General features: G+C 35.7%; 2 protein-coding genes across 4 annotated transcripts; both read left to right on the forward strand.

Moving 5' to 3' along the window:
- The first annotated feature begins 14,952 nt into the window (after positions 1 to 14,952).
- Positions 14,953 to 18,665, forward strand: LOC145096904 (S-adenosyl-L-methionine-dependent methyltransferases superfamily protein). Of its 3 annotated transcripts, none has more exons than XM_079034284.1 (11): positions 14,953 to 15,092; positions 15,200 to 15,311; positions 15,443 to 15,494; positions 15,591 to 15,630; positions 15,722 to 15,807; positions 16,306 to 16,939; positions 17,402 to 17,624; positions 17,881 to 18,016; positions 18,080 to 18,174; positions 18,263 to 18,386; positions 18,460 to 18,665. In XM_079034284.1, the coding sequence occupies exons 2-11, from the start codon at positions 15,220 to 15,222 to the stop codon at positions 18,526 to 18,528; spliced, it is 1,551 nt and encodes a 516-aa protein (XP_078890410.1). In that variant the 5' UTR covers positions 14,953 to 15,092; positions 15,200 to 15,219; the 3' UTR covers positions 18,529 to 18,665. The 3 variants fall into 3 exon arrangements, with proteins under 3 accessions (XP_078890410.1, XP_078890413.1, XP_078890411.1); XM_079034287.1 differs by having other exon boundaries at positions 17,884 to 18,016; XM_079034285.1 differs by having other exon boundaries at positions 14,991 to 15,120.
- An 18,070-nt stretch (positions 18,666 to 36,735) lies between these two features.
- LOC145096905 (Remorin family protein) lies at positions 36,736 to 40,023 on the forward strand. Its single transcript, XM_079034288.1, has 7 exons — positions 36,736 to 37,137; positions 37,306 to 37,438; positions 37,581 to 37,670; positions 37,778 to 38,440; positions 38,536 to 38,866; positions 39,070 to 39,151; positions 39,604 to 40,023. Exons 1-7 carry the CDS (start codon positions 36,916 to 36,918, stop codon positions 39,814 to 39,816), a joined length of 1,734 nt encoding a protein of 577 aa, XP_078890414.1. The 5' UTR covers positions 36,736 to 36,915; the 3' UTR covers positions 39,817 to 40,023.
- The last annotated feature ends 32,066 nt before the right edge of the window (positions 40,024 to 72,089 follow it).

Raw genomic sequence — 72,089 nt, forward strand, 5'->3', positions numbered from 1 at the left:
GTTTACGAAAAAGATGTGATGATCCCATAAGTATATATGTATGTGATTTCAACACATGTAAGAATGAATGACTTTCGTAGTTGTTCATTGTATTGTAGTTGTTGTATGTAGAAGTGAATAATGTCGTTCCCCGCAAAACCCGATGTTTTCCAATTTAAATAGTATGGTAGTTTTGTATTATTGTATAAATCACTTTGCATCGTCACAGTGTATGAATATGATTTCCCATGAATGATGATATGGTAATGGATCTCTATGTGAGTCGTTATAACCATGCGTAATAATGACTATTTCGCCTGTCTTGACATTTTTACAAACGCCGGTTTTGAATTGAGATTTTGTCACCCTAGACTGGCCGAGTGTAACTGTAGCGAACAGCTCATGTGTGGGGGAGTCACCCCATATAGATCTATACACAAACTCTCGCCCTCCCTACAAGAGACTTTGGTTATAACTACAGGTTACGACCGACACTTATTGGTGTGCCAACCGATAATTCTCACTAAATGCCTATTATTACCCCATGAATTTGAATAGCATTGATTACAACCCATTTGAGGTTTACATGAATATGAATAAAGTCTAACAAACATGAAAAAGGACAACTATGGCCCACTAATCATGTATGTTATTATAGACTAACGAGTATGCGACGAACACGTTAGCCAGTTAAGCATATAATTGATTTGGACCATACTAGCAATGCCAATGGGCCACTAAGGACCAATACCATTTAAAGCCATTGTGGGTCCATTAGACATGTAATTGGGCCATCAGAAGCCCAATAAACATGTATCATTTATGTTGGGCCCAATAGTCATGTTAATGGGTCACGAAGGCCCAATAAGCATGATTAGAAGTATTAAAGCCCAACCGGTATAATGTTTACTTGTTTCGTATAGTATTAATGTCGCAAGGTTTGTTTCACACGAATTGTTTAAATCGAAAAGTCATCACATTCGCCAAATTATTTAATAACGATATTTAGATTTATATAAAAAAATATATAAATATATTTCTATTTAAATCCATAAGTTATTAAAATTATGTATTTTTGACCCGATTATTTTAATATTAACATAATTGACCCAAAAATAACTGTTTGACCAATTCAGCCCCTTTTCTAGTAAAAAGGACAAAATTTTACCCCTTTTATGAAAAATGACATTTTAGGTCCTTAGATTATGTTTCTTGACATTTTCGGCCCAAACACTCATTTAGATCATGTTTTCAGCCCAAAATAAGGTTTTGGACAATGTCAGCCCTTTAATTAAAAGATTTAGATGTGTAGTCCAAATTTTCGCAATTTTTACAATTTTAGCCCAAAATCCAAAAACTTTGCATTTTTAGTCTTATTTGGTAAGAAAGACATTTTTCAGCCCCTGAAAATTGTTTATTTATGTTTTTAACTCATATTTTGATAAACTTGCAATTTCAGTCCCTTAAGTTTCATATTTTTCGCAAATTGGGCCTAAAGGCCGAAAATCCCAAACTTTAGCCCATTAGGCTAAAATTTACACTTTTAGTCCTTTAAAAACTGTGATTTTCATAATAACTCATATTTTAAGTGAGTTGACTCTTTTGACCCTTATAAAAACCGTAAATGACATCATTTCCTCCATCTTTTGCATATTTGTCAAAAATGGTTCATAAATAGAATTTGTGTTTTGTTTTACTTAGTTTGAACTTGTATAATACTTTTGCCTTGATAATAATATGTATAAGATATATTAGGTCACATATTTCCTTAACAAGGTTATAAATCTCGAATAGATCAAGTTTCTAACACATAATCATCAAATAAATTCAAAAAATCACACATATCATACAAAAACACATGGATCTACACATTTTACTTGTATTCTCCCCCATAAATCATGTAAAAAACCAAAAACAAGGGGTATGAACTCACCTTGCTTAGTTGGTCTCGGTTTGAAGAAGAATTGGAAGAGGTTGAGGTGATTCTCGGCCCTAGCAAGTTTCTTGAGAGGTCTTTGGGCTTAGATGGGTTCTAAGAATCATGATCATGAATTTGCATGAGTTAAGATGAGATTTTTGTATGAAATATAGAAGTTAATCCATGGATTCAAGTAAAGACTTACCAAGAATGATGATATTAATTGAAAAACTCCTTGAAAACACACACCAATGCTCAAAATTTTGGAGAAAAGAGAAGAGTTCTTGAGAGTTTTCTTGTAATAGTTTGATCAAAATGAAAATGGTGATGGTGTGTGGTGCTCTCGGCCGTAGATAAGGAGAGAGGGGGTAAAAATGAGCTTGCCTTGATACATGAACTTGGCATGGATATCCAAGATGTAATAATTAGGTGTATAATTCTCCTTAATTCATATTTTTCTCTTATATATATTGATGGGTTTTGAGCATTCTAACACTTCCTAAGTGTACATGCAACCCTAATAACCTTGGATCTATGTTTGTCTAATTATCATGCAAAGTTGAATTCCAAGGTTATATTCCTATCTAGCATACATGGGGAACAATTTTAACTTGAATAATAGATAGAATAACTTACCTTGTTGTTGCTTGTGTTCCTTGAAACCTTGTGAGCCTAGCACCCCAAATGTGATGCCTCAAATGCTTCACACAACACCAAATGCTCTTGGAAAAACTTATGAGAGAACACACACTTCTTGAAATCGGCCAAGCCCTCTTGTTTCTATAGTGTAGCCGATTTTGGTGGAGAATGGGATCCTTATTGTTGGGATTAAAACCCTAATTGTGATTTGATGAACAAGATGCAGAAAATAAGAACAAACACAAATAATGAAGATTATGTCGAATGATCACTCGATTTATTGAATTGTGAGGAACGAATTACACTTAAGAAATAAGAATCTAACTCTACAAGAAACCTCACGTGGCGGCTACATTTTGCCACACTCTTAACCCTAATAATGAATAATACATGACTATTTATAGGGAAAAGACAAGTCTTGGGCTTTTAACCTAGAATTCATCAAAGGGGCCCATTGCCATCATCCATGGAGTGCTTTGAAACCCTACAATCTCCCCCTCAAAGTATGGAATGGATGACAATGTTTTAACTTCCAAAACAAGCATCTAGCAAATAAAAAGATCTACAACGAGGAATATATGAAGCAATCCACGAATCTTAATTCTTCAATAGTCTTCAAACACGGGCTCTAGGATATATAAATCAAGCACTGAAGTAATGTCTTTAAACTTCATTTTCGAATGTAATCCCAAAGAATCTTCATGAAAACCAAACCCGCCATAAAACCCATCTCAGAACAAAGAAACTGAATCACTTCTTGTCTTTGAAGAGCTCCCCCTCCAAGTCACAACGATCTTCAAATAAGCTAATGATATAAGCCATCAAAAAAATATCATGTAACAACCTAAACTTTAAGATTCGTAACGCCACTTGATCGAGAAAATACAAGAAGTCGGAGATATAACAAGTCCTTAGCAGAGCTCGATGAAGAACTCCTGCTGTAAAGGATACTTCTCTGTAAAAACCTTAGTAAAGCTCGATGAAGAACTTCTGTTGTAAAAGCTACCTTCATAATTCTCCCACAAGCTTTATCAAAAATCTTCAACTTTGAAAAGTCACAAATCCAATTTCGAATGGCCATACCAAATTCTCCCCCGATTTATAATCAAAAACATGATTATAAAGCCTTCAAATGGTCATGAGAATGATCTTGAATGGATAAAAATTTACTATGCTCCCCCGCGACAAAAAGATATACAAAAATCCGAAAAAAATCGTGAAAACTTGACGTTAAAAAAAAACGACTTTCCGAACCGCCAAGACTTGATGGAATCTTTATTTTTCTATTCACAAAAAAATATGAGCGTTAAAGAATCCAAAACTGTTCACCGGCCCTCAATGTAGTAACTTTTCTAAAAATTGGGCCGAAACTGTCACTTTCTGAAAGACAGGGGCTGGAATGGTAATTCAGCATCAACAAACCCTTTTATATGTAACAAAATCTGCAAATGGTCCAAAACTGCCAAGGCATGAAAAGTATAGGGACCAGATCGTTAAATTCTTGAAGTGGCAGGGACCAAGTATGAAACATTAAGTCATCTTCCCCATTTATACAAACACAGCGACTGGAACATGATATCAAGCGAACGCGAATCTGAGCCACTTTCGTTTCAAGCACAACCAATCGAACCAAGGTTCGTTTCAAGATCGCCATTTATTCACGCGAACATAACCGAACGTTCGGTTCGTTTCTTATTCCAAATCAAGCTTCATCAGGCGAAACTCCTTTCGCTTTCGGTTCATCCTTCGTTCGCTCCAACCATTAACAACCGAACCCAACATAAACACGCGAATCCAAGATCGAGGTTCGTTCCAATAGCTACCAAAGCGAATCTTCCCCTTTTCGTTCCAAGTGCTAACCAATGACCCCAAGATTATTTCACGTTCGTTTTGAGCACAAGCCTTCATACCGAGCCCTGAGTTCTGAACACCAAGAATCTCACCCAAAGTGAACCAATTTCAAACACGAACCCAATGTCAGATCGAGGTTCGTTCCAATTTTTAACAAGCGAACCCAAGATCAGTCTAGTCTCGTTCCAACTCCATCAATCAAAGCGAATCCACATCAACGAACGTCAGACCTTTCGCTCCGAATTAGTCACACAGATGTTCGTTCGATCGTTCACAGGTAAGGTAATTTTGACCTTCGTTTGATAATTGTTCTTCCCAATTGATTTCCAATTCCAGTTTCATTCGTTTGCAGTGAACATCATCAATTTTGACTTTTTGATTTTGACTATCGTTCGCACCAGTTACGATTTCATTCCGATAAACTCTCAAATCCGATTCGTTCACAGTGAGTTCAATGGAACCAAAGATTTTGCATTACCATTCCATCTCGTTCCGATAGACGCCATCCAACATCACAACTTTGAAACCAAATTCTGAGAAATTGGTACCGACTCCGACATCTGTATTCTAATTGCAAAAGCCATCTGTTCTGATTACCAGCTAATCTCTGATTGGTGATTTGAGCTCCGTGAAAATCACCAAATTAATTAACACAAGTCATTTCCAGATCGAATGTGTTTTTCAATCAAAATAGCAAACTTCCTTCAATGGTTCATCAATATACCCAGAAACTCATGAACACCAATCGAAAAAAAAAAACTTGAAATCAAAAGGAATCGATTCATGAGTCGATAATCGCGACACGGATGTTGAAATTGATAATCACGAATGAATGAATTTAAGCACAGAACAAAAACGCAAACGGAAACGGAGACATAGATGTAATATTAGGGTCAAATAAAACTGGATCGTGAATATCATCAAATACTCGCTTTATGAACAGTGACGGACTGAACATTTTGGGCCAAAGCAAAAGTAAATACGATTGGATTCAAAGGCTTAAAACAAAGGAATTAATTGATTTGGGATTAAGCAAATGATTTGATCCCAAACGAACAGAAAAGAGATTTAGATTAAAAAAAATACCAGATGAACAGTATAAATCTCCATGAACAGTAACATGAACAAAAATCTTGATTCCTTACCACCAAAACACCAATAATCTTCAATATATGTGCAGAAAATCACCAAATCAAGAACCGATACTTCAAAAATCAATAGATTTTCAAAGACCCGCTCTGATACCACTTGTTGGGATTAAAACCCTAATTGTGATTTGATGAACAAGATGCGGAAAATAAGAACAAACACAAATAATGAAGATTATGTCGAATGATCACTCGATTTATTGAATTGTGAGGAACGAATTACACTTAAGAAATAAGAATCTAACTCTACAAGAAACCTCATGTGGCGGCTACATTTTGCCACACTCTTAACCCTAATAATGAATAATACATGACTATTTATAGGGAAAAGACAAGTCTTGGGCTTTTAACCTAGAATTCATCAAAGGGGCCCATTGCCATCATCCATGGAGTGCTTTGAAACCCTACACTTATATAGTGTTGACACATCTAGGGTTACACCATGTAAACCCTAATGTGTCATGACTCTTCATTTCCATGACCCATGGGTTTGTAACTCCCATGGAGCATCCATGGAGCATCCTATGGGTAGAACCCAACTTGATAATCCATGGAGCCTCTTAGCCCACTATACAAGATATAGATGATTTACATAATCAACCCATATATTTAACTAGTTCTCTTTTGACCACTTAATTAATTCTAAATTAATTATTGATCAAACTAATCAAATAGTATTATTAATATATTAGAACTTATAATATATTAATAATCTCCAAATGTTATTTCTCTCATTTAGTCTATCCAATTGCATGGTGCCATGCAACCCAAATGGACCATGCCGGGTCGGGTCAAGTACATACCAGAAATAGTTATGGACTTAGACACCTTATCCAACAGTCTCCCACTTGGATAAGTCTAATAACTATTACTGCAAGTATGACTTCAAGAACCGATCGGAAATCGTAGCTCTTTTCAAGGTTTCTCGGAACTGAGAAGATGATGGTACGCCATTTAAGATAAGTGATCATATAATCCTCTGTTCTAGATATCAGCCGGACAAATACATGGAACATTGTCTTGCTTATTGTCCAACATTTGTTTCCCGATTTCCGATTTGTTTGACAAAGAACTTAATTGAACACATCAACTTAGTTCTGACCGGGCCCGGTACATGGGTCAAAACAAAATCATCGAGGGGCCCAGATATCAGCTTCTAATCCAAGAAGGAACAGATAAACTTCGACTCATATGTTTGTTCTACCACTCATTGAATTACACACAAGAGTACGATTTATAACATCGAGTTACCAATGCGTTTTCGTACAATCAATGCATAACCAACTTGTAAGTAACAAATCATATCTCTAGGTTTGAAGACTTATACGATATTACCGTCTCACGATCACTCGAGATAGAATTCCATGAAGTGATTCCAGTGAGCGTGGGTTGAGTCCAATGCTTAGAACTTATGAGCACTCATGATTGCTGTAGCCTTGTCCAAGACCTCTACAACCAAACATGACAGTCTTGATTCATACCTACTTCCGACATATGACTGACTGTGGAGGTTTGAATAATATGTTATACCAAACAAAGATTATTCTGGAAGTCAAAACATGCAAAAGAAATATAGTAAACGATCGACAAGAGACAGCAACACCTTACTAAAAAATAAAACAATTTTTATTCATCATCAAATGTCAATTACACTTTACAAATTTCGAGGTTATCTAACTACTAAATCTAATATCATCCTTCAGCCCTATGCTCCGATCATGCTGAAGATGCTTAACCCGAGTCAGTCCCTTTGTGAGGGGATCTGCCGGATTCTCATCTGATGATACCCTCTTTGCCACGAGGAGTCCTTCTTCGATCCGATGTCTGATGAAATGGTATTTTCTGTCGATGTGCCTGGATCTCCCGTGATCCCTTGGTTCCTTGGCTAAGGCAACAACACTTTCACTATCGCAGAAAATTTCCATTGGCTCTTTAATAGCTGGTACAACTCCAAGGTCTCCAATGAAGTTCTTCAGCCATATCACCTCCTTTGCTGCCTCGCTAGCTGCAATATACTCTGATTCACAAGTAGAATCTGCCACTGTCTCTTGCTTGGAACTCTTCCAAGAAATTGCTCCTCCGTTTAGGGTAAAGACCCAGCCTGACTGAGAGCGGAAGTTATCCCTATCAGTCTGGAAGCTAGCATCACTATACCCTACTACTCTCAAGTCATCACTCCCACCGAGGGTAAGGACCCAGTCCTTAGTCCTCCGTAGGTACTTGAGGATATTCTTTACCGCAGTCCAGTGTGCCTTGCCAGGGTTCGCCTGATACCTGCTAACCATGCTCAAGGCAAAGGCTACATCGGGTCGAGTACACGTCATAGCATACATGATCGATCCTACAGCCGAAGCATAAGGTGTTCGACTCATTTCTGCTATCTCAGCCTCAGTACTAGGGCTTTGTGTCTTACTCAATCTGGTGTTACTCTGGATGGGTAACTCTCCTTTCTTGGAATCCTGCATGCGGAATCTCTTCAGTACCTTATCCAAGTAGGTACTCTGACTAAGTCCAATTAGTCTTTTACTCTGATCTCTCAAGATCCTTATCCCTAAAATATAGGCAACTTCACCAAGGTCCTTCATAGCGAAACACTTCCCAAGCCAGGACTTTACTTCCTGCAGGGTTGGAATGTCGTTTCCTATGAGTAGTATGTCATCCACATACAATACCAAAAAGCTAACTATACTCCCACTAGCCTTGACATACACACAAGATTCATCTTCACTCCTAGTAAAGCCAAATTCCTTGACCTTCTCATCAAAGCAAAGATTCCATCTGCGAGGTGCCTGTTTCAATCCATAGATGGATTTCTCAAGCTTACATACTCTATTAGGGTACTTGCTGCTGACAAAACCTTCTGGCTGACTCATTTAAACATCTTCAGCCAACTTTCCATTAAGGAAAGCAGTTTTGACATCCATCTGCCATATTTCATAGTCATGAAATGCAGCTACGGCTAACAGAACCCGAATAGACTTAATCTTGGCTACCGGAGAAAAGGTCTCATCATAATCCACTCCAGGAATTTGAGAGAAGCCCTTTGCAACCAGTCTAGCCTTATAAGTGTGTACTTTACCATCCATGTCGGTCTTCTTCTTGAAGACCCATTTGCACCCTACTGTCTTACGACCTGGTACATTTTCAACCAAGTTCCAAACTTGATTGTCATACATGGATTGTATCTCGCTATCCATAGCCTCTTTCCATTTAGCAGACTCGGGGCCTGCCATGGCTTCCTCGTAGCTGTTAGGGTCATCTTGACTTACTAGTGTCCCATCACTAATAAGTGTCTCACCTTCTGCAGTAATATGGAATCCATAGTAATGCTCAGGTGCACTCCTAACTCTCGTGGAACGCCTCAGAGGTACAGATTTGTCAATTGGCTCAACAGGAGTTTCCTCCTCAAGTTGAGGGCTAGAGTTTGAAGTTCCTTCACCACTTGATTCTTGAATTTCTTCAAGATCAATTTGCCTCCCACTGTCTCCTTGGCTTATAAACTCTCTTTCTCGAAAGACTCCTCTTCTTGCTACAAAGACCACATTGTCACTAGGTCTGTAGAAGAGGTAACCAAAGGATTGTTGTGGGTAACCGATGAAAATACACCTCTCGCTTCGAGGTTCGAGCTTATCATGAGTCTCGCGTCTCACGAAAGCCTCGCAACCCCAAATCTTGATGTGGTCTAGTTTAGGTACTTTACCAGTCCACATCTCGTGAGGAGTTTTGGCAACTTTCTTTGTAGGGACTAGATTAAGGATATGGGCGGCAGTCTCTAAGGCATACCCCCAGAATGAGATTGGTAGCGTAGCTCGACTCATCATGGAACGAACCATATCTAACAAGGTTCGATTACGCCTCTCAGCCACACCATTCAACTGTGGTGTCCTGGGAGGTGTCAATTGTGAGACAATCCCACATTCCCTAAGATAGTCGAGGAACTCTGAACTAAGATACTCACCTCCTCGATCGGATCGAAGCATCTTAATGTTCCTGCCCAATTGATTCTCGACTTCCTGTTTAAATTCCTTAAACCTTTCGAAAGTCTCTGACTTATGCTTGATCAAGTAGACATATCCATATCTACTGTAATCATCAGTAAAATTCAAATAATAACGATTAGCATCCCTTGTGGCATGTTTGAATGGTCCACACACATCCGTGTGTATAAGGTCCAACAAACCTTCACCCCTTTCACACGAGCCTGTGAAGGGTGACTTTGTCATTTTTCCAAGTAAGCATGATTCGCAACTATCATCTGACTTAAGGTCAAACGACTCCAAGACTCCATCCTTTTGGAGTTGGCCTATGCGTTTCTTGCTTATATGTCCAAGGCGACAATGCCATAATGATGCTTTATCCAAGTTATTATTAGTAGTAGAATCAATACACAAAACATTATTTCCTAAGTTATCTACAACAGACACAACTTCATACACACCATCACAAGGTAATGCTTTAAAATAAAGAACATTATTAAAGAAAGCATCAATAGAACCAACTTCATTATTAAACGAAAAGGTAAACCCTTGTTTGTACAAAGCATGAAAGGAAATAATATTTCTTGCCATTCCTGGCGAGTAACAACATTTATTCAAATCTAAACTAAACCCACTACTTAGCGATAAAGTATAAACTCCAATCTTGGTGACAGGTGAAGCTTTCCTATTCCCCATGATCAAGTTTATTCTTCCTTGATCCACATCCTCACTTCTTCTTAGTCCCTGCAAGTCACAACAAATATGAATACCACAACCGGTATCAAGGACCCAAGAATTAGAATGGGGTGAGTTATTAGAAATGATAGTGTAAATACCTGCATGGTTGGGTTTGACTTTCCCATCCTTCACATCCTGCTGGTACTTTGGGCAGTTCCGCTTCCAATGAGCCTTTTCATGGCAATAGAAGCATTCAGCCTCTTTTGGGTCAGAAGAAGGAGTAATGAAACCTTTCTTGGTTCCACTTGAAGAAGATCCATCAAGGGTCCGAGCCTTGGTACCCTTCGAAGATCTCTTTCTCTTCCTCCCTCGACTTTTCCCGATTGCCAAAACCGGAGTTGAGTTTGGAGTAGGAGTGATACCAACCGACTTCCCTTTAAGACCTGTTTCTGCGGTCTTGAGAAGTCTCTGAAGTTTGCTGAGGGTGACTTCTTCCTTGTTCATGTGATATGTCATGCGGAATTGATCATAGCACGATGGTAAGGAGTGCAAAATGATATCTATTGCAAGATCCTCCGGGAAGTTCACATTGAGCTTCAGCAAACGATCCACATACCTTTGCATTTTCTGCATGTGGCTCGTGACGGATTCCCCGTCCTTCATCATGGTTGTTATCATGGAGCAGATGATTTCATACCTCTCTTGTCTTGCACTTTGATGGTATCTTTCCATCAAATCTTGGTGCATTTCATAAGGGTAGAAATCCTCATAAGACTTTTGGAGTTCCGCTGTCATCGTGGCCATCATGATGCAAGCCACTTTCGTAGCATCCCTTTCATGTGCCCGAAAGTCAGCGATCTCCTGAGGAGTTGCAGTGGTCTCATCAATCTCCTTAAGCTCCTTGTCAAGGACATATTCTTTGTCCTCGTAGCGGGTAATCATTCTGATGTTTCTGATCCACTCATTGAAGTTGGATCCATCAAAGGTGACTTTCCTACACAAGTTCATAAGGGTAAAGGAGCCATTAGGATTAGAGCCAGAAGCATTGTTGAAAGACATCTGAAGAAAAGAGAACAAGATTAGTTTAGATATAAGAGAGTCCTTAATAAAACACCCAAATGTAATATTAAGGCTAGGATCCAATCACAATATAATATAACTTAGAAGAGGTATGCCGTAATCTAAGCTATATCATATTTGAAAGGTAGGTGAATGACGATTCACCAATTTCCACCACGAAAACCGCAATATTTTAGTATTAGGTTTTTTGAATGGTTCTTAGAAATTCCTAGATTCTTTGAGATTCAATGAACTTTTCAAAGGCATGTTTCAATCTCGAGTGTGCCCTCCAAGTTTTGTGACTGGGATACCGAGGATCACAAAACGAGGTGTGAAGTAACCATGCAAATCACTTGGTACCCTTAAAGTTTATCACTCAATCGATGTGCCGGTAAGCCACACACGCTCCATCGATACTATAATAAACCCTAAGTCACCCTTTACCTACCTTGTTAAGTCCAAGTTAGTGTGCCGGTTAACCACACACGCTCCACCAACGACTTAATCAAAGTGTAAAGTGTAATTTCATGGAATAGCACCTTATTCACATTTTTCCTAAAGTAACTAAGATTGGGAATTTAATAAAACATTTAGTTACTTTATAATATTCATCATACTTTGAATGAGAATTTGTAAGTCCTTGTCTTACCCGTTCGGCTAACGACCCTCCACCGGTCAAGCAAGCGGTGGGTGAGAGTGGACACCCATTAAGTCACCATTTTATAGGCAACAACCTTATACCCACCTTATAGACCGGCTTCGTGAATGAGGCGTACTAGCAGTAAGACGACTTTGTTCTTATATATATATATATATATATATATATATATATATATATATATATATATATATATAATTATTAAATCATAATAATATAAGTATAAGGGTTGAATTTTAACTTTTAAAATTCTAGGGGTTGGAACTAAAGTTTTAACTTAACTTTACTTGTTCCAAAACTTGAGGGCAAGTTTTGTAAACTTTCAAAACTTTTATTTCTTGTAACTTATGAGTTTAATAGAGTAATGAAATGAGGACTTTTCATTTTTCCTAACTCTTGTGTTCTTTTAATGGTTTTTAATCCAAGAGACTTTTGGTTTTCCATAACTTGAGGACAAGTTATGGATTCCATTAAAACACATTATGATCAAGAATTAAACTACCACATAGGTTACAAATAATTCCTATGATCATCTAAACATCATAAGAACAAGAATATGAATATGAACATGAACACCTTCAAGAATCAAAATCACATTTAATCTTTGTAATTTTGATAACTAGTTGTTGTAAATGAGTTAGAAAAGACATTACACCTTCTAAAACAAGTTTTCAAGTACCAAAACAATTTAGGGTAATGTTTCAAATCCATTTCCAGCAACTGAAGTCGAAATTCTGCACTCTGTACCACTGATGGGTTTTGAGCATTCTAACACTTCCTAAGTGTACATGCAACCCTAATAACCTTGGATCTATGTTTGTCTAATTATCATGCAAAGTTGAATTCCAAGGTTATATTCCTATCTAGCATACATGGGGAACAATTTTAACTTGAATAATAGATAGAATAACTTACCTTGTTGTTGCTTGTGTTCCTTGAAACCTTGTGAGCCTAGCACCCCAAATGTGATGCCTCAAATGCTTCACACAACACCAAATGCTCTTGGAAAAACTTATGAGAGAACACACACTTCTTGAAATCGGCCAAGCCCTCTTGTTTCTATAGTGTAGCCGATTTTGGTGTAGAATGGGATCCTTATATAGTGTTGACACATCTAGGGTTACACCATGTAAACCCTAATGTGTCATGACTCTTCATTTCCATGACCCATGGGTTTGTAACTCCCATGGAGCATCCATGGAGCATCCTATGGGTAGAACCCAACTTGATAATCCATGGAGCCTCTTAGCCCACTATACAAGATATAGATGATTTACATAATCAACCCATATATTTAACTAGTTCTCTTTTGACCACTTAATTAATTATTGATCAAACTAATCAAATAGTATTATTAATATATTAGAACTTATAATATATTAATAATCTCCAAATGTTATTTCTCTCATTTAGTCTATCCAATTGCATGGTGCCATGCAACCCAAATGGACCATGCCGGGTCGGGTCAAGTACATACCAGAAATAGTTATGGACTTAGACACCTTATCCAACATATATATGGTCGAGAATGGGTTTAAGGAAAAGAGAAGTGAATTAGTTTGGCCCATTCTTGTTCTTGTTTCGAAAACATGAAGCCCATTGGGCCTTTAAGATAGTTCACTGCTAAAAAAGAATAAAAGAATGGGTTTATGGCCCATTAGGGCTAATTAGATTTGTTATGGCCCAACGAGGCCCATTGAAGGTAAACTAAATCCATTTTAAGCCCATTATGGCCCAAAATGTTAAGTTTCGTGAAAATGGGTCCAATTAGAGCCCATTTAAGAGTTCTAAGCCCAAAATAGTTAATTTAGAAGCTTATTGGTCCATTAGGCCCAATAAGGAAATCCTAGTCTATAATGGACTTAAATCGGGATTTTTAGGGTTTCCAATGTTTTGTTGACCATTTGAAGTGTTTGCATAGAGTGTTTGATGGAATTTTGTTGTCATTGAATAAACATCATGCATGTTTTCAAGTTTTAGTCACAAATGTCGTCATTGTTAATGTTTACAAAAGCATTAGAATTCCTAGTTGTGACAGTTTTGGTCATGAAATTTAAAAGATTGTACTTGATGTAAACAATGGAGGTTGTATTATATTATGCATGGTGATGATGATGTTATGTTTAATTTATATTCACTGTAATGATATTTCAAGATGAAGTCACACACAAGCCCCTGGACGTTCCCACCGTTTGGTTCGGGGGTGTGACACAACACCAAAAGACCTATTTCCATCTGAATGATTTTCCTTGACAAATCGATGAATACCACTTTCCATAACATTATTAACAACAAACAATTATATTTTGTTGGGAGACATACTAGTAACAAAATTAAGAAAATATCCGACATCACTACTGTCAAGAATCTACATAACTACATTTAATGTAGAACATTGAAAAGATAAACATATTTGGTTAGTGAAGCAACCAACGTAATTAACCAAACGGAGTTGATATCATTGCTTATATCTACACCAAAACATGTATAGTCTGGAGAAATATATTGCGTAGATCCCTTGATACGCTGCCATTGCCTTCCACTAGAAATTGACACTCGAAAAAATCTTGTATATATACTCATTCTGGAAGGTGTAAGGAAAGTATCAAACACATAAATAAATATGTTAAATATATGGAACAATACACACAAATACCCTAATTTTAACTCTCTGGAAAAACACTTTGGAATCTAAGACCATTCCGGACTACACTTTTTCAGTCTGGAATGCACTGGGTGTCAGATTCCAGACATAATTCCTACCAACCATTAACAACTTCGAAACAATAATAAATACTTTGGAATAAGACATTCCGAAGAAAAATATCATTTCTAAAAAAATATATATATATTTTTATAAATAAATTGGTTTAGAAAGATTAGTTTACTCAATTTCTACCGGAGAAAGACCAAATGCACCACAAAAAACATCTTTTGAGGATTATGCAAATTAAAAAAAAAAAAAAAAAAAAAAAAAAAAAAAAAATTATAACGATTATCCCAAACCATATTTGCCGTTTGTTTAACTTGCTCTAATTTCTTATGCTTTAAAATAATAATGACCATGTATCTGCATCCAACGTGGTGCAGAGGCCGTAGGGTTTTATTGAGGTTTTAGTTGGAACATAAAAACGACGAGGCGAAAAAAGGGTTCGCACTTCACAGTTCAGACCAAACCAGATTCGGTAAAATCTCCCTCACTTCCAATAACAAGTAACATGTCATATATCTCCCTGTATATCATCCCCCTTTTTTCTTTTCTTCTTTGTATAACATCGATTACTTCATACAGAACACCCAATTCTCCAACTTATGGCAGACGGCGATCATAAAGGCGAACTTGAAGACTCTCCAGCAATTATAGCACTTGGATCCCTCCTTAAGCTCACCGAAATCCACTTTTGGTATGATTTAGTGTTTTACCTAAAGAATTTGATGGATGTGAAAAGGGTATTTCTAATTTCATATTTCCAATACATGGTGGAAACTTGGTTATGTCGATATTTATGCCTAATTGTTATCTGTGTTGTTACAGGGTCGATCTTTATACCGGGATGCCATATGATTCAACTTATCTAGAATGTAAAGTAAGTTTGTTTCTTCATTTAATCCCTCCATTTCTTAGTAAGGTCGATAGTTCTTGAATATGGAAGTTGATTGAACTTAACACTTTTGTCATGCAGGAAACAGCCATGGATGAAGCCATTAGCTCAAGCAAGACAGGTTCTGATTTGATACAATGTTGGGATATTTTATGCTTGTTATGTTCTAACAAAAATGCAATTTCATGATTATATCTTGTTGTGTGTTTCAGAAAGTAGTTCTGTATCTGTTGAGACTGAATTGTCTAGGCAGATGAATGAACTAGGGCTTCCTCTTTCCTTCTGCACAAACAAGGAGGTAAGGTATATCTTTTTTGCATGATTCTTTTTGTTTCTTTGTGGTTAAATCAATCATCAATTCATGTTTTTTTAGAATGATTTGTTGTTTCCTTTGTTGCAATTTTGTCTGGTGGCTATTGGACACTATCTAGGAGACATTGCAATCACATTTCCTTAACTTGGAGGCATTCATAACCATATTCAAATCACAAAGGTGAAAAGGTTAACCAAATTTTTTCAACTTGAGGTGAAGAGACTTGTTAGTTGTCACACACACACACACACACTGATTTTGCTATCTTGGCAATCTTTATTTGCTAAATTTTGTTTCATGATGTATGTATTTTTCTTTTATCTGTAATTAGTTAGCTTGTTGAAATGATACAAGGTTAATCAATAAGTTAAGGGGTTCATACTTCATAGTTCTCACTTTATATCCATGTAGGAATGTTTATTACTTATTACAAACTAACTACTGTTTCCTTTATTTACAATGATTCTTAATTCGGTTTTCCAGAAGAGAAATGGAAAGGTCAGAGGAAATAGAAAGTATGTCAACAAGAAAGTTTTGCATACACATGAAGAAACTAGAGATGAAGCTTCTTTAAAAGATGACATGCAAATGGAAGCTACTCCAGAACATGTTAATGGTGGAACTTCTAGTGATATGATTGTTGATGACAAAAGGGAGAATCCAAAAGATGAAATGATTGATGATACAATTGATAGTGGAAGAAATGATGAATCTGGAGATTGGATGATATATTGGGATGAGTTTTATGAAAGAAACTACTATTACAATAGTAGAACACATGAGTCAACATGGGAACAACCTCCAGAAATGGCATACTTAGATTCTGTTTATGTGTTAAATGAGTTGAAAGAGATGGTGTTTAAAATAGATGATGAAGCTGATGCTATTAAAAATGATATCAAAGAGGAAAATTCAGGTGTATTGCAACATGATTGTAGGCTTTCAACTACTCTTTCTGATGATAAATTAAATGAACTTTTGAGTAGCAAAGAAGATGATGGAAATATGCATCTCACACCAAAGAAATTGTATACTGAAGCTGATGATGTTGTTTACAAAAGAAAAAAGAAAGTGAAACGAACAAAGGCACACAAGAAATCATCTGTTGTCAATAAAGGTTTCTTTTACTAAGCATGTAATTGACTTTTAAACCTGATTAAGGTGACAAAATGACAAAAATGCCACACCTTTATAGGCAATAATAAGAAATAAACTGAAAGTATTGTAATAGAAAGAAGAGTTAATCTCATAATAGACCTTATATTTTGTGTCTTTTCCGGATTAAACCTCTACTTTAGTTTTTTCTTGAAAAAACACCTTGCATTTTTTTGTTCTTCATTTTTTTTCCCATCTGACCCTTTTAGTCATTTTTTTTCCGAAGAAAAACTTTGTAAAATGTGAGGGCTTTTTCAAGAAAAACTAAAAAACTTGAGTGTTTATTTGGAAACAGTTAGAAGGTTGAGGGGTTTTTTTCAGCAAAAAAAGAGGGTTTCTTGCTTTCTTTCATTTATAATACACAAACAAATGGAAAGAAATGTAGTTATTTCTTGCATTTAGCACTTTATTTTTTTTTCCACAGAGGTTGAATTTGAGGTGTCAATGGATCCAATTATTAGCAAATATTGGTGTCAAAGATACTTGCTTTTTTCCAAATACGACGAGGGAATAAAAATGGATGAAGAAGGTTGGTTTTCTGCAACTCCGGAATGCATAGCACGGCATCACGCATTCCGATGTCGGAATGGAATCATTGTTGATTGTTTTACTGGAGTTGGTGGGAATGCCATCCGATTTGCATCAAAGTAAGTTCAATTTTACTCGGTTTCTAAAAAATCTTTATACCCTTTCCATAAATAGCAATGTACTTTCATTCATCTGTTTATTATTGTATCCTACTTTCATTTTACTATTCTTTTCTAAAAACATATATTTTATGATTCATTATATTTTAATTAGTTCGATAAGTTTATGATCCAATAAAAAAAAATAAAGTGAAACGCTATATAATTAATTTCTATAAAAATTTAATAACATTTCTTGAGTTTTACTTCATTTCAGCAGCACCCACACTATTGCAATTGATATTGATCCAAAGAAGATCGAGTATGCTCAACATAATGCATCCATTTATGGAGTCAAACATCTTATAGAATTTATAACAGGCGACTCTTTCATTTTAGCCCAAAACTTAAAGGTACCAAAGTGTAATATTTACATTCCTTTTTTTTTTTTTTGCATCTAACCTTTTAAATTATAGGCAGACACTGTGTTCTTGTCTCCACCCTGGGGTGGGCCCCACTATGCTAAAGCAAGAAACTTTGACATCATCACTATGCTCAAGCCACATAACGGGTTTCACTTCTAGCTATTTTGCTTTTTTATTTTATATTTAAATGCTTCAAAATTGAAATACTAATGTACTTTTGTTGACTTATTTTAGACAATTTCTCTTCAATGTGGCGAAACAAATAGCTCCAAGAATCGTTATGTTTCTTCCAAGAAATGTTGACATCAATCAACTAGCTGAGCTGTCACTTTCTGTTAATCCTCCATGGAAACTTGAGGTAACTTTACTTTTGTATATGATTGAATGAATATATATGTAGTGATAACAATTGTATATGATTGATTTTTTAGGTTGAAAAGAACTTTTTAAATGGCAACTTGAAGGCTATTACTGCCTACTTCACGGATCCATCATTGTGATATTTAAATGTTGTAGATTTTGTATATGAAAATTTAAACATGTGTTGGTATTTTTATCTGATTATGAATATTCAATATACAAGCATTGGATTATAAATATTCAATAGAGATGGAAGGTTTTATGTTTGCTAACCAAAGGTCACACAGTCTACTAATTTCAAAATGAATACTATTAATTATTGATGGAAAGATATTAGTCTAAAAAAATTCAATGAAATTATTATGGGTCAAATCATCTAAAAGCTAAAATTAGATTTATACAAATAAATTGAAGTTTGGATGTTATCTTTTGATTGATTTTGAAAACAATCTAACAGAAGGCTTTTTCTCATCATCAAAAATAAAACGTAGATTTTATTTATTTATTTTTGGAACATTAAGATATATTTTTAGAGCACTAATAAGAAGCAAGGTAGAATTGCAAAAACTATAGAAATAATTACAAAACTACAGATCTTAGATCTTAAACTTGTAATGATAAAAAATACATAAAGGTTTACAATATTTAAAAGATCAAATATATTTAGTAAAATCATATTAGTCTTTTTTTTTTTTTTTTTTGGAAACAGCCAATGCATTAGAAAAGAACACTCACACCTAGCAAGACGCAAGGCGGAGCAAAACAGAAACAAGCGAAACAAATTACAAACAAGAGAAAGGAAAAGATAACCAATTAATCCAAATTACATATCCCAATTTTACCCCTATGCTTCGCCCAAAGTCATAAAAACCAGCGGAAGTCTCAAAACAGTAATATAATACCGATGTGAATGTACAATCACGTCGTGCCATTCCCTTACACACCTGAACAACCTGAAAACCATTTAACATAACAACGTAAACATAAAACTTAGTTCTCTAGTATACACCATATTTCAATACACATACAATACATACCACCTAATGGCTCACGACCTCACACCGTTCTCCAGATTCACAGTCTCACATTGTTCTATCAACGCCGATTCACAGTCTCACATTGTTCTATCAACGCCTGAAGACTCACGACCTCATGATGGCCCATCAGACTCACAACCTCATGTTGATCCATTAGACTCACAATCTCATTCTGTTTCGTCAACGCCAAAAGACTCATGATCTCATGCCGATCCGTCAGACTTAGTCCTACACTATTCCGCCAACATGCAATACAAGTCATAAGAACGAATCATACGACCAAACAATCAACAAATAAAGACTAACTAGCTTATTCATATAAATTATATTGAAGTCTCTGCTAATATCGACAAATCGTCTTATGAATGCACAATGGACAATAATATGGATCAATTGTCATCTACCTCACTCCAATTGTGTAGGATTTCCTGGCCATACTAACCAATACTTCATTATTGATTTTCTTTCTCAAGGCCAAAAGGATACATACATTACCGTATGCGTCATCATTCTAAATAAAAACACTGATCAAGAATTATGGAAGCAATTTCCCTTACTAAATGAGAAATTACAAAATAGTTATGAACTATTAAACATAAATGAGAAATTACATACACATGTGCCGAATTTTTTAATTTTTTTTTCTTTGGGCGAACTTTGTATATCCCACAGAACTCCTTGTCGTCTTGTATTTATTGAGGTTTAATAAAATTATAATTAAATTACAATATTACTATAAAAACTAAAAAGTTATTTTATACGTCTTAAATTGTAAGTAACTAATAAAAAATGAAACTTTGATCATTTTATAAGTTATATGTCTATTTTTAAAACGGTGGATAAAATGATTAAATCGATGGAATCTGTGTGAAGTAGATTGTAAAATTTTTTTAGGGAAAAGAAATCGATGAAAAACGAACAAAATTGGGTGAAGTGAGATAAATTTTTAGGTGCTAAGGTGAGATTCGTTTTTGTATTGGAAGTTTAAATTCTTTCAAAATCAAATGTTCAACCAACATTTGCAATGGGGTTTGGATTGATCATGTTACTCTTAAAGAGGAGTTTCCTAGAATTTATTTGTTGAAAACTGAAATTTATTTTGCAAGATTACTGACAGATTTATAAATGGGAGATACCGTTGGTCATAGAGAGGGGAGATTTATTATGTCATTTATTCAAAGAACTAAACAATTGTGGGAAATTTTTATGTTATAAGTTAATTTAATTTCTATCATATGAATAAAATGAGAGGTATAAAACTACAAATAATATGTTTTTATATTTACTGGGCCATATGCTTGAACACGCATATCAAAAGTAAAAATGATATGATACATTAATCAATTAGTTTTTTCAAGCATCATAAATGACAACAGTTATGTATACGTGTGGGTATGTATAATAAGTTTCATTGATGGCATGATGGTGTCGACTTTGGACCAACAATAAATGAAAACCGGGCATAGTATCAGTAATGTAGTTAGGTAGCACCATATACTAACAAAAGTAGGACAAGAGAGAAACAAATAGAGTGGTAGGATTGATAGTGTATTCTGATTAGGGTAATTAGGGGATTGGATAATGGGTTTTAAATTAGAATGTCTTTAATTTTCTAGTCCGATTTCGAGTAAAAACGGAACACTGTGAAAGTTGAACCTGGTAGAACCGAGAACCAAACACGGCAATTAGAGGAAATTGATAAGCAACCCTATTATGTGTATTTCGTCTAGTTTTGCTCATTTTTCTTTGAGGCTGCAAACGAGCCGAGCCGAGCCTGACCAAGCCGAGCCTGGTCAGGCTCGGCTCGGGCTCGTTTAAGTTATAAGAGACTCAAGCTCAAGCTCGACTCGATTCAAGCTTTCTTTTTTTGAGCTCGGCTCGAGCTCGTAAAAAATTATACAAGTTCGGCTTGTTTTTGTATAACGTGTCTAAATAAGCTTAAGCTCGATTTGAGCTCGTTAAGAAACTCATTTATTAATACTCTGAATCTCTAATTTCCCAAGTAGTTTTTATTTTAATATATAAAAATAATAATAAATTATATTATATATAGGTTCGTTTAGGCTCACGAGACTAATCGTATATAGGCTTGAGCTCCTTTAATAAACGAGCTTAATATGAAGCTCAAGCTCGACTCTGACTCATTTAAAATCGGCTTCGAATCGAACTTTTAACAATCATTTGCACCCCTACCCTTTATAGATTACTAGGTGGTGGAATCTGCCATCATGAGTGAGTGACTTTTCTTGGGTGGATTCGGTTAAGATGTCAACTTTGCAAAAATCATGTCTCGAAAGGGTTTGCATGATCATGTTTTGGGTTATCTCTATATGTTATTATTACACAAAATTGAATTTCTTCGTTAAAGAATCTTATGTTGGATTTAAATTCTTTGTAATATATTTTTTCAATTTTCTATCTTCTTACTATTTAATAATATCCGTTTGTTTAAAAAAAACAATAATTTAAAGTGATTTAAAAGGTTATTAGGGTTAGTGATATCGACGGATGAGACTTTGTTGGGTTGGTAACAGCCTTGAAGTCATTGTTAAAGGCTATATTTAAATAAAAAATCCTTTTTCTGACTATATATAAAAACTCTACCCAACTCCACATTAAGTTCATAATTTTGTCATTCACTAACCTTGCGAATCATGATTTAATTACAACATTCTAGAAGGTAGTTTTTTGAGTTGCCACGGTGGTTATTAAGGATAATGAGTTTTTTTTTTAAAGGAAACTTATCTAACTAGAGCTTTTGGGTCAGCTCTCGCACACCGATTAATCCTCATTGTAAACATGAGACTATAATGCATCATGCCCTATAATCAGTTGTTGCATGATAGTAGAAAAAAAAATTATTTTTTTACACTGCGTCTGGAGAAGACAGTGTTGCACGTGCCACTACGTGCCCTGTACTAAAACCGCCTTTGGTTGAGTAGCGCCATAATTTAAACATAGATCAATAGGTTATCCACCATATATCTTTCACATCTTTTACTAAGTTACCATAATGTAAATGATTATTCAGGATAACGAGTTGATTCAAATATCATTTTAATTATCATATTTAGGATTTTAATTTCCAGTTGTGTGTGTGTGATTTTTTTTTTGTAATGACAAATGTTTTTAGTTTTAGTTTTAGGCTTTTTTTTTTCTAATTTATTAAATTTTTTAATATTTTTTTAAAAACAAAATCGATAGGGTTCAGAGGATTGTAAAAATGAATTTTTTATATAATAGGTTTGGGAAAAATGAAAAATAAAAAAAGAAATATAATGTGCATACGTCAAACGGATGACTACCTCAAGTTCCAACCTTAACTTATTGTGCAACATTGTGTTTGAGGTTTTACAAAAGATAAGTACATTTATTTTAGACGAAAATGATGTATTGATGTATATGTCAATATCTCATGAACGGATTACATGTTGTCGAAATAGAACACTGACTTTAAAATTTAGACATAAATCGAGATATATAAATATACATAAACGTTATCTTTAAGTAATGCACTCTAAGTAAAATATTAAATATAGGGTTGATATAACTGTTTTTACTTTTCACATAAGAGTAATACGACTCCTCCTATAGAAATAACTCGCATAGTAATTCATGATTTATTGGCTTTACGTAGTAGAAAGTAGAAAAGTGAAGTAGTTGTAACTGGGGCCAAGTGGCGTGTTAGTGCAGACAATGCCAAGGGAAATTAAATGCCTGTCACCACACAAGTACGTAGCTGACGCCTGACGGCCTTTGTTTACAAAACTTGTGCTGTGTGTTCACCATTTTGTAACAATTACTTCTATTACGTGGATCCAAAGCCACCGCGTGAACGAGATATTTTGTAACAATTACTTTTATTTTGTTGACCACTCCCGTTATTTTCCTCGTAACACGTATATCGCCAATGAATATCGCCGCTCCCTCCTGTTATTACATGTTAAAGGCTTTCGCGTTACTTCCCGTTACCACCATCACATTTGGTAACGACGTTTTTTTTGTTTTTTAGTCTAGTAACTCATGTAAGCGTTGCCCACACCCACCTCTCTTACCGGTAAAGTTGCATCCTAACATAGATTTATATATTATAACTAGGTAAAAACTCGTGGAACCCACGTGTGTTAATGTTAAATAGAATTTAAAATTTAATTATTTATTAAATAATATATCATTAAGTTAGAAAACTTATATTGTATTTTTTAATAACTTTTTTGATTTCTATGTATTTAATTATACAATAAATAGTAAATATTTAATTAGAAATGGAGATTTTTAAAACTCTTGCTTTTTACTATTTCTTAATCGTTCATGATTTTAATTTCGTTAGATTAATAGAAGTTGTTGCTGTTTTCGTCTGTTTTTTTCAAAACTTTACATTGATTTACTGCGTCATGTGTTTTTTTAGGCTTACTAGCAATAACTTTAAAATCCGTTCAATGATGGTGTTTTTCTTAGGATATGTTTTCTATTTTTACTAAATTTGTGAACTTTAAGTATTTAATTACAAATGTAAATCCACATATTTTATAAAAGTGATTACTTTATATAATGCAACATACGTTTAAGTAACGACAAGTTTAATAAAATATACTAATAAGTAAGATTATGTTAAATAGTAACGTGTATAATAAATTACACAGGTTATAAAAATGATTGGAATAAAATTAAATAACTAACCAAAGAATGAGTCTCTTATGCATTTTTGTTCGATAATAAAATTAAAATCAACAAACACAAAACCTTTCACCGGACGTGAAAAATCCTCACATTTTATAACGATGGTTTTCCAATTCAAAGTGATGGTCTGTTTCTGGCCCGTAGCACTAAAACCATTTTTGACAAACACCATGTGGGGTTTTATAATGATATATATTTGACCTTCCTTTAAAAGATCACTAAATCTGGAAAAACTTTGATTGAAAACACGAGGAATGATATTTTGTTCCCTCTAAATTAAAAAAAAAAAAAAAAAACTATTAATTACTTGAAACATATGTAATATTTAGTGGGATATTAAAAAAACAATATAACCAACCTCCTTGTCCATTATGATAATTTCAATTGATAAAACCGTATTATTTTTAATAAAGTTCCACATCTTTACCATCCGCACTTTGATCATCAATGCGTTCAATGTTTTTTGAGGTAAACTTTATTACCTATATTCATTTCCTGCAATATAATACTATTAATGATTAAAAATAGTTATGAAACATCATATATTTATTAAATTTTATTAATTGAAACACAAATCATTTTGTTTACATTTTATATTGAAATCGGTGTTGAAAAACAAAATAAATAAATAAATAATGAGACCCGACATTGAAAAAGGTATGAATCTTTGTTAAGTTTCTGTTTTTATACTGAAATTGGTGCTGAAAAACATAAAAAAAAAATAGGATTCGACATTGAAAAATGTATGAATCTTTGTTAAGTTTGTGTTTCAACAATTTGATTTCATTTGTTAAATTGCGCAAAATAGTAGAAATATTGAATTTTTATTCCTCTTCCCCGTAATGGTAGATGTTAAAAATTAGGATTTGAAGACCACAAATTTCCCATGGGTTTGTAGGAGAAAATATTTATAAAACTTGTAGTTGCCCTAACACAATGAATGATTATAAGTGATAATCATTATGAAAGCATGTAGGAGAAAATATTTAGGCTGGCAGAAGAAGATAATTATATACAATCATATTATGCAAAGATAATTATGATTTTTTGAACAAAGTAGATGCCAACACAATCAAATGTTGATGTCATTACAGAATAAGATACAAATAATGTAGATGAACTAATAGAAGGAAAAAGATGAACATAATACAAAATTATAGAGTAAATAAAAACTAACATTGATGTTATCTTATTTGTTGTTCACAATGAAAGGAATAGCTGAAGACAAATTTTCTGCAGATGTAAACCGTACACTCAGGGAAAATAAGAACTTCACTTTATAATAGATATATTTTTTATGGATGTCTTCATAAAAAGGGTAATGATTAAGGAATTCAGAAATTAAATCCCTGATTGTATGGTATAAATATCCGTGTAATCCCTATAATTGTGTTAGAGTAAGTTGAAAAATTGACAAATTAACAAATATATTGATATTAGATATCGATTTTAAAGGGGTTTGAATTTAAATGATATACAATAACAATAATAACATAATAACAATATTTGCATAATATATTTACGTTTCTTTAATCATTTGAGCATGATCCATGACTAAAAATTCAAAACTTTTTAAAGGTTAATTTACAGAAAACAAATAGCACATATTAGGGTAAATAACAAATTTGGTCCCTGTGGTCATTATAAAATTTTGACAGTTAAATGTTAATTTGACGACACTGAGACCAAAATTGATAGGAAATTAAAAAATAAAAATAAAAAAGGATTGAATTTCAAAAGGATGTTTGTGGAACCAGCAATATGTTTATATTATTTATAATTTATAATTTAGTTATTATATTTCTGATTTTCAAAGTAAGTTGTTATTTTTGTAATTACAAAATTAAATATATAAATACAACATTTTCATCGATCCACATTAATGAACTGAGTTGACTGTTAAGGATCTGAACCACCACATCCAGTGGGGCCATACCCATACCATCACTTGCTTCAACTTCTCCCGCCTATTATTATATCCAACATAAACATATTCAAATTAATCATTTTTTTTTTTAATTTTCAAAGCTGCTTTTTGCATTGCCAAATAAAAAATAAATAAAGATAAATAACCTGATTGACATTAAGAGTTTGAATAATAGACTTTATTTGTTCGATCATTTGTTCCATTTCTCTCTCTATGAATTCAGCCTGCTCATACCTGAAATTTAGCAAATGAAAACATGAAAACAATAAGAAGCGCCTTGTTTGTAATGTGCAAAAGACATAAATGCCCTCGACTCCAGAAACTTACATTGCATCTCTGGTTGAAGTTGCTTCATTATCAAGAAGTAAGCCATGTTCATCTTTGTATATACACACAACTTCTTCTTCCACACATTGTAAAGACTTGTCAAACTAACAACAACAATTTATTTAATTATTATTATATACCAATTTACAACAACTACCACCCACTGAATCAGTATCATAATCTTCAAAATAACTCTTGCTGATGAGTCTCGATAAGTTCAACTGGCGCTCCAGGTTTGATTTGTAACACCCAGATTCCTAGGTATTATTTTTATTCTTTTATTTTTGAGTGATGTGAGGAGACTCGCCGAGTTGGAGTCTAAACTCGCCGAGTAGGATCGCAGTTTTGCACGCGGGTTCGCGTCTGGACTCGGCAAGTCCAAAAGTGGACTCGGCTAGTCCACGTTGTTTAATGAAACCCTAATTTCCAGGGTTTGAGACATATTTAAAGGGGATTATGGCCGTCATTTGCGGTCACCAACCCCAGAGAGAAATCCTAAAGAGATCTTGAGCGTTTTGGGAGAGAGAGGAGGCCATTGTTAACCTTTGAAGCATTGTTTGGCAAGGCAAAGGAGATTCTAGCCAAGAGGAGGCAAGTGAGGTGGACATCCTTCAAAGTTGGAGCTCAGAGCATCATTTTGGAGGTATATTTTGGCTCCCTCTTCTGTTGTTATGATGAACATGGGGGTTTAGGGTTTCTTGACCCCTTTGTTGGTTAGATTTGATGTCCATTTCATCCCTATTTGTGATGAGGCTTGAAATAGGATCCATAGAGGTCCAGAGAAGCTTTATTCCTTAAGCTTTATGAGGATTCATGGGAGTTTTGACCAAGGGTTATGAGATATGGGGCTAAAACATCATATATGAGCAAATAGATGTTGTTTGAGCATCAAGGTTTGGACTTTACGTGATTATCATGCTTGGGGAGGCCAGATCTATGATTGTATGGAACAGATCTGACCTTAGAAGTGAGTTTGAGTTTATGTGTCACACCCCCGAACCAGACGGCGGAAACGTCCGGGGGCTGTCGTGACTCAATTGAATACCATAACATTGAATATATATGAAACATAACAACATTCGTCACCATTCATTAACATAGTACAACCAGCAGTGTTTACATGTCATACATTGTTTAAACATTACATTCCCAAAAATTAAGTTGTTTGATTCATACATAAATAAACTGCAACCGTCACTGAATATGATTTCCCTTGATTCACTGGTTCCCTGAGAATACAAGTATTTTGAAAAACGTCAACATATGAAATGTTGGTGAGTTCATAAGTAGTGTTTGAAATCGAATGTTTGTATTGTTTGAGAAACCACCAGAAAATCCGATATTTTCTGAAAAGAAAAGCTTTTGAAAACGTTTGTGAAGATCCATAGGTATGCTTGTTTGTTTCTATACTTGTAAAAAAAATGTTCATTGAAGATGTATGCATTTCAAATTTGTATGTATTGAAAACCCTAGGAAAACCCGATGTTCTCCTAGTTCCTTGAATTACATGAAGTTACATTGAAACCATTGCATAGCGTATAGTGTCAGGCCCAGGTGACGTTGGAAGGTTCTCGAGCAGGATTATTTACTACAAACCCGCGTTACACAAACGCCCAGTTTATAGTTATACTAACGACCCCGAAGGTGTCGTCAGTACTAATCGCGTTATCCAATCGCCCTGACTAGGTGTCGTCCCGCATCCGAAGAGTAAGAGGACACGAAGGCCTCGATAACTCCATTAATCGGTTGGGGATAATATGCGTGCGAGGGGTCCCCGACCCGCCTCGTAAAATATGCAGACTCTTCTAGCAATACCAAGGACCCTTGGGGACCAGTGGTATACAAGCCATTGAAAGTCCCTCTACGTTGTGCCGAGTCGGTGAAACTCAACACTTCGTAGAAAATATGCGTCTTCGGGCCTTAAGATCAGGTCATTGGGCTAGCTAGGCTCAACGAACAAGATTTTACACTTGTGGGGCCCAAAGATGGTGCGTAGACGTCTGTGCACACTCGTATGTAAGCTAAGTTCCCAAACGTTATGTATATGAACCGTAGTGTCGTAGAGTTAGTAGTTGTAGATTTCTATTGGCTCGAGACCGAGCCAATTCGTTTAACAACGACTTTTGGTATTGTAATGTGTTGTATTTCGTCGATAGTCGCGATGCTATTATTTAATCAAATTGTGTATATTGAATTAGCCTTGAAATATTTCTGTTTTCAGCCCCTCATTATTTGTAAAATTTACATTTTCAACCCTTTTTATTAAATACTTCCCGGTTTGGTCCTTAAACTATTTTTCTTGACATTTTAACACCCAAAAATTATTGGAATTAATATTTTTCAGCATATTTTTCATAGAAAACAGTTTAAGTCCCTGAAAATGCAGTTTTCTCGGTTTTAACCCTTCTTTTCGCAATTTTGACAATTTTGGCCCAAATTGGAAAATTTTTGCAACTTTGGTCCTTTTTAAATTTAAAAAGAATTTTAAACCTTTGAAAAGGATTTGGAACACTTATAGTCCACTGTTTTACAGAAAATCACAGTTTTGGCCCTCCAAAACAGAAAAATTCGCATAATGGGCCTCATTGGGCCAAAAATGTCATTTTTAGCCCATTAAGCTTGGAATTTATGTTTTTAATCCCCTAAATGAGTATATTTCCAGAAATTGATTTATGGAAACTGTTTTGGCACACTTCATCCAGCAGAATCCGTGATATGCCAATTTGGACCCTTAATTTTGTATTTTTCACATTTTAGGCCCAAAAGTTGTGTTTTTAACCCAAAAAAAATTATTACTAAACCACTTAGCCATTTTTCTTGAAACACTTTGTATGTAGAAATATATTTGAAGCTAAAATCATAAAACATAAGTTATATCTCGGTTTTGAGGGGTTTTATGGCTAGATCCAACATTAAAACACATAAAAGCATACATATAAGCATGGAAATCATACAAGTCATACAAAACACATATAGATCTACACTTTCACTTGTATTCCCCCCCCCCATAAAACTCATAAAAACAGAAAATAGGGGGTATGAAGCTCACCTTAGGGGGTAGTTTCGGTTCTTTGAAGAAAAGATGGAAGAAAACTTGGTGATTTTCGGCCCTAGCACCCCTTGATGAAGATCTCGAGTTTATGGAGTTTTCTAGGAGTATGATCACCAAAGAAACTTGTTTAGAATAAGAGATCTCATGTGAGAGGGGAGTTTTGAAGCTTAGGCATGGAAAACTTACCAAAGGATGATGATAACCTTGAAGAATCCTCTTGAAACACAAGAGAAATTTTGAGACTTTGAATGGAGAGGGAGAGAGAAGTCTTGAGTGATTTAGAGAGATTTTTGTGAGATGTGTGTGTGTGTGTGTGTGTAAACTCTCGGCCAACTCAAGAAGGAAGAGGGAGGGAGAGAAGAAAAGACCTTGAGGTGATGTTTGCATGGAAGAATGAGAATGCATGGATGTTTGAAGGGTAATGCCTAGATATCCTCCATACAAAGATGAGGTGTCATGAAAAGTCAACTCCTCCCTTTTATTTGAGCTTGGGCCGAGAATGGGGAGAGAAGAAAGGGTTTTTTTGGGCTTTTTGCCCCTAAGCCCAACATTAGAGGTAGTTTGGGTGCTTATTAGCCTTATAAAATAAAATTGTGATTTTTATGCTTTAATAAGCTAGGTTAGGTTAAATTATGGACCAAAGCTTGTGATTTATTTCATTCTAGGCCCAATATGACCCAAGATATTGAAATAAATAAGTGTGGGTCCAATTAGAGCCCAATTAGGGTTCTAAGCCCATGATAGTCTAATTGGAAGCTTATTGGTCCATTTGGATCCAATAGGGGAGTCCTAATCCAAAATGGACTTAGCAAGGACTTTTAGGGTTTCCAATTGTTTGATGACTATTTGTAGTACTAGCATGTTGTATTTGATTGAAGTTTTTGATTCACATTAACTTGAAGGTATATATTACATGGCACAAAATTTCCAGTTGTGACATTATGCATGACATGAACTCGCCGAGTCTAAAGAACAGACTCGGCGAGTAGTATGAAGTTTGCCCGTAATCACTCAGTGAGTGGTCTTGCTGAGTTAAGGGAGTGATTCAGTGAGTCAGGGTGAGTCGGGGGGGGGGGACTGAGTCAAGCCGGAACTCGCCGAGTTGTTTTTGAGACTTGGTGAGTTGAGTCGTGGTGTCCCCACGATTCATGCCAGGTGGAACTCGTCGAGTCAGAGAAGTACTCGGCGTGTCAAGAGAGGATCCAAGAGAGTCAGTGGACACGTATAGACTCATCGAGTCGCCCTAGTGCACTCGCCGAGTCCGGTCAAAGTTGATCGTTGACCTTGTTGACCTTTAGGGTTGAGTGCAGTTGTATTTATGAGTGTATTACTTTGTGTGATTAGGCGGGGGCTAGATCACGTTTATTCCGAGACATATATTTACCGAGACATCAAGGTGAGTCTTCTCACTATACTTACCTAGAGTGGTATATTGTGTAGACCAGAGGGTCTTATGTGTTATGTATGAGATTATGTGCTATGTGCTATGTGTATGTTGTATGTTGTTATAGACCGGACCGAAGGGTCCAACGATACAGACCTGGCCGGAGGGCCCAACGAGCTATGACCGGACCAGAGGGTCCAACGAGCTACGGGACTGGAGGGTCCCGTTGAGACACATCGACCGGAGGGTCGTATTATAGCCTTGAGTGGCGTATGTGTTGTATGTGGTATTTTGGGGAACTCACTAAGCATTTATGATTACAGTTGTTGTGTGATGTGTTTCAGGTACCAGTGATGAGCGCGGGAAGGCGCCGACATGATCCGTACACACTTGAGGAGTTTTATGTTTTGGATTCTGGGGAGATGTCTTTGTGATAAATACAATTGAAACAATATGTTGATGTTATTATGTGAAAAATGATTGTTTTAAAAAATGAAAAATTTGTTTTGAAAATTTACGTTGTTACAAGTTGGTATCAGAGCCTTGGTTTGGGGGATTCGGATGCATCTTCGGGCGTATCTGAACTCAAACTGAGGAATTGAGGAGAATTTTCATACTGCTCTTGACGAGCACTCTGATGGTATCTTTCCATCATATCTTGGTGCATCTCAAAAGGGTAGTAGTCCTTATAGGACTTCTGAAGTTCAGCTGTCATGGTAGCCATCATGATGCATGCCACTTTGGTGGCATCTCTTTCATGAGTCCGAAAGTCAACGATCTCCTGGGGAGTAGCAGTGGACTCATCGATCTACTTTAGCTCTTTGTCGAGGACATATTCCTTGTCCTCGTACCGAGTCACCATCCCGATGTTCCGGATCCAATCCATAAAATTGGAACCATCGAAGATGAGCCTCCCACATAGGTTCATGAGGGAGAAGGAGCAAGTAGGGTTTGAGCCAGAAGCAGTGTTGTTGTAAGACATCTAAAAAAGAAGAGAACAAGTTTAGTTTAGATATAAAGATATTCCTTAATAAAACACCCAAATGTAATATTAAGGCTAGGATCCAATCACAATATGTCATAACTTAGAAGAGGTATGCCATAATCTAAGCTATAACATATTTGAAAGGTAGGTGAATGGCGATTCACCAATTTCCACCAAAAACGAAATATAAACTATTAGGTTTTAATAGGTTCTTAGAAATTCCTAGATTCTTTTGAGATTTAATGAACTTTTCAAAGGCATGTTTCAATCTCGAGTGTGCCCTCCAAGTTTTATGACTGGGATACCGAGGATCACAAAATGAGGTGTGAAGTAATCATGCAAATCACTTGGTTCCCTTAATGTTTATCACTCAATCGGTGTGCCGGTTAACCATACACGCTCCACCGATACTATGATAAACCTTAAGTCACCCTTTACCTACCTTGTTAAGTCCAGGTTAGTGTGTCGGTTAACCACACACGCTCCACTAATGACTTAAATAAAGTGTAAAATGTAATTTCATGGATTAGCACCTTATTCACATTTTCCTAAAGTAATTAAGATTGAGAATTTAATAAAACATTTAGTTACTTTATAATATTCATCATACTTTTAATGAGAATTTATAAGTCCTTGTCCTACCCGTTCGGCTAACAACCCTCCACCGATCAAGGAAGCGGTGAGTGAGAGTGGACGCCCATTAAGTTGCCATTTTATAGGCAGCAACCTTATACCCCCCTTATAGATCGGCTTCGTGAATGATGCCTACTAATGGTAAGACGACTTGCTCTTATACACACACACACACACACACACACACATATATATATATATATATATATATAACTTATAATATTATAAAGTATAAGGGTTGATTTTTAACTTTTAAAAAATCTAGGGGTTGGAACTAAATTTTATTAGATGACTTTACATGTTCCAAAACTTGAGGGCAAGTTTTGTAACTTTACAAAACCTTTCAAATTCATAACTTATGAGTTATTAAAATGAAGACTCTTCATTTTATAACTTATGTGTTCTTTTAGTGGTTTTTAACACAAAGATACTTTTGGTTATCCATAACTTGAGGACAAGTTATGGACTCCATTAAAACACATAAAGATCATGAATTAAACATTTAAACAAGTAATTCTTATGATGTATCAAAAACTCATAAGAACATGAATATTCATATCAAAGTTTCAAGAACATATGGACACATAAGATCATGAAAAATTGATATTAGCCATTGTAAATGGATTAGAACAACCATTACACCATGTAAAACAAGTTTTACAACACCAAAACAATTTAGGGTAATGTTTCTAGTCCATTTCTAGCAGCAAAGCTCCAAAAACTGCTCACTGGATGACAAACTCGTCGAGTTCATTAATAAACTCGTCTAGTTTATGCAATAACACATAAAATCGACGAGTTTTTGGCCAGAACTCGTTGAGTTTTCTTGTCTGGATAGTTTTTGGCTTTTGAAAAACAAGTTTGCATCAAGTATTTAACAAACGAACCTAGGCTCTGATACCACTGATGGGTTTTGAGCATTCTAACACCCTTAAGTGTACATGAAACCCTAGAAAACCTTGGATCTATGTTTGTCTAAAATACATGCAAAATATGATTTCCAAGGGTCCTAATCCTATCTAGCATACCTGGGGAACTTTTAATCTAAAAGATGGCTAGAATTACATACCTTGTAGTTGATTGGATTCCTTGAAAACCTTGAGAGCCTAGCACCCCAAGTGTGATGCCTCAAATGCTTCACACAACACCAAATGCTTTGGAATCACTTTAGAGTATGTGTAACACTTGTATAAATCAGCTTTCCCTCTCTAGTTCTTAGTGTAGCCGATTTTGGTGAGTATTGTGTCCTTTATATAATGTGTCGCATCTAGGGTTACACCATGTAAACCCTAATGTAACATGACTCTTCATTTCCATGACCCATGAGTTTGTAATTCCCATGGAGCATCCTATGGATTTAACCCAACTTGATAATCCATGGAGCCTTTTAGCCCACTTTACAAGTTATGGATGATTTTGATAATCAACCTATATATTTAATTAGTTATCTTTTGATCACTTAATTAATTCCAAATTAATTCTTGATCAATACTAATTAGATAATACTATTAATATATTAGAACTTATAATATAGTAATAAATCACAAATGTTATTTCTCTCATTAAGTCTATCCAAATGCATTATGCCATGCAACCCAAATGGACCATGCCGGGTCGGGTCAAGTACATACCAAATATAGTTATGGACTTAGACACCTTATCCAACACATTTTTGTTTAACATGAATGTTCCTCGTCAATACTGGGGTGAGGCTGTCCGATTTGCAGTTTATCTCATGAATAGAACTCCATCTAGAGTCATTGATTTTAAAACTCGTCTTAAAAAACTTCAAGAACTCGTGGAAATCCCAGCAAACGTCGATCTTGAACCAAGGGTTTTTGGTTGCACAACTTATGTACATCAGAACCTTGGTAAGCTGGAACCTCGAGCTGTCCGATGCATCTTCCTAGGGTACGCTGATTTCAAGAAGGGATACCGTTGTTATGACCCTACAGAGAAAAAAATGTACATCACCAGAGATGTGGTATTTCATGAGAATATTCAATTCTTTGAAGATAGGAGTTCTCTTCAAGGGGAGAAGATAAACAAAAATGTAGGAAGAGAACCCGTATGAGTTCAGTGAAGAACCAAATCTACAAGGTGAAACCCCTGATACTCCGGACAACAGAAATGAAGCAGAAGATAATGGAACACCTATGGATGAAACTAGTGAAGAACTAGATGATGTGGCGGTTGAAGATCAAGAGAATACTACTTCCCCACCGGATCATGAACCGTCGACGTCTTCGGATCCCTCACCAACCTCTAACCATAATGGCTCTATTTTGCAGGCTAACCTGAACAATGACATCCCGCAAGAACCTGAACCAAGATATCCTGTAAGACAAAACCGTGGAGTCTTGGTAAAGAGATATCAAGCAGATCTCAAAACTAAGGCAAAATACCCCATCAACAACTTTGTTTCCTCCCACCGACTTGCAAAATCTCAAGCGTACTCGTAGACTAGTTGTCATCTGTGTCTATACCAAACCATGTTCGTGAAGCCTTGAAAGACGAGAAGTGGAAGAAAGCAATGAACGATGAAATGGAAGCCCTCCAAAAGAATCGTACTTGGGAGATGGTAAATCTCCCTCAAGGAAAGAAACCGATAGGATGTAGATGGTTATTTACGGTCAAAATCGACTCGAAAGGAAATATTGATAGGTACAAAGCGAGACTCGTTGCTAAAGGGTACACTCAAAAATATGGTATCGATTATGGAGATACCTTTTCTCCGGTAGCAAAGATAAATACCATTCATATCCTTGTATCTATAGCAACAAACCAAGACCGGCCTCTTAGACAATTTGATGTGAAAAATGCATTCCTAAACGGTCACCTAGAGGAAGAAGTGTATATGGAACCTCCTCCCGAGATAAATTGTCAAGGCAAAGTATGTAAACTAAATAGAGCGTTATACGGGCTAAAACAATCTCCGCGAGCGTGGTTTGGGAGGTTTTCTAACTTTATGAAGAAAATCGGGTACAAACAGAGTGATGCGGATCACACTCTATTCATAAAAAGACAAAAGAAGAACATAACAACATTGATTGTATACGTGGACGATATGGTTGTCACCAGGAATGACTCAACGGAGATATTAAACCTCCAAAGGTTTTGGCGACAAAATTTGAACTCAAAGATCTTGGAAATTTAAACTATTTTTTGGGTATAGAAGTCGCAAGGTCCAAGCAGGGCATATCTATGTGTCAAAGAAAGTATGTGTTAGATCTTCTAGCAGAAACTGGGATGCCCGATCGTCGACCAGCTGACACACCTATGGAAGTAAACCACAAATTAATGATTCATTCGGATCAGGTCCCAATGAACAAAGAAAGGTACTAACGGCTCGTCGGGAAGTTAATCTACTTGTCTCATACTCGTCCAGACATAGCATATGCTGTAAGTGTTGTTAGCCAATTTATGCATGCTCTGAGTGAAGATCACATGGAAGCTGTTTATAGAATCTTGAGATACTTGAAGTCATCTCCAGGAAAATGACTCATTTTTTCAAAGAATCAAAGAAAAGAGATAAGTGGATTCACAGATGCCGACTGGGCTGGAAATGAGACCGATGGAAAATCAACATCCATATATTTTACTTTTATTAGAGGTAATCTGGTCACATAGAAAATCAAGAAACAAAAGGTTGTTGCCAGATCAAGTGCGGAGTGGAATGATTCATGGTGTATGTGAACTTTTATGGATAAAACGAATATTGAGAGACCTCGGTATTGATCTCACAAATCCAATGAAATTAAGTTGTCACAATCAAGCAGTTTTTAAGAAAGCGAATATATATATATATATATATATATATATATATATATATATATATATATATATATATTCTTTTTTGAATGAATACTTGTAATTTCATTTTTTAGAGTTGCGAACCAGTGACATTTAAAGAATGCTCAAAATAAATTTTGGGATAAACTATGTGGGAAAAGTTTCAAAAATACTATTTAAATACGATTGTGCTATAAGTCACCCTTCACTCACAATAATGAATATAAAAAACACTATTTTCCTCGTATGGAGAGGTACACATATTTTAGGGTATGTATAGAATTGCTTTTATATAAGAAAGACTATTTGTAGTACTTGGCAAGCTAGAACTTTATCAATTGATGATAGTACTTTTTTAGTTTTTTACTTCTCTAAATATGATATATAGTATATTTATGATTACCTTTGTTTTTTAGGTAGGTGCACAAAAATTGAAAATAAAAACTATTGAGATTGCTTTAGGCGTCTTTATCAAAATTTAGTCAGATTTCGGGTCAAAAAAGAAATATAAATAGCGAAGAAGAAAAGAAAATTATCGTGTGTCAGTCTCTTGAAGTTCAACAAAACACCATCATGGGCCTCGTGACACCACTTGTCTTTTGCTCTTTCTCTCTCTAATTTCCCCTCCCAGATGCCCGCCATTTTCTCCGTAATCGCACTATAATGATTCACTGTAACCACGATTGAAGCTGTAATTTCCGCCATTAACAATGCAGGAGCTAAGATTTCAAGATCACAAAATCAGCATTACCAGTAGCCAGTCGAGATCGAGCTACGGCGGAGGTGGTGCTGGTGCCGGTGGTGGTAGTCCTGACTCCGTCATATTCTCGAATTTCAGCCTCTTTTCTTCTTCCGCTTCAGCTAGCGTTGAGCGATGTTCTTCTGCTTCAGATGTTCTTGATCGAGATTCCATCGTCTCCGAAATGTCTCTGGTAATTATCACATTAGAGATTACACTAAATATAATGTGCTATTGTAATGTACAGTATTTTTAATTAGTGTGATTTGTGTTCCTTGTTGGATCAACAAATCTAGGGATGATTAAACTTCAAATTCGTCTGGTTCGAAGCGTTTAAAATGTCTTTTGATTTGTGGCACAGCATTTGTCGGGACGTGGTTTCCGTGATTCCTCCTCCTCCGCAAGGGGTCCAGATCCAGATCCAAACAATAATTCTACAGTAGTTAGGAGCGGAGGTCAGCATCCAGTAAGCAAAAAAGCCGAAAAAGCAAAAGGTATAATACATTAATACAATAAACATTCTCATGGCCATGTTTCAATAATTTAAGCAAATTGAATTTTGAAGATTTTCCTTTAACGAAAGCAAATCATAGAGGCAACTTTCCTTTTTTTTTTTTTTTTCTATTCTACATGCAGCTATAATAGATTACACTGATGTCGAAACACATGGTGAGAAGCATCAAATACTAGATTCAGCAAGAAGCTCCTTCTCTCAAGCTCTAAAAGGTATTATCCTAATAAAACTTTGCATCTTAACATGACTTTTAAGTTGTAATCAATAGCTACATGGTGAATTAATCAGAAAGGTGGGTTGTCATTTTGCTGTTTTACAGATTGCCAAACACGAAAGTCAAGATCTGAAAATCTATCAAGGAAGTCAGACAGGAGAAGACCAACATCTTTAGATCTCAACAATCAAGTGATAAATGTAACCACATCTTCTCCAAGACTTGCTATGAAAACCTCTGTTTCAAGTCGAAAAACAAGCTTATTCCCAAGTCCTGTGACCCCAAATTATCGACCTCCAAACATGAAAGGATGGAGTTCAGAACGTGTGCCTTTACCTACAAACACTAACAGAAGACAAGTGAGTTCTGGATTGATGTCTTACAATAGTGGAAGAACACTTCCTTCCAAATGGGAAGATGCTGAAAGGTGGATATGTAGTCCAGTTGGAGGAGAAGCTACTTTAAAACAATCAATTCAACAGCCACAAAGAAGACAAAAGTCAAAGAGTGGTCCACTTGGGCCACATGGATCTTCATTCTACTCCATGTATTCCCCTGCTGTACATACATTCGATGGAGGAAATATAGGAAGTTTAAGTTTGCTCAATGGATCTCCATTTTCAAGTAGAATAAATTCAAATAACAATGTTGATCGAAATGTGAATAGTGGAAACTTCCCTTCATTGACTGAGCCATGTATGGCAAGATCAGTCAGTGTACATGGTTGCTCTGAATCATTGAGTCAATCATTATTGCGTATAACTCAAGGTTAGCTATTTCTATTTCTATTTCTATTTCTATTTCATCAAGAATTTGATAATGGAGTTTGGGTTTTTGGTTTTTTAATTATGAGTTGTTTACAGATGGAAAAACTGGTGATGTTTCAAGGAGAGATATGGCAACACAAATGAGCCCTGAGGGAAGTCCATACTCGTCTCCTAGAATGAGAAACTCTATTTCTGTTTCCAATTCTCTTACTGTGGATGAGTTGCAGCAGATCCGAACCTCTAAAGCAGATGTGAGAGATGTACAGGTGGATGATCAGGTCAGTTTGTCAAGATGGTCAAAGAAAACTAGAACTCGGATTCCGGGCAGGCGGGCAGGGTCAGACATAGTGGATGACTGGAAAAGAAAAGCGTTGGAGGTTCGGTCTGCAGATTGGGAAGTTTCAGAGATGACTAAAAGTCTTTCAAAGTATGTCAACTCTTCAATTCTCTTTTTGGTTTAAGAAAAAGAAAAACTGAAAATACAATGCTATAATTTGGTAGATATTCTAAAGCACAATGTGCTAATATGAAAAAAAAAATTGAAAGTACAATGTTGTAGTATTAAGAAATGAAACAAGACATGATAACTAGAGTTAACTTACACATTCTTTTACTAATTCTCTTTTCCAGGGTTAAACGGGAGGAAGCTAAAATTACTGCTTGGGAGAATCTCCAGAAGGCAAAAGCAGAAGCATCCATACGAAAACTTGAGGTCCATTTTTCACCTTTTTAATATTTCATAGTACATGTACTAGCTCTTGATCTTTCTCTTGCCTGTGCAAAAGACGAAAATGCCCTCTTTATCTGCTTCATTGAAACATTCCCATACTACGCTGCGTTCGTCATACAGAATGAGAGTTCCGTGATGGAACTGGAACTAGAACTGGACTGGACTGGACAGACTGTCTAGGGCTATTTTTAAATTATGAGGATAAGGAGGGTATTTACGTCTTTTTCATAGGGGAGAGATTGAGACCAAGTCCAGGTCCTACTTTTTTGAATAGGACAATAATTGCAATTTTTGTTCGTCACATTGGTCCTGGTCTCGGTCAAAGTGAAATGTATGCCGGACACTGACACACAGACACAAGACAGAGTGTGAGACAGTCTGTCATGTTATGTCATGTCATATTTGTTATCTGATTTTGGTTATGTGATTCACAGATGAAATTGGAAAAAAAGCGATCGTCTTCTATGGATAAAATTATGAGCAAACTACGATCAGCTCAAAAAAAGGCACAAGAAATGAGAGGGTCGGTTTTATCTAATCAAGTTCCTCGATCTTCAACTTCTTCTTCTTCACACAAGGCCATCTCACTTATCAGGACTCCACAAATAGGTTCCTTAAGTGGCTGCTTTACTTGCCATGCATTTTAACAACCTATTTGTAGATGCCTTGTAGGTAATTCCTCTTTGCTCTTTACTTATGTGCTAATTTTTTATTATCATTTATGTATCTCTAATATCTCATTCATTTCCTACATGTGAAAGTAGAATTTTTTTTTATCATTCATTTTATGAAATTGTATTTTAATGTAATGTTCTATTTCAGTTTCTTTTTTGAAATAGAGATATGTTAAGGTATTGATTCCCTTCTACGTGAATGATAGTAACAAACCGTGTTGTCTCATAGTTTGCGTAGAATTTTATTTTGTATTATAAAAAATGGTAACATGTACTATCTAAACAACCGGCGTGCTTGGTTAATCGTGTAACTCCATTCTTCAACCGCCACCGCCACGCAGTTATCCTAACTACCTCCACAACCAACCTACCGTCGCTAGACCTGGCAATTCGTGTATTCATGTCATGAAAACGTGTCAGCCACGAATTTGATACGATACGATTACACGATCATAAATAAGCTTTATCTTAATTTTTAAAGATGTATCCGTGTCGTGTAGTGTCTCTCACAGATTCTTGTCTTCGTATCTGAAATTGCCAGGTCTAACCGTCACAACCGCCGCCACTGCATACTGCCACTGCCGCCACCACTACCCACCACCTCCACCACCACCTGCCACCACTACCAGCCCACCACCACCGCCACCACCACCCACCACTTTCATCACCACTACCATCACCTCTACTACCACACACCTACCACTGCCACGGCCACCGATATGAATGCTCAATTAATTAAATAAATATTTATGATTTTCATAGTTTATATAGTATATCTTTGCAAAAGTAAACAAAACAGACGAAAAAGGGCAATTCTGTCATTTATATGGATTACAACTCCAATTCCTAACAATTCCTAACAACCGAATAGAATATGGAATAAATTTCAGTTTCATTTATGTCAACCAAAGAGTATATAAAATTAAATTTAAATTCTTGATATATAAAACTAAATTTAAATTCTTGATATATTCTTTTCCATTTTCAATTCCAATTCCTTTGGAAATAAGTCAATAACCAAACAACACCTAAGAAATTAGCAATAAACGGCTGGAAGATATGAATTATGTAAAGAACACGTGCAAATGAATAAATTCTATACGAGATTCCTGTAACTTTTTTTTTTTTAAATAAAATATCTTGGAAAATTAAAGAAAGAAGTAATTTTATTGGATTTACCAAAATGATGATTTTGACTAAAACATTTTTTTCATTTATGTTCTTAAATATCGAGATGTGACAGAAATATGAAATTTAAAATTTCAACATTCCTTACTTTTGGTTCATTTCCGACTTTAGTTATTCGATCAATTAATTAATGACTACATTCATTTCGGACAACAGAGCATTTTGCATTTGCAGCCTTTTTATTCTATTTGGGCTTTAGCATGTTTCAAAGCACCTTGAATACACACTTCTTTGTTCAACATCAGTTCGTTTTTAGGACTCGTTTTTCGTACCAGAATCAATGATGTTATGCATTATATAACTTCATACTACACATGCTAACATGTTGATTTGACTTATGATATCAACTTTGATGCCTTGGTTAACTTGATGACTTCCAATTTAAGCTTAGAGACAAATCAAATACATTTGTCTCTCCAATATCTTGAAACGAGTGACATTACGTGTATAACAGATAAGAATGATGTTAAATATTTATTTAGATGTTACTATTTTTACCTTCATAATAAAGTTATATTGTTTGTTGTCAATCATGTTAGCAGTTACATATCGATCTCCTACTCTGATTTGGAAACCTATTGACATAGAAAATCAACCTTCTCCAATTGTTTAATGTGTGATTAACCGAGTAGTTACATCGATCTCTTACTCTTATTGGAAACCTATTGACGGGGGAAAATCAACATGGAATAACTCGGTCTAGTGGAATTGGTATGTTGCAAGAAACAATAAAGTTTGTAATTTATTCGAAGTTACGGTGACTTCAATACTCTAAACATAGGAAAATAAAGTGGAAAAGAGTGTATTTCTCTATGGAAAGGTAAACATGTTTCATATGGCGAGGTTGTATAAAAGGGCGATGAATCAACAAATGGTTATCAAATTTTTTGATGTAAATTGTGTTGTGGGGTGATATAATCTAAAACAATTATGGAAAACAGATTTTGCAGCAGATCAGTAAATTTAAAATTTAACTCGAAAACCATGGATCCAATTAGACAAAGATTATCAACTTATAAAAATCATAAGATGTTTAGAAGATTTACCCTTGAAGCGTAGATCACACCCATAGTAAGTTACATCTATGGACTATGGTGTGTATTCACACAACCAAATCAAGATGAAAACTTCATCTTTAACTACAAGTAAAGCACGAAAGGACACATTTAACTCTTAAAAGTCTATACATCCAAGTGGGTTTATCAACTTTGGGAACCTCTGTGTGTGTATGTGTGTGTGAGAGATATGTTTAATTCCATAACTAGGCGAATATTAAGAATGTTAAAATTATTAAATTATAATTTTGACAAATATATATTAAAATTATTAAGTTATAATTTTGATAAATATATATTGTTGAAAATGATTAGTTATTGACATTAAATATGTAATAATATTTCATACACTTAGTTGGTATATAAAATCCAACTTTTTTGAAAAATATTGTAAAGTAAACATATACTATTACAACTATATTTTGCAATCTCCTCTGCTGCTTATGTATAAATAAAATTAAATATAATTATTATTATTATTAATTAAGTTAAAAATTATTTATTTGGTGAACGTTAGTACCTAGGGAAACATATGTACATGAAATATCTAAAATGCATAATAATAATAATAATAATAATAATAATAATAATAATAATAATAATACAAAGTTACTTGTTTCAAAAATATTGTTATTAAAAATGACTTTATAATTACCATAATATTCTTCAACTATTTTTATTTATTATAATATCCCTCTTAATTATATAATACTTTTCAACCATTTATATTTATTATACTATTACTCTGTCTTATAACATTATCATTCTATCACTCTTATTTATATATTATTTTATTTTTATTTTTTGACTAATAATCTTTAAATACTAGAAAAATATTAAAAAATATATTTTTAAATCTATTAAAATTACACATCAATTATTTTAAAAGAGAATAATCAAAGGATGGTACTTTATAACATCAATTGAACATTAGCTTTCATAATATTGAGTACATGTCATAAGCATTGTTCATTATAGATCTTTATGATTTCATCAAATACTTTTATGTTAATATTTAATTATTTATTATATATTATTTATGTCATCCATCAATACGTAGCAAATATTTTAATTATTTTGGGTTTTTGTTTCGTTAATGAATCGTAAGACCACAACAAATAAGATATTATGCATGACATCCATCACTACCTAAAAAATGAATAAAACAGAAAACATAATAATAATATATTTGACCAAAACAATATAAAATAAAATAAAATATTGCTAATGTCTTAACCTCTAAAGTAGAGTTTTGCGTCTTCTTCTTCAAACCAAAACTATATACTCTACAATCATAGTAGAGTTTTACATATACATATCTATATCAATTAATTATGTATTATAAGTTAAAAGACTTTTGAGTTATAATGATTAATTATTTGAAGATATAGTTTTACTATTAAAATTGTAACATCCGTTGTCAGGTATTTTCCTTTTCAGTCCTTGTGTTTTAAAAGTTTGCATAAAAGGTCCTTATGTAGGGCGTAAGTTAACAAGCTTTGGGGCGGGTCAATATTTGAGTACGCTGGACGTACATATGGGTATGCCGGGCGTACTCATGTTGTCTCCAAAACCGTAATCCTTTGGTTATGACCACTATATAAGTAACATAAACCGTCTTGGAACTTCTCATGACCAACCTCCATATCCCCCAAACCCTAAAATCGAACTCTAGCTTGTGTATGAGAGTTTTGAAGCTTAAAAAGTGATTCTTGAGTGTTTTGTGTTAGAAGGAAGATCACTCTAGTGGTGGTGGTGCATTCTACCTTATAGATCCAGAAACTTCATCTCTTTGTGCACCTTTTCAAGGTATAAAGTCCAAATCTTGGAGTTTATTTAGTTAGATCTTGCTTAGCCTTGTATTTTGGTTCATTTTGTCCCAAAGCTTTGATATTTGTGAGTATGGAGTACTCCATAGCTATTAAGTTGTCCTTTCAGACATTCTAAGATGTATAAAGTCATAAAAATGTTAGCTTGGCCTTTTCCTTTCTTCCATGCAAGAGAGATGGGGCTTTAATGAAGTAGAAAGTCAAGGTTTTTGGGTTTAAGCTCCTTGTAGCCATGCAAAGGCTTAACATAAGAGACTTTATGGATTACGATTGTTTTTTATATGGAATCAAAAATGAAAATTTTGGTTTGAACATTTGGATGTTACAAAATTTCAATCCAAAATTTCCATTTTTAATCCCATATAAAAAAAACAGTTTTCATAAAAACAATCTCATGAAAAGTCATAATGTCAAATACAATTCCACATCAAAATATCAGAGTGTCCCAAAATATCAAGTAACATAATCTTCTGAAAAATGTGTAGAATCAAGCCTTAACTTTCCCACAATCATCAGAAGTAACTGAAACACATTTAATCAACAACTGTAAGCACAAATTTTAGTGAGTTACCCAAAATATCATACACATCACAACATATAAAACGACTACGGGTTATCAGCAACCCTAGAGACTACCCGAAGTCTCAGTTGGAAAAACAACACGCCCTGTGAGTTATCAGCAACCCTGTAGACTACCCAAAGTCTCAAAACATATAAACAACGAAAACACAGTAATAAGACTTAGAACTAATTGGTCGTCACATATATATACATCTATTCTACCACATAGGTAAGAATAAGTGATGAGACTCACTTGACACCGATGACTGATAAAACTTAGACACGAACTGCCGAAACTAGACTCTGCCTAATAATTACACCAATTTAAACCTAATTAGAAATTAGTGAAATTCTCACACCTACTAATCCAAGGCCGAGTCTTGTCCATAACTTGGGCTTAAGAAACTTGTGCCCCTTTCAAGATCCAAAACCCTCACAATTAACCAAAAAAGGCACATTTGGTCAAAAGTCAATAGAGGTCAACGACAGACGTACGTGTGACATACACATATCTACACTGGATGTAGAGCGTTGGGCAAGATGATTCGCGATCGACATGGGTGTCACACCCCAAAACCACGAACGGCGGAAACGTTCAGGGGTGGAGGACGTCATGTACAGTATCACAACAGTGTAATATAATAAACAAGCAACAACATCATCCATTGCATTATAAGTAGAGTTTTAATACATGTGTGTTCTTTCATAATGTACAACAATAAAATGAATAATCAAAATAAAAGACGAGACTTGTCTGCTCTGTCTTCTCAAAACCTGGCCATCGTACCTGTCTACTGTTGACCTGAGAATACAAGTTATTTTGAAAGAGAGTATCAGCTTTAAAGCTGGTGAATTCATAAGTAATTAAGTTGCGTTGTCTTGCTTATGAAAATCTATTATGAAGGACATGTAAACCTTTAAATGAAAATGTTGATGTAAGTATGAAAAACCCTAGAAAATCCCTTATTTTCTATTAGTTTGTGATGTAGTCTTCTACCAAGACCCGAATGTTTTGTTATGACAATGTAGTCTTCTACCAAGACCCAAATGTTTTGTTATGATAATGTAGTCTTCTACCAAGACCCGAATGTTTTGTTATGACAATGTAGTCTTCTCCCAAGACCCGAATGTTTTGTAAGTAAAATGATAGTTTTTCCTTCAATTGTTTAGTACTAAAGTACTTAGTCTAACTAATCGTTTATGTGAAAGTATCACAAAATAAAGTAAACAGGAAAATGTACTACTGTAAGTGTTGTCACTGGGTACTAGGACTAACACAACATTGCATTAAGCGAAATATGTAACCTAATGAACATCCGAAGATTGTCCAGAACAAGTATTAATGTAAGTTGTACTACTGTAAGTGTTGTCACTGGGTACTAGGACTAACACAACATCGCAATAAGCGAAATATGTAACCTAATGAACATCCGAAGATTGTCCAGAACAAGTATTAATGTAAGTTGTACTACTGTAAGTGTTGTCACTGGGTACTAGGACTAACACAACATCGCATTAAGCGAAATATGTAACCTAATGAACATCCGAAGATTGTCCAGAACAAGTATTAATGTAAGTGTCATCGTTGGGTACTAGGAGTAACACAACATCGCAATAAGCGAAAGGTATAACCTTATGAACAATCAAAGATTGTCCACTTGTCCTCTGTAGCAGCAGCATGTGGGTGGAGGGGTTAGCCCCGGTTATCGATCTACCTAGTATAAGTAGTAACCTTAGACCTCCGTAGATGGTCATCGACCACTGGTGCTAATCAGTGGGGTTCGGAATGGTAAGTCCCACCGAGATATCCCATTGAACCGGGATAGGAAAGGTAATTTACACAGAAAGTACTAATAAATCATCCTCGTAGTTCTAAGTACAAGTATCCAGGTAAGTAAATACAGGATAATGCACCTATGTAAAAGTGTTCCTGTATGGTATTCATGTAAGTGTGTTCATGTAACAGGTAAGTATATGTAAACATATTCATGTATCACGTAATCCTAAGTAAGTGTACTCATGTATCATGTAAGGTATTGGTATAGACTCATGAATGAACTGACTCTTGTGTGATTCCTTGTAGTAGTAATAATGTTTGATATCTTCTAACTATCCCTATGATAGTTAACTTAAAGGTAATTGGTTGTTTACGTAGGTTTATGCACTTTTGCTACCCAAGAGTATTGGAAACTAAATGAAGGGTGAAAACTATAATTTCTAACATATATATGAACATATGCGCATAAGTATAGTTTGATTCAAGAAGGTAAGATAATGGTTTTGCAAGATATCTAGGAGTTTTGAACAATAATTAAGAATGACTTGATGTCATTTTAATAAACATTTCAAAACTAATACTTTTGTTATCAAGGTATTTTAAGATAGAAAACCACTTCATTTGTCACCTTTTGAAATATGTGAAATCTACTGAGTGAAAACACAGTTACAAAATACATAAGATTGATTTAATAACATACTATTTTCTACTTTTATTCCCCCCATTAAAACGTTTAAAATCATTTAAAACATTGATTAAGGGGTATGAACTCACCTGTTGTGGGTGATACGGATGAACTGAAGAGGTAGGGCTGCTAGGTGTCAAGTGAAGTCTTGAACACACTTACGATCCTAGTTAACATATAAATTCACATATATGTAACAAATTAGTCTATAAACAACTAATAAACAAGTCAAGACACCCTAGGACATGCTAAACACCTTTATCAAGTGTTATTAGCCTCTAGGATTGCATTTAAGTGTTTGTAGGGGAAGCTATTGTGTGTAGGGATCAAGGAATACTCCACCATGAGGTTCACGGCCCTAATGACCCTACTAAGTGAGTTTACGGTCGTAAACTCATGAGTTTACGGCCGTAAGCTCACACTTATGTTATCATTTGATGTTTGATGCTATATAAGGCCCTAATAAGCATTTCTACTTAATGGCTTGGTCTATGGAAGAGTTTAGGGCATAATATAACTCCTTTTAGGAGTTTACGGCCATGGGACCATATTCCCTTGGAGTTTACGGCTGTAAACTCCCTTGGAATGATGTTTTTGATGCTTTCAAGTCCCATACTCACATAGGATATGTTCTAGGCAATTGTTCAAGGCTTTAGGAGGAATTATGGCACCATTTGGCACCATTTATTGGAGTTCACGGCCCTAGAACCTTTTGGGCCGTGAAATCTCTTTCTCCCTTGAATCTTAATTGATTTGGTGGTCTAAACATGTAATGTAGGCTTCTAGTTTGAGATCCGAGGCTTTGAGGGACTTTGGGACACCTTTAGCCCTTAAAATGGAGTTTACTCCCCAAGTGTTCTTGGGCGGTAAACTCCCGAATCTTAGGGTTTTGTTTGATTTCTAGTCTCAAACACACTAGCATACAAGCCTAAGGTAGTTACCTAACATGGGGGAAAGACTAGGTAGCATTTAAGCCACATATAGGAGTTTACTCTCCAAGAACGTTCTTGGGCGGTAAACTCCCGAATCTCACAGATTTGCTATGTAATATAAGTTATTAAGCACATTATAAGCATTATAAGACAACTAGAGAAGTGTACTCACAATTTGGGATAAAAACCTGAAGATCCGTGAGAGAGAAAATGGCTTTTCTCTAGTTGGAAATGCGAATAATGAATGAATTTGGTTTAGAATTCTATTTATAGTCCTGAGATATTTTTGGCAGAAAATATTTTTATTCCCGAAATGATTTCTAATATGACAGAGTGTTGGAATAACAGTGTTGCACGAAACCCTAGTGCATCCACTCTCCTGATATCTCCTGAAGTGTAAACCATGAATTACTCAAACTTATCCGAAAAGTCTGAAAATTTACTGTGACTGTTATAACTTCTATTGAAGTGATATTGTTGGTTCAGAATGGAAATTTTGGGTTGTCACAATGGGATATGCTGCCCGTAACCAAAAGTACGCTTGACGAATGCAACGTTTTCCCATAACTTATTTATTAAGGTGTTAATCATTAAGACACCTATTCCAAATTCAGATCTGGCCATGAAGAGACATCTTCATCCATAAAGTCTCTGACTTTAAGCCTTTTCATGGATACAAGGAGCCAAAACAAAAAGCCCTAAGCTCGGGACAAAAAGGAAGCAAATGAGGAGCTGGAAGCGGGAATGAAGAGGCTAATACAAAAAGAAGACACACAAAAGATGTTGTTGGACAGCTTGATCCCTCGTCAGTATTTTGACCATATCTCATGACTCGTAACTTCGATTGGCGAGATTCAAAATGATCTGAAATTCAAGAAAAATTGCGGATGGATTTAGTGTTTGTACCAAAGTGTGAAATCTAACAACCACGACGTCGTGATCATCACCACGACGTGGTGAATGGAAACTTTGTGATTGTTGAGCTGAATTGGAGAATACAAAATTTCGATGAGGAAAACGGCGTAGTGGCGGCCAACCACGTTGTGGTGGCCAAAATTTGACAAGTATATATATATATATATATATATATATATATATATATATATATATATATTCCACAAATTAGGTTCTTTCTAAGAGGTAGAGGCCTTAGTGCTGCAATTATTCATGAGGAAAAACCCTTCTAAGAACCCTTTGAGAGCTGAATTCGACTAGAGATCAAAGGATAAAGAGATTAGAGCAAGGATTCGCATCTACACATTCGGTTTGCTTAGTTTAATGATGTTTAGCTTGGTTTAACTTTTGTTTATGTGTTTTTTGGATTTAGTTATGGGCTAAAAACCCTTACTTTCGTTTAGATTAGATGAGCTCTTAATTACTATATGTTGATTTCTTGTTTGATGGATTGATGAAGTTAGTTTTAACTTTAAATATTGTTTGACAAATCTAAACCTAGCTTGTTAAAGTTTCTATCTTTATTGCCTTATCTCAGGATTATGTAGTTAAATTGTAGTTAATTGCATGGAATTGATTTACCTAGCTATTTAATATTTATCATCATTAAATTTTTAGAGCTAGTGATTAGTCACATCTTGGTATAGGTGATAAGTTAGCAGCTTAATTGTGTTAGAGAGCAGTATTTGATCATAATATTTTCTCAAATACTAGACTTGACCAAAGAATAGTAGTCTATAGATTCTATCATTCAGATTCCAAATGGCCTTTAAAATCAATTTAGTGTCCTTAACTTGCATGATCATTGGGGTTAAAGTTAGTGAATTGACTTATGCTAGTTAGTCTGATCATGATGACTAGTAACTTTTATTTGGTAACTAACGAAATTAATCCATTGTCTTGAAATTAACCATAGGAAACAGGAGAGATTCGAAGCCAAATGAAAGTATCCTTTACTCCTGATTTAAAATCGTCTTTCTAGTTGTTTACTTTAGTAATTAATTGAGTATTTTAATTAAGTTAATATGAACTTCTAAAATCAGATAAAACCCCACCTCTAGTTGTTTTTCTTAGTTTAGCTTTTAGTAGTTGTTTTATTAATTAAATACAATTCCATATGATCGACACCCGACTTAGTTACTATTCTATAATCCGACTAGATACACTTCCTATTAGTGCTTAGTTAGTTAACTTTTGTTAGGTTATAAATTCAAAAGTTGATAGTTATAGTTTAGGCACATCATATATTCTTCATTTTCTTTAGAAAAATATTTCCAAAAAGATTTACTTTAGTTAAAAAAAATGAAAAAGTCAAAAAACATTTTTTTTCTTTAAAAACCAAAACGTCCGAAAAGATTTTATTTATTTATTTTTCTTTTAAAAATCAATATTTCTAAAAATATTTTATTTCTTTTCAAAAATCAAAAATATCAAAAATATTTTTTGTTTGTTGTGAAAATTTCTTTTTGATGAATACTTTGTATTCTAGATTGTAACAAAGGAATCGATGGTATATTTGCAATTTTTTTGTTTAACCCTTGACATTCTAGGTTAATACCAAATTAGTATTATGATTATTCGAAAACTGTTTTTACGATCAAATTTGTTTTCGCTATGAATTTATGAGAAACTCGTTTTCTCTATTCTTATCTCCCTTTCATACACAATTCACACACACATATGCAAAACTCATTAGATCCCTAGTCTAAACAAACAAGAATCGTGGTCTACCGAAAACTCTGTATTTATGATCTTGAAGTCATTGTTACCATGATTTAAGTGATACCCACAAAACAATACCATTAATGACGTGAGGATCTTCTCAAAACTCTGTGTTTATTGTTTTATCTTTTAGCATGTAATTGACGAAGGAAACTCTTTGTGTTGCGCTACGCCTCTGCATAATGTTCAAAATCTCACACTTCAGTTCTTCTCAATATGTTATTGAAATTGACCACTTCCAAGTCATTTCTTTCATAGAGATCCATGTTTTATTTAATGAAATGAGATTAGTCTGGACATTTTCAATCCTTTAATTACTTAAATCTAACTCATGCTTACTTGGACATGATTATACTGATCACTCAAGGATTTTCATACATATCACTCCTCTTATGTTAATCTACATATATATTTGGAAACAAGCATACCTTTGATACCTATAAAAAGAGGCCCTTCGATACTTCTTTATAAGTATTAAGTTATAATTCATTGGAAACCATACAAGCACTTCGATATCTCTATTGATGTCGAAGGAAGAGAATATTTGCTTGAGATTATATCGCTTTTATATCAAATTTTATTTGGTGTTATGACTTCCAGATTTTTTTAAACTTTGATTCTATCTTTTTATTTGGCACACTATTGCACTAGAATGCTCGAGGTTTCAAGTAATACCAACGTGAGCCAAGATTCTACAAAGTCTAGTTTATGATTCCATTTATTATTTCAGTAAGTGGATATGACCCTACCTTTTCCGTTCTAATGACAAAATCTAGAATGATGTTCAATGTTTGCTATATATAAAAGTGACTGTTGCATGAATGCTGTGAACTTAATGTTGCTTTATCGTCTTTTGAGGGAAAACACTCATTGCTTTTACACGTGGCAGATAAAGATGATGTATCTTTAATTACCTACATTCCATATGGCATTTTCTAGTGGCTATAGATTGTAATTCAAATGTGACACCATAAAAGGGGGAACAAAGATTCTTTCATCTTTTGAGAAATTAATTTGATCATTTTCAATCGTGTCGTAAATTGATTTGTTTGATACTGTTGATGAATGTAACGCCCGCAAATCTGGGCTAGTCAAATTAGAGGCAATAGGGGTCGAAAACGACTTTTCGACAAAAGATTATTTAGAATAAATAATCTTAACCAAGTTGTAGAGTATGTTACAAGGTTTTCGTACATATAAAGAACGCCGAAAACCGAGTTATAACGAAGAAGTTATGACCCGTTGAAGTTTCGCGATGGAACCGACACGATACCGGGAAACGTAAATAGTGAATTTATGATAGAGCGAGATTTAGCCTTAGCGATCTAAACGAAAGTCGTAGAATATGTTAAACTAAGAACATCAATAAAAAGAACGCCCAAATCTGACTTCGTATGAGGAAGTTATGATTTTTCTAAGATTTAGCATAGCAGTGCACAACCCGAAATCTGAATTTTAGATCGGTCGATTTTTAGCCGACGGGATCTAAATGAAAGTTGTAGTACTCGTAAATACCAACGCGTGGATATAAAGAACGTCGATAATAGAGCTCGTATGCAAAAGTTATGGATGAAGCTTAGTCCCTACTTTTCGAGCGCGGCGAATTCGATACAGTTTCGTAAATACGAGATAGAATGAGAATTAGCCAACGAGGTCTAAATGAGAGTTGAAGATCTCGTTAATAGGAACTCAACGGTAAAAAGACAGACAAAAATGGAGCTCGTATGCGAAAGTTATGGACGAAGCTTAGTCCCTACTTTTCGAGCGCGGCGAATTCGATACAGTTTTGTAAATCCGAGATAGAATGAGAATTAGCCAACGAGGTCTAAATGAAAGTTGAAGATCTCATTAATAGGAACTCAACGGTAAAAAGACAGACAAAAACGGAGCTCGTATGCAAAAGTTACGGACGAAGCTTAGAGACTACTTTACTATAAAACTCCTATAAATACAAGGGTGAACTCCTCATATTTTCTTCACACCATAAGCCTCTCTTTCTCTCTCTAACTTCTCTCTAGCCTCCCTAAACCCCTCCCAAGTCTACGGAACCTCCCTAGCATGAGAAGAAAGCCCCGGAGTGCCCGACGGCTCCGAGAAGAAAAGCTTTCGGCTTGGAAACGCTGCTCCAGCGAAGCCCGGTTTTTAATAAAAACTCGCTGTAAGTGAGCTACGCCTATACTATATTTAATATAGATTTTATTTAATTATAGTAACATTATTAGGACCTTAAAATAATTATTTGGGCTATTATTATGAGTTATATTGAGTGTTATTTAACGCTTATATAATAGTAATAATAGCTAGACTATTAATTAGTCGTGGTTAACGTTAAAAACTAAACCCTAGTGGTATTGATACTAGGTTTTGTCGAGGAAAATTGTTTTGAGATAACGAAGTGCTGTCTGAGTTCGGAATCACCACCGAATCAGGTGAGTGCATAGTTACTTTCATCTTACACATAGATATGAAGTATTTTATTATAAATTTACGTGCTATGTGTGCATATTGTCTAAATACTTGCTGTCTATGCTGGTGAAAGATTTTTATACATGTTTTAAATGATGTAAACTGTATAAAGTATTTTATATCTACAAGATATGTTGGGTAAAACATGGGTAGATGAATGATGATGGATAAAAGCTGAAATAGAGGAACATTAGTAGTACGGACCTAGTGCCCTATAGGTATACATTGGCAGCAGTGGACCTAGTACCCTATAGATGAGCACTGGCAGCTGCGCCACAACCCGTAGATGATTTAGATCTACGGTAAACGTCCTAGCAGCTGCGCTCCAAGGATAGTATCGGTAGCTGCGCCTAATAGGGAGCCTTATGACCATGACAGTAGTGTTTAAAGGTCAATACCGGCAGAAGCGCCTCATAGAAAATGTCCTAATTCTGGCAGCTGAGCCTAAGTGACAATATTAGCAGCTGCGCTTGACCAATGTGTCATTGGCAACAATGGACTTCATGTTGTTTCCTTAGGATGATCCTTAGGAATGAATGAATGAGAAATAGCTGATTCTTAGGGTAGATCCTTAAGAATAAAGAAGATAATGGGGATGGGTAATTGGGTTGATTGTTTGATTGTTTAAACATAATAATTATATTATTGTGGGTTGAAAACCCTATGTACTCACCAGGTTTCCCAACCTGACCCACTCAGTTTATTTATATCACAGGTGTTGATATGAAGTGACATTACACTGAGAGATTTAAAGAGATGTAGATCACTAGTGTAAATAATTGTAAGTTCTGTTTATGCTTATGTTTCTGTATTAACGATGACATCCCAAACGTTTTAAAATGAAATAAATACGTTTCTTCGAAAATGTTTTAATAACGTATTTACCATGTTTTTCTGGGAACAAATTCCGCAACATTTTTATAAAATGAAGTACTCTGATTTTTATAAAGCATAAACAACATCGGTCTTTTTTGGCCGTGAAAATGGGGATGTCACAATGAAGATACCTCTACTCCTCAAATGAAGATTTAAGCCAATAATGTCTAGTTTAATCCCGATACATTTATCCTGAAGGTCTTCAAATGATTGTTCAATGTTTGAATGAGTCTGTTCTACATCATGCTCTTTCTACATCTTTTGCTATTCCAATGAAGTGGTTATCGCTTGCATACACAACAACTGTGTACAACAAGAGTATGGAAGTGATTACGTTTCAGATGGAATCAAAGGGGAAGAAAAATCTGTCAAAGAAGCAATTTTCTCAATTTAGAAGTTGATGGTATGTTTTTTTCCTTCTTCCGAAAAAATTCTAGCAATGTTGCAAGAAAATGGGGTATTCTCCTTCAATTACATTGATCAATGATTTTCAAAAGTCGATATTCCGATCACTATGGAGCTTTTTATTTGGGGTAATCTATCACACCCCCAAACCAGGATGGCGGAAATGTCTGGAGGTGGATGACTTTAATGAACAGTATCACAACATAATGAACAATAGTGATCAAAACAAACACAACCATCATAAATATAATTGAAAATGTTACATTGCTATGATGTCATAACAAGAAAAATACAAAAGTAATAAGATAAGTTGAACTGTACGAGTAGGCCTAGGTAGTTATGTAATCAGATGTAGGATGGATATAGCCTAATCAACTATATTCATCCAAGATGTGACTAACATGTGCTTGGGAATAGTCGTGGTGAACATGTCTAAAACTTTCCAACACCCCATACAAAGGAACTATAGAACCAAACATAAAGTTTAAAATACTACATGAGTGTTTTATGATACTATAGAACCATACACCTAGACACCTTACATGTTTCTTATACCTCTATTCTTACATGGTCGACGTGGCTGGATTTCACCTACTCGGAGACCCTTACTTTGCCAACAATAGGAATGGTGGATGGATTGAGGAGGAGCCTGAGGAGCAGGCCGAGGCTGATGCACCAGCCATCGAGGAGGACACGGAGGAGGGTCAAGATTGTGATGAGGACAGTGACGAGGACCTAATGGAGGAGGACTCCGATGCTGACTTTGAGGTTAGAAACCTACATTTTTACGTTCGCAACCTGCACGACCCTATGCCCGAGCCGAGCTTTCAGGTATACCGCCATCCAGGTGGTCCATTATGGATACACACTCCTTGTAAGAGGATACCTCCCTTTCGTAGATACAAGATTTTTCTGACAGGCGTACCACTCCAGGGACCGACACCCCGCTGGGAAGAGGACCTACACATATGGATCCACGAGCATGGCCAGCATTCTCCATACGGTATGTGCCGAGAGTTCTACGACCTCCGCAATGGCGGTTCAGCCGACAGGGCTCTCCTTGTCATGATTCTGTTGGATTAGATGTCTAAGACCATAACTATTATTGGTATGTACTCGACCCGAGAGTAGCATGGTTGATTTGGGTTGCATATAATCAGGACATTTTGTTAGGATGGACTCTTGAGAGAAGGTTATATATGATTTATTAATATATTATAAGTTATAATATATTAATATGAAATCATATGTTCTAATTAGTATTGATCAAGAGTTAATTTGGAATTAATTTAGTGATCAAAAGAGACTAATTAAATCTATGGGGACTAATTATGGTAATTAGTTATATTTATATGTGTTGGGCTTATTATCCATGTTGGACCAAGTTTACGTATGGATACATAAAGAGTTGGGCCACATATCATAACACCCATGGGTATGGATTTGGGTTATACCCATGACCCTTGAAATCCAACATATACATACATGCTCTTAACCTAAAAAATGCCTACATGCTTGTTCTTGGAGTTCATGGGTGTTTTTGGGTGCATGGAATTCTCTCTCAAGTTCCACCTTTGTCTACGATGTGTTGTGACTTCATTTGAGGCTTCCACACAATTGAGGCTAAGCTCTTTAAGGCCAAATTCATCAAGTTCTACAAGCTACATAAAGAGGGAAACTTCTAACTAGTATTTTATGTAGTTTATATCAATTGTATGCTAGTTCTAGGCTTAAAGCTTTGGAAAGCATTTGCATGTATAATTAGTGAAAACATAGATCCAAAGCTTCTAGGGTTGTATGTGCACCATAGGATGTTTTAGTATACAAAACCCATCAGTGGTATCAGAGCCATGGGTTGTTTTCTATTATATTGATGCAAATGTTTGATTTTCAAAGTTGAAAAAAAAAGAAAAAAAAAACAAGAAGTTTGATAAATTTTAAGATAATTACTTGTTTTTGTGAAAAACTAATTATTTGTTTTTGTGAAAAACTAATTATTTGTAAAATTTGAATCATTTGCTATAAGAGTTGAATTAGGTCAAATTTAGTAAAAGATAAAATGATATGATTATTTTATTAGTTTTAAAAGTTTGATCTAAAGAGTTTTTTTTTGAAACTTCCATAAGTTATGGATATGAAAGTTTTTTTTAAAAAAAAATTGATTCAAAGTTTTTTATGGAGTTACAAAACTTGGTGTTAATGTTGTAAAGAATTCCATAACTTGTTCTAAGTTATGGAACATGAAAAGTTTCATCATAAAACAAACATTTAACTCCATAAGTTATGAAATCCAAAAGTTTTCAAGAGTTACAAAACTTACCCTCAAGTTTTGGTATTTGAAAAAAGTTTTTTTATAAAAAAAATTAAATTCTAAAACCCTTGGGTTCATAACTTAAACAATTAATTAAATAGTTTTAATTTTGAATTTAATAATTGGAATTATGATGTTTTGTTGCATAATTCAAATTAACTCTTATGGACTTTATTAATAGTTAATTAAAAAGTTTAATTAAAAGAGTATTATTAAATCTATAAATATATGGTTTGAGTTTAATTAAATTAAAAGTATAGTTTAATTAATAGATTAAACCACCATGTATTTTAAATGTCTAAAATACACTCTTATACTATTATAATATTAAAAGTTTAATATTTATATATATGTATAAGAGTAAGTCAGCCTTACAGTTAGTAGGTCTCATTCACGAAGCCAATTTATAAGGGGGGGGGGGGTATAAGGTTACTACCTATACAATGACAGTTTAATGGGTGTCCACTCTCACCCACTGCTTCCTTTACTAGTGGAGGGTCGTTAGCCGAACGGGTAGGATAGGACATTAATTCTCCTCTCATTAAAAGTATAATGATAAATGTAAAGTAACTAAACTTTATTAAATTCCCAATCTTAGTTACTTTAGGAAAATGTGAATTTGGTGCTAACCCATGAAATTACACTTTGTACCTTACCAAGTCATTGGTGGAGCGTGTGTGGGTAACCGGCACAGTAACATGGACTAGTAAGAGTGGAAAAGGGTAACTTAATGTTTATCATATATTGGTGGAGTGCGTGTGGGTAACCGGCACATCGATTAGGTGATAAAAATTAAGGGTACCAAGTTAGTTTTCATGCTTATTCACTACTTGTTTGTGATCCTCGGCATCCCAGTCACAAACCTAAAGGGCACAACCGAGATTTAAAAATACCATTGAAAAGTTCAATGAATCTAAAAAGATCTAGGAGTTTCAATCCAATTAAAACCCAATATCCTATTAGGTTTTCATGGTGGAAACTGGTGAATCGTCATTCGCCTACCTTCAAATATTTTATAGCTTGGATTACGACATCCCTCTTCTAAGTTATAAAATATTGTGTTGGGTCCTAGCCTTAATATTTCATATTGGATGTTATATTAAGGACTTAAATCAACTAACTTGACTTCCTCCCAAATAGATGTCTAGTTCAGACAACTATGATCTTCCCAAATCTTTTGGAACAAGCTTTCTCCATCTCCTCCAATAATTCTCCCTAACCCACATGTTTAAAGACTTGAATAGTTCAAGGTCACTCAATCCCTATTGGCAAGTCTATGTGCACTCACATCTTGGATATGAAGTCACATATTGACAGTGTGGGAGAGTTGGGTGTCAGAGTCTCAAGGAAGTTGGCTGTTGACTGGGTTCTTCAGTCACTTCCTAAGTCACATAGTGAGTTCTTTAAGGACTACTATGTAATAGACTATGACATGACCCTTAATGATCTTACCTTGTAACGTTCCAATTTTCAAGACTAAAAATTTCTTTTATAAAACATTACTTAAAACACATTTATCATTCCATAACATAATCAGAGTATTAATTCCAAAACATATTTTCATTATCAGAGTAAAACATTCCCACGCTATCTAATCTATGGTATGTGCCATTCGATCACCCCGAGCTCTTCCCTCCGCTACCGGAAGTACCTGATACCAAAACTGAAAACCGTAAGCACGAAGTTTAGTGAGTTCCCCAACCAACCACATACCCTGCACAAACACATACTGCACATACTGGGCCATGCCCGCTATTTTGGGCCTCGCCCGCTACTTTGGGCCTCGGCCGTTACAACGGCCCCGCCGCTCCAGGCCCCGCCTGGCTTCGAGCCCCGCTCGGATACGTATCTATTTCACTTAGGCCTCGCCTGCTAACATATAATAGCATATAAACATATCACAACACATAAGCTAAACATATGCTAATGGATCCTGTCCTAAGGCCTCGCCCTTGTCCTGCTATTGATGAGTCATGGAACCCCGTCTACGCTCTTACTGATAGTGAGATATGGGCCCAACCCACACTCACCCTTTCCCTAAATTGGGCCTCGCCCCTGATCTGCTGCTAATGAGATGTGGAGCACCGTCCACCCTTTGCTATTGGTGAGATACGGGACCTCGCCCACACTCACCACACTACCAGGCACATACAAGTATCACACAAACAACAAGTATACTCTATAATGCAAACCATTCCTTGGGCACCCGCCCTCTACCAATGGACCTTGGTCCCAAATATCATACTGGCATACAGTGCCTAGGGCTAACCCCTGGGTCTTCTTACTCATATCTACATGGGCCGGCATTGTGGCCTTAGACCCATTCATACAAAGGGAAACTCACCTGGTATTGCTGAACTTGCTGGTAATCCCTCTGGCCGATGTCTAACAACTCTCTCTGAACTGCTGCTCCACTAGCTCCCCGAGCTACCAATATCAATATAACACTTAGTCTAACTGTCCTCCGAAAGTCAACTAAGTCCACTCTGGTCAAAGTCAAAGTCCTAGTCAAAGTCAACCCTCCAGGTCAACCCTACTCCCCGAGTCTGCCTACTGACTCGCTGAGTTCATCCGCTCAGAATCCTTTCATTCTCGACTCGCCGAGTGAGCCCCTGACTCGCCGAGTCTACCGATTTCCGAATCCTGTCCTGACCAACTCACTGAGTCCCCACTCAACTCACTGGTCCGAGTCTTAACTTGAAGGGTTTGGGGTTTCACGACTTGACTCACCGAGTCCAAGAACAGACTCCCCGAGTCCAAGGCAATCTTCAACAGACTCGCCGAGTTGTTCATCCAACTCGTCGAGTTCACCTCCATCTTCATCCTACTCGCCGAGTCCACTCGAAGGACTCGCCGAGTCTATGATGGGTTTTGAGCATTCTAACACTTCCTAAGTGTACATGCAACCCTAATAACCTTGGATCTATGTTTGTCTAATTATCATGCTAAGTTGAATTCCAAGGCTATATTCCTATCTAGCATACATGGGGAACAATTTTAACTTGAATAATAGATAGAATAACTTACCTTGTTGTTGCTTGTGTTCCTTGAAACCTTGTGAGCCTAGCACCCCAAATGTGATGCCTCAAATGCTTCACACAACACCAAATGCTCTTGGAAAAACTTATGAGAGAACACACACTTCTTGAAATCGGCCAAGCCCTCTTGTTTTTCTTAGTGTAACCGATTTTGGTGGAGAATATGATTCTTATATAGTGTTGACACATCTAGGGTTACACCATGTAAACCCTAATGTGTCATGACTCTTCATTTCCATGACCCATGGGTTTGTAACTCCCATGGAGCATCCTATGGGTAGAACCCAACTTGATAATCCATGGAGCCTCTTAGCCCACTATACAAGATATGGATGATTTACAAAATCAACCCATATATTTAATTAGTTCTCTTTTGACCACTTAATTAATTCTAAATTAATTATTGATCAAACTAATCAAATAATATTATTAATATATTAGAACTTATAATATATTAATAATCTCCAGGTGTTATTTCTCTCATTTAGTCTATCCAATTACATGGTGCCATGCAACCCAAATGGACCATGCCGGGTCGGGTCAAGTACATACCAGAAATAGTTATGGACTTAGACACCTTATCCAACAGTCTCCCACTTGGATAAGTCTAATAACTATTACTGCAAGTATGACTTCAGGAACCGATCGACAATCGTAGCTCTTTTCAAGGTTTCTCGGAACTGAGAAGATGATGGTACGCCATTTAAGATAAGTGATCATATAATCCTCTGTTCTAGATATCAGCCGGACAAATACATGGAACATTGTCTTGCTTATTGTCCAGCATTTGTTTCCCGATTTCCGATTTGTTTGACAAAGAACTTATTGAACACATCAACTTAGTTCTGACCGGGCCCGGTACATGGGTCAAAACAAAATCATCGAGGGGCCCAGATATCAGCTTCTAATCCAAGAAGGAATAGATAAACTTCGACTCATATGTTTGTTCTACCACTCATTGAATTACACACAAGAGCACGATTTATAACATCGAGTTACCAATGCGTTTTCGTACAATCAATGCATAACCAACTTGTAAGTAACAAATCATATCTCTAGGTTTGAAGACTTATACGATATTACCGTCTTACGATCACTCGAGATAGAATTCCATGAAGTGATTCCAGTGAGCGTGGGTTGAGTCCAATGCTCAGGACTTATGAGCACTCATGATTGCTGTAGCCTTGTCCAAGACCTCTACAACCAAACATGACAGTCTTGATTCATACCTACTTCCGACATATGACTGACTGTGGAGGTTTGAATAATATGTTATACCAAACAAAAATTATTCTGGAAGTCAAAACATGCAAAAGAAATATAGTAAACGATCGACAAGAGATAGCAACACCTTACTCATAAATAAAACATTTTTTATTCATCATCAAATGTCAATTACACTTTACAAATTTCGAGGTTATCTAACTACTAAATCTAATATCATCCTTCAGCCCTATGCTCCGAGCATGCTGAAGATGCTTAACCCGAGTCAGTCCCTTTGTGAGGGGATCTGCCGGGTTCTCATCTGATGATACCCTCTTTGCCACGAGGAGTCCTTCTTCGATCCGATGTCTGATGAAATGGTATTTTCTGTCGATGTGTCTGGATCTCCCGTGATCCCTTGGTTCCTTGGCTAAGGCAACAACACTTTCACTATCACAGAAAATTTCCATTGGCTCTTTAATAGCTGGTACAACTCCAAGGTCTCCAATGAAGTTCTTCAGCCATATCGCCTCCTTTGCTGCCTCGCTAGCTGCAATATACTCTGATTCACAAGTAGAATCTGCCACTGTCTCTTGCTTGGAACTCTTCCAAGAAATTGCTCCTCCGTTTAGGGTAAAGACCCAGCCTGACTGAGAGCGGAAATTATCCCTATCAGTCTGGAAGCTAGCATCACTGTACCCTACTACTCTCAAGTCATCACTCCCACCGAGGGTGAGGACCCAGTCCTTAGTCCTTCGTAAGTACTTGAGAATATTCTTTACCGCAGTCTAGTGTGCCTTGCCAGGGTTCCCCTGAAACCTGCTAACCATGCTTAGGGAAAAGGCTACATCAGGTCGAGTACACGTCATAGCATACATGATCGATCCTACAGCCGAAGCATAAGGTATTCGACTCATTTATGCTATCTCAGCCTCAGTGCTAGGGCTTTGTGACTTACTCAATTTGGCGTTACTCTGGATGGGCAACTCTCCTTTCTTGGAGTCCTGCATGCTGAATCTCTTCAGCACCTTATCCAAGTAGGTACTCTGACTAAGTCCAATTAGTCTTTTACTCCGATCTCTCAAGATCCTTATCCCTAAAATATAGGCAGCTTCACCAAGGTCCTTCATAGCGAAACACTTCCCAAGCCAGGACTTTACTTCTTGCAGGGTTGGAATGTCGTTTTCTATGAGTAGTATGTCATCCACATACAATACCAAAAAGCTAACTATACTCCCACTAGCCTTGACATACACACAAGATTCATCTTAACTCCTAGTAAAGCCAAATTCCTTGACCTTCTCATCAAAGCAAAGATTCCATCTGCGAGGTGCTTGCTTTAATCCATAGATGGATTTCTCAAGCTTACACACTCTATTAGGGTACTTGCTGCTGACAAAACCTTCTAGCTGACTCATGTAAACATCTTCAGCCAACTTTCCATTAAGGAAAGCGGTTTTGACATCCATCTGCCATATTTCATAGTCATGAAATGCAGCTATGGCTAACAGAACCCGAATAGACTTAATCTTGGCTACCGGAGAAAAGGTCTCATCATAATCCACTCCAGGAATTTGAGAGAAGCCCTTTGCAACCAGTCTAGCCTTATAAGTGTGTACTTTACCATCCATGTCGGTCTTCTTCTTGAAGACCCATTTTCACCCTACTGTCTTACGACCTGGTACATTTTCAACCAAGTTCCATACTTGATTGTCATACATGGATTGTATCTCGCTATCCATAGCCTCTTTCCATTTAGCAGACTCGGGGCCTGCCATGGCTTCCTTGTAGCTGTTAGGGTCATCTTGACTTACTAGTGTCCCATCACTAATAAGTGTCTCACCTTCTGCAGTAATATGGAATCCATAGTAATGCTCAGGTGCACTCCTAACTCTCGTGGAACGCCTCAGAGGTACAAGTTTGTCAATTGGCTCAACAGGAGTTTCCTCCTCAAGTTGAGGGCTAGAGTTTGAAGTTCCTTCACCACTTGATTCTTGAATTTCTTCAAGATCAATTTGCCTCCCACTGTCTCCTTGGCTTATAAACTCTCTTTCTCGAAAGACTCCTCTTCTTGCTACAAAGACCACATTGTCACTGGGTCTGTAGAAGAGGTAACCAAAGGATTGCTGTGGGTAACCGATGAAAATACACCTCTCGCTTCGAGGTTCGAGCTTATCATGAGTCTCGCGTCTCACGAAAGCCTCGCAACCCCAAATCTTGATGTGGTCTAGTTTAGGTACTTTACCAGTCCACATCTCGTGAGGAGTTTTGGCAACTTTCTTTGTAGGGACTAGATTAAGAATATGGGCGGCAGTCTCTAAGGCATACCCCCAGAATGAGATTGGTAGCGAAGCTCGACTCATCATGGAAAGAACCATATCTAACAAGGTTCGATTACGCCTCTCAGCCACACCATTCAACTGTGGTGTCCTGGGAGGTGTCAATTGTGAGACAATCCCACATTCCCTAAGATAGTCGAGGAATTCTGAACTAAGATACTCACCTCCTCGATCGGATCGAAGCATCTTAATGTTCCTGCCCAATTGATTCTCGACTTCCTGTTTAAATTCCTTAAACCTCTCGAAAGTCTCTGACTTATGTTTGATTAAGTAGACATATCCATATCTACTATAATCATCAGTAAAAGTCAAATAATAACGATTAGCATCCCTTGTGGCATGTTTGAATGGTCCACCCACATCCGTGTGTATAAGGTCCAACAAACCTTCACCCCTTTCACACGAGCCTGTGAAGGGTGACTTTGTCATTTTTCCAAGTAAGCATGATTCGCAACTATCATCTGACTTTAGGTCAAACGACTCCAAGACTCCATCCTTTTGGAGTTGGCCTATGCGTTTCTTGCTTATATGTCCAAGGCGACAATGCCATAATGATGCTTTATCCAAGTTATTATTAGTAGTAGAATCAATACACAAAACATTATTTCCTAAGTTATCTACAACAGACACAGCTTCATACACACCATCACAAGGTAATGCTTTAAAATAAAGAACATTATTAAAGAAAGCATCAATAGAACCAACTTCATTATTAAACGAAAAGGTAAACCCTTGTTTGTACAAAGCATGAAAGGAAATAATATTTCTTGCCATTCCTGGCGAGTAACAACATTTATTCAAATCTAAACTAAACCCACTACTTAGCGATAAAGTATAAACTCCAATCTTGGTGACAGGTGAAGCTTTCCTATTCCCCATGATCAAGTTTATTCTTCCTTGCTCCACATCCTCACTTCTTCATAGTCCCTGCAAGTCACAACAAATATGAATACCACAACCGGTATCAAGGACCCAAGATTTAGAATGGGGTGAGTTATTAGAAATGATAGTGTAAATACCTGCATGGTTGGGTTTGACTTTCCCATCCTTCACATCCTGCTGGTACTTTGGGCAGTTCCGCTTCCAATGAGCCTTATCATGGCAATAGAAGCATTCAGCCTCTTTTGGGTCAGAAGAAGGAGTAATGAAACCTTTCTTGGTTCCAATTGAAGAAGAGCCATCAAGGGTCCGAGCCTTGGTACCCTTCGAAGATCTCTTTCTCTTCCTCCCTCGACTTTTCCCGATTGCCAAAACCGGAATTGAGTTTGGAGTAGGAGTGATAGCAACCGACTTCCCCTTAAGACCTGATTCTGCGGTCTTGAGAAGTCCCTGAAGTTTGCTGAGTGTGACTTCTTCCTTATTCATGTGATATGTCATGCGGAATTGATCATAGCACGATGGTAAGGAGTGCAAAATGATATCTATTGCAAGATCCTCAGGGAAGTTCACATTAAGCTTCAGCAAACGATCCACATACCTTTGCATTTTCTGCATGTGGCTCATGACGGATTCCCCGTCCTTCATCATGGTTGTTATCATGGAGCAGATGATTTCATACCTCTCTTGTCTTGCACTTTGATGGTATCTTTCCATCAAATCTTGGTGCATTTCATAAGGGTAGAAATCCTCATAAGACTTTTGGAGTTCCGCTGTCATCGTGGCCATCATGATGCAAGCCACTTTCGTAGCATCCCTTTCATGTGCCCGAAAGTCAGCGATCTCCTGAGGAGTTGCAGTGGTCTCATCAATCTCCTTAAGCTCCTTGTCAAGGACATATTCTTTGTCCTCGTAGCGGGTAATCATTCTGATGTTTCTGATCCACTCATTGAAGTTGGATCCATCAAAGGTGACTTTCCCACACAAGTTCATAAGGGTAAAGGAGCCATTAGGATTAGAGCCAGAAGCATTGTTGAAAGACATCTGAAAGAAAAAGGACAAGATTAGTTTAGATATAAGAGAGTCCTTAATAAAACACCCAAATGTAATATTAAGGCTAGGATCCAATCACAATATAATATAACTTAGAAGAGGTATGCCGTAATCTAAGCTATATCATATTTGAAAGGTAGGTGAATGACGATTCACCAATTTCCACCACGAAAACCGCAATATTTAAGTATTAGGTTTTTGAATGGTTCTTAGAAATTCCTAGATTCTTGGAGATTCAATGAACTTTTCAAAGGCATGTTTCAATCTCGAGTGTGCCCTCCAAGTTTTGTGACTGGGATACCGAGGATCTCAAAACGAGGTGTGAAGTAACCATGCAAATCACTTGGTACCCTTAAAGTTTATCACTCAATCGATGTGCCGGTAAGCCACACACGCTCCATCGATACTATAATAAACCCTAAGTCACCCTTTACCTACCTTGTTAAGTCCAAGTTAGTGTGCTGGTTAACCACACACGCTCCACCAACGACTTAATCAAAGTGTAAAGTGTAATTTCATGGAATAGCACCTTATTCACATTTTTCCTAAAGTAACTAAGATTGGGAATTTAATAAAACATTTAGTTACTTTATAATATTCATCATACTTTGAATGAGAATTTGTAAGTCCTTGTCTTACCCGTTCGGCTAACGACCCTCCACCGGTCAAGCAAGCGGTGGGTGAGAGTGGACACCCATTAAGTCACCATTTTATAGGCAACAACCTTATACCCACCTTATAGACCGGCTTCGTGAATGAGGCGTACTAGCGGTAAGACGACTTTGTTCTTACACACACACACACACATATATATATATATATATATAATTATTAAATCATAATAATATAAGTATAAGGGTTGAATTTTAACTTTTAAAATTCTAAGGGTTGGAACTATAGTTTTAACTTAACTTTACTTGTTCCAAAACTTGAGGGCAAGTTTTGTAAACTTTCAAAACTTTTCATTTCTTGTAACTTATGAGTTTAATAGAGTAATAAAATGAGGACTTTTCATTTTTCCTAACTCTTGTGTTCTTTTAATGGTTTTTTTTAATCCAAGAGACTTTTGGTTTTCCATAACTTGAGGACAAGTTATGGACTCCATTAAAACACATTATGATCAAGAATTAAACTACCACATAGGTTGCAAATAATTCCTATGATCATCTAAACATCATAAGAACAAGAATATGAATATGATCACCTTCAAGAATCAAAATCACATTAAACTTTGTAATTTTGATAACTAGTTGTTGTAAATGAGTTAGCAAATACATTACACCATCAAAAACAAGTTTTCAAGTACCAAAACAATTTAGGGTAATGTATCCAATCCATTTCCAGCAACTGAAGTCGAAATTCTACACTCTGTCGACCCTACTCGTCGAGTGCATGAACCTACTCGACGAGTGGGTTGAAGATACAAGTGAACTCGACGAGTCCCCCCATGGACTCGACGAGTCCAGCAGTCAGACAGCAAGTTTTTCGACTTTCTTCAACTTTTAAGCACAAATAACAAACAAACAAGCCTAGGCTCTGATACCACTGATGGGTTTTGAGCATTCTAACACTTCCTAAGTGTACATGCAACCCTAATAACCTTGGATCTATGTTTGTCTAATTATCATGCTAAGTTGAATTCCAAGGCTATATTCCTATCTAGCATACATGGGGAACAATTTTAACTTGAATAATAGATAGAATAACTTACCTTGTTGTTGCTTGTGTTCCTTGAAACCTTGTGAGCCTAGCACCCCAAATGTGATGCCTCAAATGCTTCACACAACACCAAATGCTCTTGGAAAAACTTATGAGAGAACACACACTTCTTGAAATCGGCCAAGCCCTCTTGTTTTTCTTAGTGTAACCGATTTTGGTGGAGAATATGATTCTTATATAGTGTTGACACATCTAGGGTTACACCATGTAAACCCTAATGTGTCATGACTCTTCATTTCCATGACCCATGGGTTTGTAACTCCCATGGAGCATCCTATGGGTAGAACCCAACTTGATAATCCATGGAGCCTCTTAGCCCACTATACAAGATATGGATGATTTACAAAATCAACCCATATATTTAATTAGTTCTCTTTTGACCACTTAATTAATTCTAAATTAATTATTGATCAAACTAATCAAATAATATTATTAATATATTAGAACTTATAATATATTAATAATCTCCAGGTGTTATTTCTCTCATTTAGTCTATCCAATTGCATGGTGCCATGCAACCCAAATGGACCATGCCGGGTCGGGTCAAGTACATACCAGAAATAGTTATGGACTTAGACACCTTATCCAACAGTCTATTCATTCCTTCAAATGTTCAGAGGCTTTTGAGTCATGCATGGACTCCAAACTGCATATCCACTCTTCTAAAGCCTATTCCTCACGTAAAGTGGAAAACTTTATGTGCAGCTAAGGAGATCTAGGCTAAAAACACTATAAACTAGGGTTTAAGACAATGAGGCTTTACAATCAACCCATAGACTGATGCTTTATGATTCTCTAACCAATATACACTTAGATCTGAAGTACCAACTTCAGATCTGGGCTTCTAACTCGAAATGGTTCTTAAACTTGCCCTTAAAGCCCCAAATCTCATGTTAAAGGTTGATCTATATGCAAAAGAGTGAAGGTAGCGACTCATTACCTTCAAATGCTCTGAAAAATCCCACAAACTCTGGATCTACTGCCAATCCTTGAATCCCCAATGGTTCCCTTCTGCCTTCTTCCTTCAAATCACCCAAAATGGCAAGAAAGCTTGAATGTGCAACAATGGAGGCTTAGGTTTTCGTATTCTGGATAAGAGAGGATATAAGGAACCATAAGGGAGAGAATGAGATGCTTAAATAGTGCACAAAGTCCCGGATTTAGGGTTCCCCTCTTCAGACCGGACTCGCCGAGTCGGTTATTTAATCGATCCCCTGGATCCCGCTCCGACTCGTCGAGTTCCTCCCTGGACTCGACGAGTTGACCCTACTGTTGGATTAATGTCTAAGTCCATAACTATATTTGGTATGTACTTGGCCCGACCCGTCATGTTCCATTTGGGTTGCACTTCACCGGCACAATTTATATGGATAGTATTGTGAGAATAATATATTTATGATTTATATTAATATATTATAAGTTCTAATATATTAATATAATCATATTATTTAATTAGTATTGATCAAGAATTAATTTATAATTAATTAAGTGATCAAAATGAACTAATTAAATATGGACTCTTAGATATATATATGTGTAACGGGGCAAGTTCATTTAGGTTGGGCTAAGTCTTCATGGATAGTCCATGGAGCTTTAACCCATGGATCCTAGGAAATGAAACGTCATGGGTATTAGGGTTTAACCCTAATCCTCCACACTATATAAAGATGTCCTTGGTTGGTGAAATGGGCACTAGTGTGGTACACTAAGAAGGGCTAGCCGATTTCACTAGAGAGAACCAAGTATCCATATTCTCTAAAGTTTTCCAAGGTGTTTTGGTGATTTGTGATTCCACTTGAGGCTTCCACATTATTGGGGCTAAGCTATTAAAGCTTGAAGACATCAAGCTACATCAAAAGGTATGTCATCTAACTAGAACTTTGTAGTATAAGAACTTCATAATATGCTAGTTAGGATTAAAGCCTTGGAAAGTTCTTATTTGCATGTATAATAGAGAAAACATAGATCCAAGGTTTATAGGGTTGCATGTACACCATAGGAGTGTTAGAATGCTCAAAACCCAATAGTGGTATCAAAGCCATGGGGTGTTTTCTGTTATATTGATGCAAATGTTTTATTTTCAAAGTTGAAAAAAAAGGAAAAAAAAACATGACGTTTGTCAAATTTTAAGATAATTACTTTTTTTGTGAAAAACTAATTATTTGTAAAATTTGAAGCATTTTCTATATGGGTTGAATTAGGTCAAATTTAGTAAAGGATAAAATGATATGATTATTTTATTAGTTTTAAAAGTTTGATCTAAAGAGTTTTTTGAAACCTCCATAAGTTATGGATATGAAAAGGTTTAAAAAAATTGATTCAAAGTTTTTATGGAGTTACAAAATTTGGTGTTAATGTTTTAAAGAATTCCATAACTTATTCTTAAGTTATGGAACATGAAAAGTTTCATCATAAAACAAACATTTAACTCCATAAGTTATGGATTCCCAAAAGTTTTATGTTTCCTTGTTTTATGAGTTATTTTTTAGATTAATGAAAAATATGTGTTAGATGTTTTCAATCCAAATTAATCTAAAAGTTGTTCATAAAATGTGTTTTTGTAACTTGTCCTCAAGTTATATGAAAAGTCACATTTATGAATCTTAAAAACTCATAAAAATGCCTTAGGTTATAAAAAAATGAAGAGTCTTTTCTTATAAATAGTTTTTATGGCTCCATAACTTGTCCTCAAGTTATGGATGTCCAAGAGTCTCTTCATTAAAAGTTTTAATACTTTAATTAAAACTCATAAGTTATGAAAATCCAAGAGTTTTGAATAGTTTCAAAACTTGCCCTCAAGTTTTGGAATTTGAAAAGTTTTCTTTTATGAATACTTTAATTCCAAGTTAAGCCCTTAGAATTTTAAAGAGTTAAAATTCAACCCATATACTTTATAATATTATAAGTTAATAATATTTATATATATTTATAAGAGTAAAGTCAGTCTTACCGTTAGTAGGCCTCATTCATGAAGCCGGTCTATAAGGGGGGGGGGGGGTATAAGGTTACTTCCTATAAAATGGCAGTTTAATGGGTGTCCACTCTCACCCACCGCTTCCTTGACTGGTGGAGGGTCGTTAGCCGAACGGGTTTGACAGGACTATAATTCTCCCTTCATTAAAAGTATTAATGATAAATACTAAGTAACTAAACTCTTAATAATACCCAATCTTAGTTACTTAGGAAAATGTGAATAAGGTGCTAATCCATGAAATTACACTTTGCACTTTGTTTAAGTCGGTTAGTGGAGCGTGTGTCGTTAACCGGCACACTAACTCGTATTTAACAAGGTAGGTAAAGGGTAACTTAATGTTTGTCATAGTATCGATGGAGTGTGTGTGGTTGACCGACACATCGATTGAGGGGTAAACACTTAAGGATACCAAGTAAATTGCATGGTTACTTCACACCTTGTTTTGTGATCCTCGGCATCCTAGTCACAAAACCTGAAGGGCACACTCGAGATTGAAACATGCCATTGAAAAGTTCAATGAATCTCAAAGATCTAGGAGTTTCAAAAACCAATTAAAACCTAATAATACATTTCGTTTATCTTGGTGGAAATTGGTGAATCGTCATTCACCTACCTTCAAATATTTTATAGCTTGGATTACGGCATCCCTCTTCTAAGTTATAAAATAATTTGTTGGGTCTTGGCCTTAATATTTCATATTGGGTGTCATATTAAGGACTTTAAATAAACTATCTTGAATATCTCCCAAAAAGATGTCTGGTTTAGACATTTATGATCTTCCTAAATCTCTTGAAACAAGCTTTCCTAAATGAAGATGATGTCCCATGGAAATCATACTTCTTTAACCTACTCCAATTATTCTCCCTAACCCACAAGTTCTTGAAAATTTTAAGGTCACTCAAGCCCTATTGGCAAGCAAAGGTCTATGTGTGATCACACCTTGGAGTTGTAGTCACATATTGACAAGCCGGGAGAGTTAGGTGTCAAAGTCTTGAGAAAGTTGGTTGCTCAATCACTTTCTAAGTCACATAGTGACTTCCTTTGGGACACCTATGAAACAGACCATGAAAAGACCCTTAATGATCTTATCTATTTGCTAAGATCAACTTCCTAAAACTTTATGGACATTGACAATGATGACATTGGTATCCAGTAAAGCTCTCTCTTCCCAATGGAAAGGGATCGGCCATAGTCAACTCGGTTGACCAAATGGTAAAGAGAAAAACTAAGTCTGTGATAGTCCCGTGTACCATTTCCAAAGGGTCCATATGTTTATATTGCCAAAGGAAGGGGCATTGGTTTCGAAGCCTATTTACCTAAGGATGTTAAAGTCAATATGTTTGACTCTACTTCAGGTAAAATCCACTATCTAACTCTGCTACATTTCTATTCTAAGATTCTTGATACATGATGTGACTGGGTCACATGTTGATATTTTAAGAATCAAAGAAAAGTGAAGAAACTTAAAGAAAGAATATGTTGAATCTGATCGCGTAGATGGATTTCTATCGCATAGTTTGAAGATTGGATTCTTGAGCTACTTCTTAGGAGTTATGAGATATTGCTTAGGAATAGATAACAACAAGTTTTCATATGTATTGTAAGGACAAGTTCTTCTGCAAAGTTTTTTAAAATAAAAGGAATATTTTGATTTTATTTATTTTAAAATATCCTTACAATGGCATCTGTGGAAATTTTTGTTGCTTATAAGATTCCATTAAGAGAAAGAGTGGAAATATGAATTTGATTCTTTCAGTTGTGGTAGTGTCTAAATTACCAAATAAGGAAAGATTCTCATCACCCAAGTTTCAGTTGGATAGAAACTTGGAATCATTCAAGTTGTATAGCATGATGAATGAGAACTTTCATGTATTGGAAAATTAAGACTAATTACTTGTTCACATGGATGTGTGAGTCAAGTGAAGGACTAAGGGATCGAGTACACATTCTTGTGCACTGCTCAAGTCCACCACAAAAGATCGATAAGACTATTCGTCATGGTTTACTAAAGATCAGTAAATATGATTATACTTACAAGCTTAAGTGTAACTTTGAGACATTGGAAAAGGTTCCAATGTATGGCAGAGCAAATAAGAAGAATCAAATTAGGCAGAAGGATAAAAGTTTCTCAAATCTGAAAAGATGGGAGAGTACTTTAGTATCAGTTTTATGATCATCTTAATGATTTAGAGACCTTATCACAATTTATTCTCTAAGTGCATTCTGATAGCTAAAAAGAGGAGCTACAAATTGTTAAAGTGGTCAAATCAAGATGATGAGTCA

Source organism: Lactuca serriola, chromosome 4 (assembly GCF_051521515.1).
Source record: "Lactuca serriola cultivar US96UC23 chromosome 4, Lser_US96UC23_V15, whole genome shotgun sequence".
Lineage (NCBI taxonomy): Eukaryota > Viridiplantae > Streptophyta > Magnoliopsida > Asterales > Asteraceae > Lactuca > Lactuca serriola.

What these genes read in the sequence shown, in the direction of transcription:
- LOC145096904 (XM_079034284.1), top strand. Translation starts at nt 15,220, where the DNA reads ATGGCAGACGGCGATCATAAAGGCGAACTTGAAGACTCTCCAGCAATT. An exon ending in TTTTAGCCCAAAACTTAAAG is followed by an intron (nt 18,017 to 18,079) that starts GTACCAAAGTGT and finishes TTTAAATTATAG; the next exon opens with GCAGACACTGTGTTCTTGTC. An exon ending in ATCCTCCATGGAAACTTGAG is followed by an intron (nt 18,387 to 18,459) that starts GTAACTTTACTT and finishes TTGATTTTTTAG; the next exon opens with GTTGAAAAGAACTTTTTAAA.
- LOC145096905 (XM_079034288.1), top strand. Translation starts at nt 36,916, where the DNA reads ATGCAGGAGCTAAGATTTCAAGATCACAAAATCAGCATTACCAGTAGC. An exon ending in AAAAGCCGAAAAAGCAAAAG is followed by an intron (nt 37,439 to 37,580) that starts GTATAATACATT and finishes TTCTACATGCAG; the next exon opens with CTATAATAGATTACACTGAT. An exon ending in CATCCATACGAAAACTTGAG is followed by an intron (nt 39,152 to 39,603) that starts GTCCATTTTTCA and finishes TGTGATTCACAG; the next exon opens with ATGAAATTGGAAAAAAAGCG.